This window comes from Lissotriton vulgaris, chromosome 8, assembly GCF_964263255.1.
Source record: "Lissotriton vulgaris chromosome 8, aLisVul1.2, whole genome shotgun sequence".
NCBI classification, from domain to species: Eukaryota; Metazoa; Chordata; class Amphibia; order Caudata; family Salamandridae; genus Lissotriton; species Lissotriton vulgaris.
Window position 1 is genome coordinate 1,330,175,698 of NC_141696.1, and position 72,089 is coordinate 1,330,247,786.

The 72,089-nt window shown below is 44.8% G+C and overlaps 1 protein-coding gene across 1 annotated transcript; it reads left to right on the forward strand.

Moving 5' to 3' along the window:
• Positions 1-17,125: 17,125 nt before the first annotated feature.
• LOC147698682 (matrix metalloproteinase-18-like) lies at positions 17,126-45,675 on the forward strand. The gene is made up of 10 exons (XM_086935272.1): positions 17,126-17,740; positions 18,827-19,071; positions 23,111-23,259; positions 23,350-23,475; positions 26,310-26,471; positions 27,506-27,626; positions 32,891-33,024; positions 34,645-34,804; positions 36,202-36,305; positions 44,694-45,675. The coding sequence occupies exons 1-10, from the start codon at positions 17,636-17,638 to the stop codon at positions 44,804-44,806; spliced, it is 1,419 nt and encodes a 472-aa protein (XP_086791398.1). The 5' UTR covers positions 17,126-17,635; the 3' UTR covers positions 44,807-45,675.
• The last annotated feature ends 26,414 nt before the right edge of the window (positions 45,676-72,089 follow it).

Genomic DNA, 72,089 nt, shown 5'->3' on the forward strand with positions numbered 1-72,089 from the left:
TGTTTTCTCTGCCTCTGGAGTCTCATGATGGCTCGTGCCCTTGCCTTCTTGTGCGGTGGGGGCCCGGGTTTCCTCTTGTATCCCTGCTGACTGGAGGAGTGTCACTCGCGCCCTTGCCTTGTTGTGCGGTGGGGTCGCGGGCTTTCTCTTGTATCCCTGCTGAGTGGAGGAGTGTCACTCGCGCCCTTGCCTTGCTGTGCGGTGGGGGTGCGGGTGTGGGCTTCAGCCTCTAGCCGCTCCGGGTGTTCCCTTGCGCTGCGGTGTTGGCGCATTGCGGCTGTTGGTTCGGTCGGACTGGGTGGGCTCCAGGCGCTCCGGTTTTCGATGTTTTTTGGGCATCCTTTGATGTCCGTGACCTGCGCTGGTTATTATGCCGCGATTTTCACTTGGCCCCGCCTACCCCTGGGTGGTCCCGTTTTTCGACCTCGTTTCTGATTTGTCGGTGGCAGGGCTTGCCTTTTTGGGGTTCTTTCATTGGTTGTACAAGGGAGAAAAAAAAGAAAGAACATTTATTGTGCCACGTCCTCTGAGTTCTTTTGCTTGCAGGGCTGATTGGTCTCGTTGGCGTGCCCTTTTTCTGTGCCAGCTGGGGGGGGGGGGGGGGGGTTCCCTGTGGTTACCTGCTTCTTTGCAGCTTTGGTTCAGTGTGTGTGGTGTTCCCATGGGGAAGCGCCATCATATGAGGAGGCTTTCCTCTCCAGTGCCTCCTTCTTCCCCTGGTTCCAGTGGGGACTCCTCTACTCCTTGTGTGTAGCGTGCCGGGAAAGGTGATGTTCGTATTAAACGCCTGATTCTGGAGACTCTTTCTGTCGTTGAGGCAAGCAAGATGGCTGCTATCGGACTTGCTGGTTCTTCTACCCTTTATTCAGATATTTCCTCCTCTGCTGGGTCTGATGAGTCATCTTTGGCTACTGTTCAGCTTCAGGGCAAGTACATTTCCGGGGATCTCTTGCCTGACGTCCTTTCCCATGTGCGGGTCATCCTGGGTTTTCCGGATGTTTTCTGCGCCCAGTTCCTCTCAGGAACTGGGCGCAGGATTCTCTTTTGCCACAATTTGGGTAGCCTGATGCATCTCCGTTTGTTTCTGGTGTCCTGCTGAGGGAGTGGAAGGACCCGGATCTTGTTTCCATGCCCTGATTTATGTCCGAGCTTTATCCCTTGCAGGATCTGGCGGACTCTTTGCCTGCTTCCGTTCCTGTGGACTCTGTTGTGGCCAGTCTTGTGGGTCGTCTTTCCATGGTGGATGATTCCGTTCTGACGGATGGTGTGGACACGAAGGTGGATTCTGCCCAGTAGAGGTCTTATGCCGCTTCTCATCTGGCTGTTCGTTCTGGCATTTGTGGGGCACACGTTGCCCAGTCTTTGCTGACTGATTTCAAGTCCCTGTTTTCATCTGTGCAGGTGGGTGCCAGTTGTCTGGTGTAGCTGGAGTCTATTGAGCACCAGGCGGAATTCCTGTCGGACGTCGCCTTTGAGTCTGTGAGGGCTTCTACTATGTCCTGTAGTTCCTCTGTGGCTGCCCGTCGTATCCTGTTGCTGAGGGATTGGGAGACGGACGCAGCCCATCGTTCCTTGGCTCTGGGGCTGCTTTTCCCTGGTGCCCGTCTGTTTGGTGACTCGCTGGGGGAGTAACTGCACAAGGTCTTCAAGGAGTGCAAGCATTCTTTGTCCTTTCGTGATCTTCCGCCCCGTAGGGGTTCCTCCTTCTCTGGTGCCAGGTCTTTCAGCCAGCCTTCCAGATTTCAGCAGTCCTCGTTTCGGAGTCGGCGTGGCACTGGCCGGTCTTTTCCCCAGATGTTTCAGGAGAAGTCCCAGAGGAGTGCCGGGTCTGGTCCGCAGCATTCCTGACTATGCCAGCCTAGGGGACGTTCTCGCTGGTGGTCCGCCACTGATTTGTGGGAGGCTTCGCCAGTTCCTTCCTGCTTGGCGTCTGACGACCTCCGACGGATGGGTGCTGGATGTCTTGTAGCGGGGATTCCGGATCGAGTTCCTGTCCCTCCCTCCCCCCTCCGGGGTGGTGGTGACCCCTTCTCCTCGGGATGCCTCCCGCCGTCTGGCCTTGTCGGACGGTGTTCGTTCTTTGGTCAGCAGGCTTGCAGTTGTCCCTGTTCCACTGGCGGAGAGGGGATTGGGCGTCTACTCCATCATCTTTGTGGTGCCAAAGGTTACGGGAGGCTTCCGGGTGGTAATCAACCTTCGGGGTCTGAACTTGTTTGTGAGGAGGATCCCGTTCAAGATGGAGACTCTCCAGAAGGTTATCCCTCTGATCCAAGTGGTATGGGTGTTCTCCACTCTGGACCTCCAGGATGCATACCTCCACGTCCCGGTGGCGGTGAGGGATCTGCGTTTCCTGCGTTTCTGCCTGGAGGGCCAGCACTGGCAGTTCTGCATCCTTCCCTTTGGTCTTCGGTCTGCCCCCAGGGTGTTCACCAAGGTGGTGGCTTCCTTGGTGGCCCATCTCCATCTCCTGGGGGTGTCGGTGTTCCCGTACCTAGACGATTGGATGGTTCAGGCTCTGTCCCTGGAGGTCATTTCTCGCCACCTTCTCTTGACCATGTCTACGCTCAGGGATCACGGGTTCTTAATCAACTTGCCGAAGTGCCACCTGGAGCCTGCCACTTGGAGGTCCTTCATCGGTGCTGTGTTCGATTCTGTGTTGGGCAGGGTGTTCCTACCAGAGGCCCGGATTTGTCACCTTCAGTCTTTGCTGAGGAAGTTGTTGTCACGGACCTCGGCTCCCCTCCTTCAGTGGCTGGAGGTTCGGGGCCACATGGCTGCTTCTGTATTCACCGTGCCATGGGCCAGGGTTCATCTACGCCCTCTGCTGTGGCATGTGTAGAGGTGGGTCCCCTTTCCTGTCCTGGATAATGCGGTTCCTGTGCCTGTGACTCTGGACGTTGTGTCTGCTCTTCAGTGGTGGCTGGATCCTTTCCAACTTTCTGTGGGGATGTTGTTCCGTCTGCCTGCGATTCTGGACCATTGGGCTGTTCTGGCTCGTTGGCTCCCGTCGGAGTCTCGCAGGTCGTCTAACTGGAGGGAGTTGTCTGCGGTGGAGAGGGTGCTCCACTTTTTCCATCTTCATCTGAGGGGTTGCCATGTCCTGGTGAGATCGGGCAACACGTGTCTGTGGCCTACTTCAATCTCCAGGGCGGGACCCGCAGTTCTTCCCTGAACCTGGTGGCCTGCTCCATTTCGGACTCGGCGGAGGAGAATCTTCTGGCCCTGTCTGCTCAGCGCATTCGTGGTGTGGACAACGTGGTGGCGGATGCGTTGAGCCGGAGGTTTCCTTCGTCTCTGTCCCTGTGCCTGGATCCCCGGACTTTTCGCTTGCTTTGCCTGGGGTTCGGGTCTCCGGATCTGGCCTTGTTCGCCTCCCACTCCAATGCCCTGGTTCCCCTGTTCTGCTCCAGGTCTCCGGAGGTGGGCGCCTGTGGTGTGGATGCCTTGTCTCTCCGGTGGCCTCCTTGGCTTCTTTATGCCTTTCCTCCCTTTCCTCTGATTCCTGCCTTCTTGCTGAAGGTTCGGCGGAAGGGGGCTCATGTGGTGGCTGTTCTTCCGCTCTGGCCGTGGAGGTCCTGGTTTCCTCTGCTGCTGGGCCTGGCGGTGGGCCCTCCTTGGCTTCTACCCCACTACCCCTCTCCTCTGAGGTCCCCGTTCCCTCTTCTGGTTCCCCTCTCCTTGGCGATCTGGAGGTTGTACGGTTGTCTCTTGGGGTCCGTGGTCTACCCAACCACTTCATTTCTGTGCTGCAGGCCTCTCGTGGGCCTTGGGATCTCTCGCTGGTGTTAGGTGTTTTTCAGTCTTCCCCCTTTGGGCCTTTGGAGACTGTGGTCCTATACTTTCTGTCCTGCAAAGTGGCTTTTCTGGTGGCCGTCTCTTCTGAGAGGTGGTTGGGGGTGCTTACGGCCTTGTGTTGTTTCCCCCTCCATTTTTGGGTTTTCTGGATGACGCTGTTGTACTTTCTCTGGATCCTAGTTTTATCCCCAAAGTCCGCTCCCGTTTCCTTTCCTCTCAGGAGCTGGTTCTTCCTTCTTTGTGCCCTTCTCCTTCTTCTCCTTCTGAGCTGTTGCTTCGTTCTTTGGACCTGGGGCGTGCCTTGTCCATTTATGTGGCTCATTCTGGGGAGTTTCGCTCTTCTGTCTCACTTTTTGTCACCTTTGGTTTGGCTGGTTGGGTACGGCTGCTTCCAGGCTCGCCTTGGGTCGCTGGATTATGGCTGTTATCGCTCTTGCCTATCGTGGTGCTCGTTTGCCTTGTTCGGCGGGTGTTCGGGCGCGTTCCCCTAGGGGCGTGTCTGCCTCCTGGGCTGCCTACCATGGTGTGTCTCTTGATGAGATTTGTCGTGCTGGGACCTGGGCCTCCGAGTCCGCGTTTGTGTGGCACTGCGGGTTGAATTGTGCCCTGTCTGACGGGACCGATTTTGGACTTGGGGTGTTGCAAGCTGTGGGTGTTCCCCCTCCGCTCTGAGTTCTGTTTGTGTATTACTCTTTTTTCACTTGCTGCACTCCTTTGTGTCTGGTCCGTGTTTTTGCTGTGTTTGGGTTGCCAAAGGCCTGTTTGGGCGTTGCTTTGGTATGCCTCATGAGTGATGACTGGGTCGAGGACGAGGGACGTAGAGGTAATGCTATGATTACGTACGGTAATCCCCATTACTCTTAGTCCTACTCGTCCTCGACCCAGTCATACTTCCCACCCTCCCTCCCTGTCCAGGCCTTTATTGCTTGGTGTGTCAGGATGTGCTTCTAGTGGTTAGGTCTGATATAGCACCTGGCAGGAGGGGGGGTGGAGCCTAAAAGTGTTTCCTGTTTTGTTTCCTGTCTGTGGAATACCTCATGAGTGATGACTGGGTCGAGGACGAGTAGGACTAAGAGTAATGGGGATTACCGTACATAATCATAGCATTATGCGTAGGACAGCCCAGGCTCCTATGACTACAGTCGGGTGATTTTGGGGCAAGTATCTGAATATGTACTATAGGCAGACTACTCCCGGTGGCAATCACGAACTTACTTCACTCTCAGCAGAGACAAACCGTGCATGGACCGAAGGCCCTTTAAATGCAGAGCATTCACACTCCCCACTATGCCATTCAATGATGCTTAATTTGACAATACCGCACAAAGCAATGCAGCTTTAGACGCGCTTTGGCTCTTCATTTAGATGAGTAAGGCTTGCATGCCATTTTCAATAAAACAACTCTGCGGCTTTGGGTCTTAATTACACGTTCACATCTTTTATATGTGTGCTAGCCTAGCAATTCAGAAATCTAGTTATGTTAGGGAGAATGCAGAGTAATCTACATGATTTGAAATATGTGATTAATACCTGGGTGTGCTCACTTAAAAAAAAAAACTATTACTGATTCTGTCATCTTCTTGTCTGAACTTCGCCAGAGCGCCAAGAAACCGCTGGTGAACACAAACACACGCTATGTAAAATTGATGAAATGAAACCTATAGCGGCATGCCGTGCAGTAAAAATATAGGTACATGTGTTCTGCATTCATTATCTGACTGCTTCTTGTTTTTACACGCAGGTTGCATGTGAAACACTCCAGCGTATTTTGTCTTCTCCAATTGCACTATTCTTCGTGCTCCAATTGTTGAGGCGCAAGAGGCGCTCATGTATAATTCACGTTGACACGTTTTCTGGATTTTCAGTATCTCAGATGCCATTTTTGTCGCAGTACCACGTGCTGCGTTCCGTTTGTTTGGGGGACGTTGCTGGTCGCGCGCGCACTCAAATGCAAACTCAAACAACCTGAGGATGGTAACTGCACGCGCTCGAGAGCTGGTTTATTGTCCTCATTTCTCCTCACTCCTGACGCTGTTGGCACTGAAAGCAGAGGCATGACTGAGGTGCCTCGTCAGCGTCCACGGTTACCCTGTCCACGTTGGTTCACTATTGTCATCCACAAATCACCAAAACGCCCCCAGAGAATGTTATGAAAGGGCTTGGCGGGTTATCGTCTGTTAAGGTCAAAGTTCATATTTCAAGATTGAAATATAACAGGGGCGGCGATTTCCGGTAGTAGTCATCGGATGTCTTGCCAGTCGTACTTGGTGCCAACTGATAATTTCGCTGTGCAGTAAAGATATGAAGCCAACTGGATGAGAATAATTTGAGTTTTAATTAGGCCTGGGCGAAATGTTAATTACGTCGGAGTAATTTGTGTAATTACCGTAATTAAGCATTACTCTTGAGATGCGAAATTGCCAAAATTTCGCTATTACTCTAGCATGGATATTTAAGGGTAATTTCAGGTAATAAAATCCTACCACAAGAACTCTGTACTAAGAGAGAGCCAGCGACTACTGCCTACTGCTGTTCGTGTCCTGTAGCATTGAGTGCTATTTTCTTAGCGCGAAATGCAGCCGCTGACCCCTTTTGAACGCAAGGGTATATTTTGCACTATGAAAGTAGAACTAAATGCTGAAATACACTTCTCGCACAATTACACATAATGGAGAGTACTTTTATTGTAGTTACAAGAATTACGCCAGTTGCGGCCACCCCTAGATTTCATGAGACAGAGTCATCCCTAGTTTTAATGATATATAGAGTCGCAGTGCAGCGCAAGATTGTCCACCCTTTACACGTCACAGATACATCACAGACACTTACCAGCTGTGTGGGATGAACGTGCACTTAGCACATATTACGTGTTTTACTGTAACTGATTGAGACAATAATTGAAAGCTACATTAACTAAACCATCCTCACTTAGTAGCTGATGTACTTTCTATAAAGATGAAATTTGATTTTCATAATGTGTGCCTTAATACATCAAACAGCATTTACTGTTTAGATAAGCGGATAAAAAACATCCTCATATATGTAGAATGTGATTTCACTTAAGCAATAACAAGTTTATGTAATGTATGCATTAATATTTCACATATTTGATTTAAATGTAGCTCCTAGCCATACTTATTCATGATTATTTTGATACTTACTGAATGTTACCTGTAATTTAAATCTAATGCACTAGAAACGTATATTTATTTGTGTTTAAATGTGCACACACATATTAAATGTGCGCCATTGAGTTACTGCATTAACTCGTCGTCAGTGGGCCTGTACTTCACCATGCTGCATAATTACTCTTTTCCATTTTCTGCAAATGTGACATTTCTTGCAGATATTCACATGCATTGTTAGTTGCCGAATAGATACATTATTGTACTAGAGATAGAGAAAGATCCTAAGAAGACTTTGACGAAGGAACATAGGGAATCAAAGCGTTAACTATAAGGCCTATTGAGCAAATGTTGCGAATCAACATGTGCATGAGAAGGAGAAGTCTTTCTCTTGTCCAGTCTGAGACTTTCCCTCTATTTTGCAGTCTACATGAGAGATGGATGAGAATTATGGACCCCTGGTGATGCGTACAAAGGGGTTGTTACCTAGAGGACTTTGTGTGTTATAACTTAGGGTTCCACCCATCTGAGATTCAGATTCTCTCTTGGAACCTTCCAGACCCCTCTTTGCCGATCCCTTCTCAACTCCTTTTTCCAGAGACGTTATAGAAGGTATCTTTCGTACCTTCTCTGTCCCTTTAGGGACTGCCTTTCCTTTGAACTTTGAGAGGGTAAAACCTCAATGTTTATTTGATTCTTTCCTAAGTGTGGCTCAGGCTAACACTTACTCTCTTACCCATAAAAGACTCTTGACTGAGCTTCTGAGATGTTGACACCTACCCTACTTAATTTTCCTTGCTTTGTTTTAATTTGCGTTGTGGAAATTCCTGATTTGAGACTCCTCAATGCATACACAACAAAACTTGCGACTCTTTCATGAGTATCAAATATTACCTCTAAGCTTTTGTATTGCAGCGACTGATTGCATGTTTCCATATATTATTTTGCCTTAATTTCTTCTGCATGTTTGGACTGTCTGTTGCTATTTTGTGCTTCTATTGCATGGTTTTAAGAGTTGTGTATCTTAACTTGATTTTGAATTTGTAATATGTTTAATGAACCCATAGCTACCAATTCCAAGTCCTCATTGTGTAGCCAAATGGGTCGCACTGTTAATTGATTTTGATTGATGTAAATGTTAACTCCCATCACCTCTCAGTAGGATAGAAAAGTCTCTCATATAACCAATGGTAAGCAAGTGAACGCAGAAAACTCTGTATCTGCGGTACCCCTAGGAACACTTGAAGTTGCACCTGAATCAAGTTACCTAGGTTACTTAGACATTTAGATAATACCATTAATATTTTGGGTACATCATCAAAGCCTCATTCACAATACTTGCATTCGAACAATGTTGAAAATCTCAAATTCATTGATGTAATTTGCTTGATGCTCCATGGTAGCAAGGGGAGAGAAGGGTTTGCGGCAGAACACCAATTGGCTAGGGGATTGCGTAGAAGAAGTTGAACAGAACTCAATAAACTGCATCAATGTAAAAAATATTGGTGTACATAAAAATGTGGCATACATATTAATGGTATTATCTAAATTTCTAAGTAACCTAGGTAACTTGATTCAGGTGCAACTTCATGAGTTCAATATTTGATATAGAACTCAATCCTAAATGCATTTAATATTTTATTGTTTTTTACTCTGCTAAATTGTGTTTTTCTTGATGAGGAGTGTAGTCTCTAGCCACTCAAGGGAATTCTGAGCCAAATTATTTTGGTAAGAATTTTGAGGGAACCAAATATTGGGGTTCAGGTGATTATTGGGGTTTGGCTTCCACAACGATGAAGGCAGAGTATGGTTTGCATTAGAGCACCTCCTCTATAAGGAGCCCCAAAAACATGGTTCGAGAACTTTTTGCCAAAAATGCCTAGATCAAAGTAGAAAGAAGTTTTGGAGTCTTGCCAATTGCATGCTCCTCAATCCTCCTGTGTGGTGACAAGCTGTACTGCTATGCAGCCCTGAACACATTTTTGCAAGTACGAATAGGGAGAACTTGAATCATGACACTGTGTTTGTGAAAGATGGATTTCCATTTTTGTGATGAGCTGTTTGGTTATGTGATAAGGATTGTGGCTTTAATTAGTGGGTTGTTTACTGTATTGATGTATTATTTGTATTTTAAACCTATTTGATGTTGTTTCATCTATAGGAGATAAAGATGGTTATTGGATTTCATAGAAAATCCAAGATTTTGAGATATTAGCAGTGGCAGCTCCTCCACTAAGGCGAAGGAGCTTCGCCTTACTGCTTTTCCGCACGAATAAAGGATCAAAATAATAAATAAAATAAGAATAACTCAATATTATTATCATTTTAATTTTTTCCTGGTGCCGCAGCTTTGCAGGACGGGGCAGGCGGGCTGCCCTGTTCACAGAGCAGGGGGAGGAGTGGTGGGCACTCTGTAAGTGCGCATGAATTTGGCCGGCCATTTTGGGTGAGTCAAACAGTCATATGCACTTTGCATGTTCTTCACCCAGGCTGTACTACAGAGTACAGTCATGGCAAGGAGGTATGGTTCTTTTTCTTTTTCTTTACCCCATCCACCCTGCCACCCTTGATCTGTGCAGCTGCCACTGGATATTAGTACCTTGTCTGCATTGTGGTGCGTAGTGCGAAGCCATGTTTACATATTAATAGGGACCAGTAATTAACAATTTTCCTTTTCACATTTGAGAGGCTAATTTTAGTCACTGTGTGCATGGGATGTAGTACAATAACTCAGGAGGTAAAATTCACTTTTAAGAAGTTTGTCTAATGTAAGAAATTGGATGGCTGGTTTGAAAGAGGTAAAGCCCTATTCAAGCATAAACCATAATCCTTGTCAGGGTGAAGTCACAAGCAAACCTTCTGCAGGAGCAAGTTAGGAGGACACTCCTTTTCCTACCTCACCGCCAAATTCTGGAAAACCTTCCACCCCACATCAGGAACTTCCCATCCCTTCTCGAATTCCACAAGAAACTGAAGATCTGGTTATTGAACTAGGTGCACAATCGGCCCATTCACCCTTGGGTGATTAGCACACTCTACAAATCCTCATAACATAACCCTAAATCAACCTGTGCTCAACCTCCAGGTAGCTTGGCAAAGAACGGCCAGGCTTAACTTAGAGACAATGTGAAAAGTATTTGTGCAACACTTTGAACAGTAACATAGTAAAAACATACCACAAAAGGAATTCCACACTAGATTCAGAAATTGTTCTTATAATAAATAAAGCAAGAACAAAATGTCAAAAATACAATCAATAGAACTGGAGGTATGCAGGTTTGAAAATTTCTAAGAAAATAGCGTAAAAAAGCACAAAGTACAAACTGTGGATATTTGGTAGCATCAACTGTGATGTATGAAGATTTCAGTGAAAATAGCGTAAAAAAGCACAAAGTACCAACTGTGGATATTTGGTCGCATCAACCGCGATGTAGTGCAGGCTGACTACAGGTACCCAGACAGTACCTTAGGTCCTGGTTGCGAGGTTTTGCGCTACAGATGCATTACACAGCCGAGGTGATGGGTCAGTTCTAAGGTGCAGCAGAGCTGCGAGGCTAAGTCCTGCATCGAGAATCCTGTGATGGGGCTCAGGGATGCAAAGCTTGGTGTCAAGAACGCATCGTACATTCAGGGTAATTCATTGGTTCTGAGGAGCTGTGAGGTTGTTATGCGAGAACCAGCATCACCGGGAAGGCTACTGTAGACGAGAAATACAACGACTTGTGACAGGAAAGCTTCACACAGGCAGTGGTTCCGCTGTGGGCAGCAAGGTCAATGTGGAGCCCTTTGCCTTGTGAGAATCCTATCAGCAGAGGCGATGCATCAGTTCTGCTCTGGCTTGCACCGCGCAGCAGAAGGGATGCAGTGGTTCTACTGGATCCACAGATGGGCTGGTAGGGCAACATCAATATGAAATCAGACAGCATCCCCAGTAGCATCAGAAAGTTATCAGGAAAGTTCTGGCTCATTTCCCAAACCAACCATTTATATAGGGAATCTTCTCATAGAACACAACTTTGGGCCCGATTAGGATGGCGGGCGGACAAAACCTTGTCGCGTACGGGACTGCCCGACAGACTTTCAGTGGTCCTGCAGTAGGCATTAGGATACAACTGCCACCACAGCTTTTACAATGCCTATATTTTGCATTGCAGTGAGTGCTGCTGGATGCAGCACCCGCCGCAATGCAAAAAAGGGACACTGTACATATCCCTGCATTACGTGCCAGGCACCATGCAGTGCCTGCCACATGGTGCAGGGATGCCCCCAGTGCCCACAGCTTAGGGCCAGGGTGGAAGGAGGGCCCGCCACTGGCCCCCGATGTCCCTTTTTACCTGCCTGTTCATGGCAGGTTAACCGCCATGGACAGGCAAGTGGAAAGGGACATTGCAGTCCCTACGGCAGTGCCTGGTAGGCACCACCGCCATTGTAGGGAATGCGAGGCCCTCCACCGCACAGCGGGCTCAAAGAGCCAGTAGGACGTGTGATGTTTGGGCTTTCCGACCGCCATTCTTCCACCCGCCATTATAATATGGTGGGCAAAAAAAAATGCAAACATGAGACCGCCACTGACAGGATGTTGGTGGGGGTATCACCATCATCGTAATCAGTCCCTAAATCTCCAAATCTGAACATTCATCATGGTGTGAGTAAAAGAGCAATAATTTCAACATAACAGGGCACAATTTATTAGACCTCATATTGCTTTACCATTTAAGCACTATCCCACAACTTGAATCTTGATTCAACTCTTTTATCCTAATGTTATCCGGAGATGACAGGACAAACTAGTTACAAAACAATGGTGAACTATTTTGAATGAATAGAGTATGGTGAGCTAGCGAAAGAGACCTTGAATGATCGCAACATTACTGAGCTCATGTTGTAAAGTTTTCTTTGAGAACTCCAAGAACTACATCAATAGAAATAAACAAACATGACTTGGCTTGGCTCTATGCTGCAGAAGTAAGAACTTGTAGGGTGAAATATCCATTTTGAACCAGATTGTGTCAAGGTCTAACTGAGGCCTTGGAAGCATAAGCCATAAGGCACTGTAACATATGATAGTGATTTTTTTTCAAAGGCAATAACATCAAATAAGTGTACACATCATGTAATCTGAGCCTAAATCTGCATTGTACACATTGTTAGTAATGCACAGTTTTATACATGCATAAAAACGCCCTAATCAGCAACACAGTTCCAGAGAATGTTATGAAAGGGCTTGGCAGGATATCGCATGTGTATCTTAAAGTTCATATTTGAGGATTAAAGTATAACTGAGAAGCCGTGATTTCCTGTAGTAGTCATCGGATGTTGTGCTATGTCTTGCCAGTCGTACTTGGTGCCAACCGATAATTTCACTGTGCAGTAAAGATATGAAGCCAACTGGGCATATGACACATTATGCAATCTCTAAGCATTGCTATATTTCTCATGAGTATAAACAGGAAAGGCATACTTTATTACAGTTTGCATACACTAAAAGTGGTGGATTATGTAAATGCCACAGACATGCTTACTTTTACCCTCATATTGAACATTTGGAGAGCTGCTATTCTACTCCCTGTGTTTGTGTAGTGGTCAGTGATGTTTTGAAGCAGCCAAATATAACGTGCATGTATTTTATAAGTTGGTAAATCATTAAATAAAATTGTTACCACCACAATAGAGTGCTTCAAATACTATTGTAACGGAATAGCACACACCTACAATATGCAATATGGGGTGTGATAGAACCTTGGTGCCAATTAGCGACAGCTGAACCGAATATGTAACCTGCCCTATTGACATCCACGAATTGTTGAAGATGTGTGTGCAATCAATCAATTAATCATAGCATTTGTATAGCGCGCTACTCACCCGGCAGGGTCTCAAGGCGCTAGGGGGAAGGGGTCTGCTATTGCTCGAATAGCCAGGTCTTGAGTTGTCTCCTGAAGGCGAGATGGTCCTGGGTCAGCCGAAGATGGATGGGGAGGGAGTTCCATGTCTTGGCTGCCAGGTAGGAAAAGGATCTGGCATTTTGCAAATTTCAACGCCGCCCTCGAAGTCTTTTCAAGCGGTATTTTTAACAGACACAATCACAGGACCCATATAATAGCAGCGTCGCTTAGGATCTGGTGAACATGTTACAGAGTGGTATTTGTGCCGGTTTTAGCACTGGTGCTGATTTAAGCCTCAGCACACATTGAACTCCCACACGGATTGCAGTTGCACGTGGCCCTGGTAGATCGTGCAATATGTACGAGTGCAAATCTAGTTGCCTGCACTGTCCACCAATTTTAAAATCTAATTTAAAACGTAGCAAACGTGTCCACAGGAATATTATTTGTGGTAGAAGATTTTCAGCGTGCAGTGTATGCACGAAAGACTAAACCAGTCTGAAGAGGAAATGATCATTTCATGTTTATATGTCTAAGGGCCTGATTTAGATGTTGGTGGATGGGTTACTCGTCATATCGGTGATGGATATCCCGTCCGCGGAAATATAAATCCCATAGGATATTATGGAACTAGTATTCCGGCAAATGGGATATCTGTCACTGTTGTGATGGAATAACGCATCCGCCATGATCTAAATCAGGCCTAGATTCTTTACCTGAGTCCTACCCCTTGTATACAGACATAGACATAAATTCGTCCAGGGCCAAGATCCAATACACTGTTGCTTACATGTAGTATACCCGTATAATGAACCTGAATATAAAAAGGTAGGAAATGATCGAAATGGGACCTTAGAAACTGATTTAAAGTAGGGCGATAATGGAACATTAAGAATAATAAAACACAAAATGCACAAATGAGACAAGAGGTTCAAAAGTTATGCAAAAACAAGAAAAATTGCCCAACAGAAACAAAAGTCAGAAGGAATTTTGCTGTAAATCAATGGAAAGTGGTAAAATTACAGAAAATGATCAAGAGTCTTCAGGAGGTCAAATGGCCAGCGCGTGGTAGCATCATTCAAACTGAAAATGCTGGTTGAACCCAGCAAAACCTCTTATCTTTGCAAATTGTAGATCGAGATCAACCTGAAGGGTATGGCTGAAAAGGGATCCAGGAAGGCCAGTTGTGTTACGTGAGAGCTATTGACTAAAGTTGGTCATAAAGCGGACATTTTTTAAATCAACATTATGGAACTAAGTGATTCTAGCCAGGAAGTATTGGTTGTAGCAGTCAATCACAGGTTATATTCAACACTCTGACCTGGTCCCTTTATTGTAGCACTAAGATACCCAACGGGATAAAGTTAAGGCTCTGTGAGGTTGACATGTTTATTTAGCCCACTTTACTCAGCAATGTTTGTGGGAAAGGAGGATGAGCCAGAAGAAGTAATGAGGCTCATCGATGGAGGGATGTCTTGGCTCAGTGGTTGTTTCTACTTTACCATAGTCTGTGGAAACTCACAAAAGCAGAGATTTTATCTTAAAACTCCCGGCATAGTCCTGTAAAGAAAAGTTGAGGAAAAGGTAGTTCTTTTAGAGATTTTTAAGTTTGCTGCCTCTGGACTGGCCTTGGGCATACCAGCCTTCTTGAAAAGAGTCACATGAGCCCAAGGGCGGCTCCTCTGCTATGGCTGGGGAGCGTTGCCCACTGCTTAGAGTTATTGCCATTTTATGTTTCGTGTCCTGCTGCTTTGCGGTGGGCGTGTGGACGGGGCTGCTCTGCTCTCCGAGCATCACAGGGAAGGGGTGGTTTCCTCACTCCTAAGTGCGCAATGACTGTTTTGTTGGCCCTTTCGGGCCACTAAAACCCCTCATGCACACTTCCCTGTTCTCCATGCAGGCTGTATTACAGCCTGCATGGAAAATATACCCCCCCTGGCTGAGTGCCATGTCGAAGCGCTCAGACCGATCACAATGCTGCATTACAGCGTTGTGATTGGATTAGGGGAGGGAGCATGGCTGCATGCTTCCCGTTCCTGTCAGAGGCATAATTGGTGCAGATATTTTTAATCATGCCCAGTAGCACTGCAAAGAAGTGGAATCTGCCTCTGCTCAGTGTCATAAAAGCAGAAAATGGAGAACCCATCTTTCATAGAGTACCAGGTTTTAATAGCAGTCATCCATACACAGCTTTTGATGGTTTCATTTCCTTGAAAATGGTGCCTGTCTTGAGGGAAGGTGTTAATCACATAAAGATAGCTTACAAGCTACTTGCAAATGCAAGAAGTCAAATGTAGAGGTACCAAAACACAGTTACCTTGATAGTTGTGCTACAGGCAGTGGTGGCTCCTCCGCTAGGGTGGAGGAGCGTCGCCCCACTGCTCTGTGAGCAGTTCAAAAAGGAAAAATAAAATGACAATAACGCAATTTTGTTATCATTTTATGTTTTTGTACTGGCTCGGTTCTAGATGCGAGGTGGGGTGGGCTGGGCTGTCCAGAGCAGGGGGAGGAGTGATGGGCACTCTCTTAAGTTCACATTACAGTTTGGCCAGCCACCTTGAGCCGGTCAAACAGTCATGCGCACTTAGCATGTTCTCCTTCCAGCTGTATTGCACAGCCTTGGTGGGTAATATGCACAGACTCCCAGTCCCTGTCTGAAAGCCGAACCACGGCGCTCAGACCAATCAGGACGCTGCTATCATTCTTGTGACAGCAGCATCGTGATTGGCTAGGGGAGTCTGGGAGTTCGTGTGCGTCCTGCTTTCTGCTTCTGGAGTTGGTCGACCATAGATGACCGAGAGGCGGCAGCCGACTGCAGGCAAGCAATATTTTTATTTTTAATTTTTCACCCCGCCATCTCTGTTAAGTAGCAGCCATCATTAATGATGGAGGGAAATTCTAAAGCTTAGGCTCTCTGCAGCAGTACCAGTAAATACCAGGTCAACGTGCCTGTTCAGCAATGATTTTGCTCTATCTGCAGCACTAGTGCTAACTCTCTAACACAGTGTGTGGGCACATGTGCTGCAGATGGAGCTGCATAGAAGCGCTGCAAGGGCCAAATCATGAATACCACACACATGTGCAGTCAGTCAATGAGCTCTGAACATCAGGGCTTGAAAAGCTCCAAGGTTCTGTGTTGTGATTACTGCAGCTCCTATACTAACTTCAATTCTTTAAATGGAAATTTAGAGGTGCAGGTAGTCCCTACTCAGAGTAGCTGTCTGCTCCTGTGACGTGCTGGTACGCTCTCATTAAGTGCATTGCAGCAGTGATGAGAGGTTTAGGTGCTCTCCATGTGTAGGTACTCAGTACCGTACAGCACCTGTCCATTTAAAGCAGTGCTTGTAGTGTTACCGACAGGGCTGGCTTTAGTGCTGGTGGAGTCTGGTGCAATAGTCTTTTTTGGCCCTCCATCCAAGATATCCTTCTTTGTGTATTCCCTTACTGGTCCAAGAGTGCCCCTCAACCAGGGCCAGACTGGGAACTAAGGCCGCCCTGGCAATTTTTTGGGACCTGCCCCTGGGGAAGCACTGCCTGGCCCCGGGAGGCTGGAAACACGTGTGTGCTGTTTCTGTTACTGGGGGCCGTTATTGCAGCACTGCTGCAAAACTGGTCCCAGTAACAAAACCAGTCCCCACAGCAGCAAACTGGCCCCCACCCTTCAAGCCTCCGGGAAACGCCTGATGCCCGGGACAGTCCGTCTGGCGCTGCCCTCAACCCTCCATAGCCTCCTCTCTGGGATGCATTTCAGTGCTACATAGTTCACTCACACTCATTTGTGTGATCTGCATGGTGCATGTTCTTTGCAGCAGGCACATTAACCCTCTGCGCTCTAGTTGGATGAGTCAAAACTGCCATTAGATGAAACCCCGAGCTCTCTCCAGCAGGAATATTAATCACTAGAGTTATCCTCACAGTTTTATTGTTGCCCGAAAGCTGCTGAACACACAAGGATCTCCGCACGATGTGCTTTTAAGTCTGATGTTTTTGTAGACAGCACCCCTACCCCCATGTCAGCACCAGGTGCGGCTGCACCGGTGATGCCGGCCAAAAGCCAGCCTTGCGTATCAAGGTAGAATGTGTGATTAGACAGCACAATTGCATCGACAACAGTTGTACTCTTGGCACAGGGCCATTGGCACTGCGCAGTACTTCCATGCTGCTCTGTCAGGCATAAAGTGAGGGTTTAGGGAGTTTGCACGGGCGCTGAAGAGTGCATGTTTTCTTTGGTGACGGGCACACTTCCGCGCTTGCTGCCTGACGCACAGAGAGATGCTGGCCTGGTCGCCCCGCACGGAGCGGCCCTCACGTGACACACACTCTCCCTCTCATATCGCCATAATAAGCCTAGAAGCTGTGATCCCAGCCCTGCCACAGATTTGACATTTATCACTTTGACAGCAGGGCTATGGCCCCAGCTGACCTGGAAAAGATCCAAACACTTCCGACAAGACACAGAGGGAGCGCCCTGAGGCCGACGCAACACGAGCCTTGACCACAAATCACACCGTGCTTTGCAGACCGCATTTAGGGAGACATTCTTTGGGAAACCCACACATTGTTCCCTTCCAAGAACTTACTCCACCTTAACATTTACCCTAAATGATTGCAAAATCGTGTCTACCAAAGAAAATGAGGTAGTTCACATGCCCTGGCTTGTCAGCTTCCTGTGGTGAGTGGAAAAGGTGGGATATTGTTTTATGATTTTGATAAGCTGTGATGCAGTTCAGATGAGGCACACAGATACTATATAAGGAATACTTTCAACACAGAAGGTCACTCAGCTGAGCACAGCCATTCCCACAAGTGACTCTACCCGGAGCCTTGAGAGCAATGAAGAGCGTCTCACTTTTCCTGGTGATATTCCTCACAGTTTCTGATGCGTTTCCAGCAGCTCGCGAAATAGAAGATGGACAAGATCCTGTGCACATGGCAAAGGTAAATGCTTTCATTGTGAGGAGTTACTAACAAAAGTGCCTGCTTTACTAATTTGCTACCAATAGTGAAATGTTTCTTTGAAGTGATATAAATATAATTCACAGTTTGCAGAGTGAGGATATCCAGAAACACCTACAAACATGTTCACTCATATAATTGAGTATTACATTGTCAGTTTCAAAAGTAAAAGTTATTTAAATGTACATATATACATATATAAAACGATAAACGACAGAATACCGTACTTTTTATGAATATATCTACCGAACGTCTTTTGTTGTGCTTGTGGGATGTTGTGAAATTGTTGCTGATGCTCATAATATGGATACTTATATGTTAAGAATAGATATGCATTTTTTCTGCAAACTTTGTTGGCCATCGATGCTAAATGCAATGCCAGGCCTGCTATTCCTGGTTGATGTTGCACAATCTCTTGCAGGATGCGGTTACAGCGTAGTTCCCTATATGTGATTTTCCGGTGTGGTCATCACCGTGGTGTTATGAGCAGTGATGACACATTCTGAGCACACCACTTTGCAGAAGCTGGTGACCAATCAGGAAATGGCACAATGTCCATTAAACTCATTGTCCTGGTTGCACTCCTTTGGCCTGTTAAATAACAGCACCATGGCACAGGAGTGACAATGTGTGGCACAATGATGTTTCTAGGTATGATGCCGTATATTTGATGAACCTTGATAGAAAACAACAAATCACTCTACAAAGGAGTTGTCAAAGTGTACAGATGAAGAGGATGTGTGAGTGGATACAGGCAGGATTAGGGGTTTTACCGACTGCTGTCCTGTTCCTGTTTGGTCTTATGTGGTTATGGTGTTCATTGAAGAGAAGGGCCTTTAATTCCTTCCTGAACATCGCTAGTAAGGCATCATGGCGGCTTTACCTTCAGATAAATCTCCAGATGTTTGCAATCTAGCAAGCATGTTATATTGATACTATATTTTAGTCTAAATAATACTTTTAACCTATATTTATCTCTAGTACCATTTAACAAAAAGACAGTTAATTAACACTTGCAATTCAAACAATCTCACAAAATAATGCAATTCCACCTGTGTTTCATTCTAGGAATATTTGAAAAAATATTACAACCTTACTGCAGATGGGGGGAAGCATTTTCGAAATGGAAACAGCGGAGCATACTCCGGGAAACTGCGACAAATGCAGAAGTTTTTTGGTCTGGAAGTGACAGGAAAGCTGGACAAGGACACCTTGGAGGTGATGCATCAACCCCGGTGTGGGGTTACTGATGTAGGGGAGTACAGCACCTTCCCTCGACGTCCTGTATGGAAGAAGACAGAGCTGACCTACAGGTAATGTCCCGGAAGCTGTGAAATAATTGAGCAGGGCAGGATCCCCGGTATATCCCATCATCATGCGGAGAGTCCAGGACTGAGGCCACACCTTTTCCTGCCATCCTTATATCAATGTGCTTTGCTTTGCAAAGCACTGATTACTCAGATTAAAATAAACAATAACGAGCATTGACCAAGCCAATAGGTTTCGTCTCTGTAGAGTGAATGCAAAAAATCCCACACAACACAAACCTGCACCCATATCATAGACCAATCAAGCGCAGTATACCATGCAGACAGAGTCCAGCAGAGGTGAGCACAGAGACATCACAAATATACGTGCACCTTTGCACATAAACAACACACATACAGACACGCCTGAACACAGATTACACACACATACAGGCACCTATTTAAAGTAGCCCACATACAGGTACACTAGTCACATTGAATCAGAGCTATATGACCGCATTGCTTGAATGTGCCCCATTACATAAGTAACACCGCCTGACAATGCTGGCCTTCTCGGCCAAAAATTGTCCTTCTTATCTAGGGTATGTATGACCAATGTTGTAATGGTAAAAGCACAGCTTTAATTTCCAGTATACAGTCCAGGCCCAGCTATCATAAGCATGACTTTTGGCCATTCGGAAGCAATCATTATGTGCAAATGCACAAATGGACACGAAAATACAAAAAAGCATATTTGTGGGCTTCATTGCGATAATGTGATGTGTTTTTGTTTAGTTGCTTTTTAAGGATTACGTATTTGTCGGAAATAAATTAGAGGAAACGTTTTAGTAACCTTGACTCTGCTGGGCTGTCAAAAGTTTGTAATTGCCCATTGTTAACAACAGGTCCCATGCAGTATGTCTTTGTAAAGAAACGAGGGACACATGTTTCAACTCTGGCGCTGCACTGGAGGTAATTGTTATTGAAAACGCACACAGGCCGGTACTGCTGCCTCAAATGCTGTTTTTAAAGACAGGTTGTTTTCTTTTAACGGCCAACCAATGAAAACACCAGACGCAGTATTATCACGAACCAATAAGACTTGCATTTGGTACTGCTCAGCCATTCACAAAGCTGGTAATTCCACGTGAGCTCCTTGAGTGCATCAAGGAAGCTGGTGAGGTAGACTTCAGCTTCACATAGGTCAGTACAAATCACTGCACTAGGCCTTTAAAATAGAAGACTCTTTTTTACAACAATCTCGTATATACAACATGTAGGATGTATGATGTTCGAATGGAACAAAAATATCCAGCCTTTGTGCAAACACGCAAAGAGCATATGATGAGAGTTATGTCAACCTGCAAACTAATCCTAAAGTTACTATGGAAAATCTTCCAGGGATCTTCATCCTTTTGAGAAGTGGAAAAGTACAATTAGAGAAAAAACATAAGACATTTGCATCAGGTCTTGACATCTTAGAAGATATCGCAAATGAAAGTCCCTGCAGCACCATCAAAGCCTGGAAAATGGTGTAATATCCTACTGTTCAATTTCATCATCCTTAGCACACAGGTGACATGGCAGGATGTTATCTTACAAGACAGAATGAGCTCTGATGGGCTCAGACCTTCAGTCTGCCTCTTACCTTCAAATGAAAATGATCCACTACTGATCATCTCTGGTGGCTTCAGTCAATTTAGACTTTACTGCATACATAAGTAAATAAAGCAGGGTAGAATATATATTGAAATCCACTATGTTCACAGCAGCAGTAATTTAAAATTAATGCTTAGTTAGCTTTTCGTCCTCTCATGCGGTATATGTTGCTATTTATGATTATTTACGTAATCAGAAAGGAGTTGTCTGTTTGGAGTCATGACTTTTTTTGCACTTTATGAGGCTAGGGCTGATGACAGTATACTTAGACATAATTCTGTATTAATAAAAAGCAGACATGATGCAATGCAAACACAAGGAGATGATGGAATGAGCGCTGAAACCTTTCAGGTACTCACCCCCAGTCACAGAACTGGGTTGAATCCATCATTGTTCTTTAGCTCACTTTGACACCCCAGTTCAGATCGAGCCATATGGAAATCAGTCTTGACCCTGGCCTCATGGGAACAGTCCAGCCTGAACTGCCAAGCCAGGTCTTCCCGGAACTGGAAACAAGCATCCTGGGACCGGTTTCAGAGTATTACCGCTCATCAGCCAGGCCAGCTTGAATCCAGTGGCAAAGTGAGCGAGGGACCCACGTCTGGGCATACCCTGCAGTTCACTGGAGCCCAGAGTCCTGAGGGGACCATTGAGCAATGATAATTGCTGTATTTTACTACCTCACCTATAGTGAAATGAGCCATTTGCCTTGCTTGCACCAGGTACCATGGCATCATTGCTTAAGCTACTGGATGGATCAGTTTATTCCAATAACAAGAGTGGTACACAACGTCTCAGTAACCTGAAGTCCAACTTAAATCAGCAAACTGTCTGGATCTTGGAACGCGTACCAAGAGTCATAACAAGTTAAATATATACATTCTTACTGTTAAATGCATGGATAAAAGTGAACCAATAGAACACCAATTGTTTACAATCTTGACCTTTTTAATTTTGGGCGAGTAGAAAAATGATTGGCATCTACGAGCATGTGTGATTGATACTACTTAATAGAGTATACCCTTAGGGCGAACAAAGAAAATGCAAAGAGATGATGGACGGAGTTCTGAAACTTTTCATGCACTCAAACCCAGTCACAGATCTGGGTGGAATCCATCATGCAGATATGTCCTCGCATATAATATAATGCACCCTGCCTTAGGGCTCTAAGACCTTCTGCAGGGGTGACTTAAATATAGTATATGCAGTGCACAGGGGCATGGGTGTTCTATGTTGTATTTTCAAAATGGTTTGTACCATGATGCAATATCATGAATCAATCCAAGTGAATAAAAACATTAGGTAGTCATAGTTTCCCTACTTTCAGCTAAGATCACTACAAATTTAGAAGTCCCAAGAATTGAATTGACCTGATATTTTGAAGGTCAAAAATGTTAATTTCTGTTCCAGCAGATGACACAGATCAAGTGTCCTTGGGGTGTTTACATTTTTCAGGGCAAAGCAAATCTGAGCCTCCTTATCTCTTAATATATATATGAATCATTTGTAACATACTCCCAAAGTGAGAGAGAACTGAGTTTAAGTGCATAGGCATAGGAAAGGAGGGATTGAAGAGGGAAGCAAAGGGCTGCACGGTAAAGAAAGCAAACAGTTTGTTAAACAGATTAGAATTTAGTTTTTTTTCTTAAGGTTGAAAAAGATCATGTTAATCAAAGTAGAGGTAGACAGTTCTGTAGTGTAGGGGCCAATGACAAATTATTGTACTGTCCTGTCTTCTACTGCCCCATTCTCGTTAGCAATACGTGCTATCGAGAACAAAGCCGTGCATTTGGAATATGGTTGATGATAATATGAAAAATCTATGGGACTGCTTCATAAAGCTCTCACACTACAAAGACGAGACAGGTAAAAAGTACTTTACTGATGTACACAGGTAACCAATTAATTGGGGGTACTGCTGAAGGCAAAAGTGTATCTCATAAGTGTACATATGGACACTTGAGAGATCAGAGTAGATAAATGATGCAAAAGATTTATGATAGGAATGGTGAATTGAATTTTTTTATATTGGCTCTATGTGTATGTCACTAGATGGCTATTGAAATATAGAGCTACAAAAATAGCATATTTCCTACCACTACATCATCAAGGTAAGTAAAATGTTATGTTAATGACTCTTATTCCATTTACCTAGACGTCCCCTGCGATGTAGTAGTAAGGCCAGTACAGTGAATGCGACATTTTTGTGGGTTGATAGTTTGTCCACGCTATAGTGCTGTAATGCCTTTTTTATAATATTCTATTTATTGCTATTGAAATGTATATTAATTCTTAGTTTATGTAAATATTTCAACATTGCACAGTGTTCAGTGGTGTGATTATTTACCCCTATAGAAAAAGTGAAGAAGAAATTGTGTTGGATTTAACTAGCAACTTTCATATACTTTCTAGTTGATATATGGCCTCCCTCTTTTGTATTTTTTAGAATTTTGAATTACACACCAGACATGGAACAAAGTGATGTGGATTCAGATATTGAGAAGGCATTCCTAGTCTGGAGTCAAGTCACACCTTTGATCTTCACCAAAGTACAAGGGGGCATAGCTGATATTTACATTTCTTTTGTTGCTGGATGTAAGTAGTATATTTAAATTAATGTTGTACATTAATTCAAATTATGCTGTAGGTCAAATTCTGAGGAATAATGCTTGAATTTTCTGTTAGATCATGGGGACTACGAGCCCTTTGATGGGCCTTCTGGAACCTTGGCCCACGCCTATCCACCTGGAGAAGGTCTACTAGGAGATGCCCACTTTGATGAAGATGAAAACTGGACCAAAGGCTCAGATGGTATGTTCTTTCACACCAACTTGATCATGTAATTTGTGACATGTTCCCTTGAAACTAGAAAATATCTGCTTCATTGTCAGATATCAGCTTGGAAATGTGAAATAGGGTCTGATAGACGGCTCCCATTTGCAAACCAGAACGTAGAGTTTGCACACCAACTGGTTTATGATTCGAAATGCAATTTGCAATGCAACATTTACTAATCGGTCGCATTATAAATTGCCAATTCGCTGGGTGTTGTAAAATTACCAGCCAATTTAATATTCATTTCATCTCTATGTTTGCTTTTCCAAATAGAAAAGATTGTTTTAGACGCAGCCAGTCTCCATTAAAGGGACAGGGGTTACTTTTTTCCAGATAAGTGTTTCCAGTCACTGAAAACTGTGCAGAGCAAGCAGTGGGCCGGTGGACCACTGCCTGCTCCCGCTGAGGTTGTGGACGTGATTCCCAATGTGTAGCTTCCCTTTTGCAAACAGCTGCCACCCAACCTGGAGGGATCAGTAACTGATCAATTTTTGCATCCATAATTAAGTTCACAAATCATTGATACATTCCAATGCGAATTCAAAACAGAAGAGGTGATGAAAATACAGGTTCTCATGTAAATGTTCACTATTATGATAAGCATTTCCTACACCAACAGCACATAAGCATAGACCAATAAACAGAAGAATGAGTAGTGCAGTTAGGGTGGTAGAATATGTGAAGTGCACCATATTTTGAGACTGTGTAGAGAATGGGATTTTTCTTTTTTCATTTTCATTTGGAGAAAAAATTAAAAATACAGAATATTAGATGTATGCTAATAAAAGGATTTCACATTGTCGAATTTGATGAAAGTTTGACATTTTTGAGAGTATAACTGTTAGTTGTACACCTTGGAAACACATGGCTTTCAGGTTTCTGAATCGCAAAGCAAAAGCAATGCTACTTAAATAATATCCATAAGCTAATTTGACTATGATAGCCTTACTTTTGTTATTTAGCTCCGCAGCAATTTGTGAGGCTGTATGTTAACTATTGACGACTGCAATTTTGTGCTACCAAAATACTGTGGCCAAAATATTGAGGCCTAAAATAAGATAAGTGCCTATAGGGAAGTATAGAATTACTATTAACGTCAGATATATGCACACACAGACAAATCTATATATAAGTTAGCTGCTGGCCCAACCTTAGACACATACACACACACACACATACACACATGCAGACTTGCATGCATGCCCGCACAAACACACACACACACACACATACACACGCACACACACTAATCCGCATGAGAAGAAAGATATTGACTTGCAGTCCTTACCCACATATTTGTTTATTACTGGTCCTGCTATTATCTATCTCTATTCCGGGAAAGGCATGAAACAAACTTTCCAGCTCTAGGTTGGTGAGAATTGACTTACATGCTGTAAATATATTTAGCAGTGGAATGTTAGGAAACTATTTGCCCCAACCAACCTCCTTCACCCTCTTCAGCCCCCAACCACTCTCCTCAGCACAGCTGTGTACATTGGCTGATCAACAACTTCAGGTGAAAAGCCACCTTGGAAGACAGTAGGACATTTTGGGTAGTTCCCCGCTTTCCATTGAATTTCATGGTAATGCCTTTTGTATATAAATATGCACAGCTTGCTGATACGATGTAACAGACAGATGATGCTGTAACCTTTGAAAGTGTGAAGTAAGGTCCTGCAGGGATTATTGGGTGAAAATGATGCAACAGTCTGCTGACACCATTTGAATGAGAATGGATTTAATACTGACTTTTATTCTAATGCAATAATTGACTAGGGGCAAGATGTAGGTCGGTCGGTAACGGCCGAAAATCGGTATTTTCGGCCGTTACCGACCGGTATACATGATTTGAAATGTAGGGGCACAATGTTACAGAATTGGTAACTTTACCGATTCGGTAAAGTTACCGATTCTGTAAAATACTGAATCGGTATTTTTACCGATTCGGTAAATCTCAGATGTAGGTGGGACTCTTCTGAGTCCCAAAGGCCCTACAAAATCGGTATTTTACCACACAATCCTATTGTGTGGTAAAATACCGATTTCAGGTGTGCATGCACACCTAGCCTTGTGACAGACAGACATGCCCTTAGGGCATGCCTGTGTGCCACATGGCGCACATGCCTATTTGTGGGGTGCCAGAGGGTGTCAAAGTGACACCCCCTGCACCCTTGCAAAATTCGGTATTTACCGATTCTGTAAATACAGAATCGGTATTTCCCATTGATTCCTATGGGCTTTGAAGCCCATAGGAATCAATGGGAAATACTGATTCTGTATTTACAGAATCGGTAAATACCGAATGTTACAGAATCGGTATTTCCACATCTGGAAATACCTACATGTTAACCACATTGATTTACCGATTTTCAATTACCGAATCGGTAAAATTCGGTAACTAAAAATCGGTAAATCAATATTACCTACATCGGATGCTTTAGTTAAGGTAAAATAGAATACCTTATTCAGCAAACACATTTTCTTAATAAAAGTGTGTCATATTTCAGCCGTAAATCTCGGTTAAATGAAACATTTAATAGTGGTAGACAAAATATAAAATATTGCACAGAAAATTAACATCCCAAGACAACCCAGGTTATATGTGAAATATTGGACAAAATACATAAGTTTAATGTGGAAAATATCGAAAGGAAATTAAAGTAAACAATTTTAAAATAATTCAGCAAGTGCATGTAGAATAACAAATCTCAGTGGAAGTTTGGGGGTTGTCTTCAAGACTTTAGTCATTGTGTGAGATGACGCAATAAAATACAAACCAACACTTTGTGACAAAAATTCTTGTTTCCTAGGAGCTAACCTGTTCTTGGTGGCCGCACACGAATTAGGCCACTCTCTCGGTCTCCATCATTCCAATGTATTTGGCGCCTTGATGTACCCAAGTTACATTTACCGCGACCCCGACCACTTCCAGTTGTCCCAGGACGATATCAATGGCATCCAGGACCTCTATGGTAAATATCTGTTAAAATTGATGCATTTGTCTTAAAAAATACAGGTTTTGGTACATATGAATGGAATGTGCTATCCCTATTGTGTTTTTTTAACAATGGGGTCCTGACTCACAAAGATTGTTTGGCACTTGCTTTACTATAATAATACTATTGACTTTCCCCTGAATTCAAGGAGTAGGCCAAGTGCCACTGCTAAGTCAGGAGTATTACAAGAGTAATTCACGATCTTTGGTCCTATGGGAAGGCATGCGTTGTCATGAAATTATATTTCTTTCTTTTATGTCGGATATACCCAAATCAGAGGAATGACAATTGTGTAATGAAAAGCATGGTAAAACATCGTAAACTATGGGGATTTCTGCTTGAGCGGGCAAATATCATTAAAAACCAAAAGTTGTCAATAAACATCAAATAATGACATCTTTCGTGTTTTTTGGTCAAATACAGGTTTTAGTTCTAGGAAAACATTTTCTTCACCTACAATGCAGTTTTTAACCTTCACTAGGCAAACGCTTCTCCTCCTTGGTACTTTTTTGAGTAGGCAACACCTAAGCTTGGTTGGAATAAGACTCGTATTTGAAGAATGGTGAATTAAGCCTGAATAGCTCAGCTGGAACTCACATCAAGTCCAGAATTAAGACAGAACTGTTCACAGAAATACTTTGTGAATCGTCCCTTGTCTTTACTTGATCATACTTTTCCATTGAATTCCCCGTTTTATTCTTTCTAGTTTAAATGTTATCAGTGTTGTTCCTTGCCCGCCTCCCTTGTATCTCGTTAGCTTGTTAGCATTATTTCCTACTTTCTGTTTAATTTACGTGCTTTTGTACCTCTGTGTTTGAGTTATTGCTGTACTTTTAAAAAAAAATGCTTGTTACTTTCAATTACCTTTTCAGTGTAATATATGTTTCCACTGCACGCTATTTTATAATAAATTGTAAATCAGGGTACTTGTTTAAATGAAAGCTCACCAGTTATAATTATTTACCAAAGTATATTGTAGTTTTATCTTTTAATTCTTTTGTATTTCATAGGTGCTGCAACACATCCTATTCCACCAACCAAACCGACGAAACCCACAACAGCTTGCAATCTCACTATGACATTCGGCGCGGTTACAACTTTCCGTGGCGAGATTTTGTTTTTCAAAGACAAGTGAGTTGGTTTAAAAAAAAAAAGTCCTTTCATTTCATTTTCAGAGTACATTAGTTATCCCATGGAAAGCATATTAATGTATTAGAAGGACATATATAAACATGTATAGAATGGACAGACATTAATTGATGGAGAAATAAAAATAGACATTGTATGTACCTAAGAATTTAAAGGGGTTTCTTAAGACGGACTATAGCTTTAGCTTGGTCTAAATTTGGTGTAGATAGCCTTCATCAATCCCATCCAGGATCTAAGAGCATTTAGAGGCCAACAACCACTGAATATGTAAAGCACCTATGAAGTGACCGAATTTAGCATTCAAAAGTGAACTTTGCAAATGGAACCAGTGATAGCTTACAATGATAACATTAGAGAGCTTTCGCCCAAATATTGTACGCCCATCTTTTCCCCCTACCTCTTATTTTTATAATATCATTATAATAAGTTAAAACTAATCCCAAAACTCCTAACCAGTGTCTTGACGGAAATCAGAACCAAATAATTTGATCTGGCAGAACCAGAACCTCATGGTCTTCGTTGGTTAACCACACGGAATGCAGGGATCCAAAAAAACCTCCAGCCAATGCACACGCAAGATAATCCTGTTTAACATTAATAAGAGACTCCTAACACCTAATATTAAATCATTTGGTTTGTATTTTTGTACGTATGCTGATGACAACAATGAAGGACGCATTCTAAGGATACCCAGCTTTAGACGGGTAGCTTATCGTGGTACTCAACTGGATGGGCCTACACTGACTCAAACTAAATATGGCCAAGACTAAAATTCTCATCACGGGTACCTTTCTCTCTCTCAAACTTTCCTCCTTTTGGTCTCCCATTCTCAGTTCCTGCCCTTAATCAGCCAAAAGCCTTACAAGTGCAAACATGGACTGCTCCCATCAGGTGGGCTGGCAAGAAGCCTCAGTTGTCTCTACCTGTATTTTTGTAAAAAAAAAATATACATATATGCCCCTCTCTCCCACTGTTATCTTTTGAAGTCCAACACCTTGCTGTCGTGGCTGTCATTAGGTTCAGATTGGATCACTGTAGCAGCCTGTCCTTTCATATGAAAGTTTCTCTAATTCAACTCAACACCTGCTGTGTATTCAAAAAGAGGAAGCCCACTTTGTGGTGGGAGCCCTGTGTTTTAGCCCTGCCATTGCATGACTGCAAACTCTAAAGTGCCTCTCAGTTGAATAATGGGCCATCTTTAAAACTTTTTGCTTAGTCTATTATGCAATATAAGGCACAGTGCCTCAATTTATATTACAATACCTGCACAGATACTTCCATAGCAGGGTGCTCCACTCCACCGACACAGTTTGTCTCTGCTTCCCAAGGTTTTGTAAGATTAGCTATGGTATTCCAGCCTTTTCAGTTTGAGCTCTCGTACCCTGAGCCACAGATCTACAGTTGATTTCCAATCATCTATCCTTCAGGAAGTCCCTTAATAAAGTTCTCTTCTGTTAACATTGTGCTTTTTCAGAATACCATTCCCATGCTGCAAACACTATGGGGACAGTGCACCTTACTACAATCTAAACTGAAACTAACACTGTAATTTGCTTCTGCAATCCGCTATTGCGTACTAGTTATTTTCTAAATAAATAACTCCAATCACGGCTGGACTAGGGAACTAAAAGCAGGCCTGACAACAGTGATCAAACTGGCCAACTCCCAGTGTATCCTCAAACTCTCCTCTCTTTCCATCCATTCATTCTCTTTCTCTCCTCTCTCTGTTTTTCTTCTCTGATCACTTTCTGTCTACTTTCCTTCTACCTTCTCTACCCTCTCTCTTATTCTCGATCTTCAAGCCAACCCATGCCTGAGGATATCAACCTTGGGTAAATGGGAAATAGACAGATGCACCATTAGGAGTCCTGGGCTTGCAAACCAGTCTCGAAGAGCGCCAGCCCAGTGGGGAAATGCCCGGTGGAATAAAAGGCCTGTCCAGCATTGACTCCAATTCATTTTATGTATTAGAAAGACATTATAAAGTCAAGAGCCGCATCTGGGGGAAAATACTCACAAATGCTGCTTGAAAGGCTCATTGAGACATTGGCAGATACTTGGAAACTATCCACTACTCAAATTCATGAATTGAAGATCCATTTGCCACTGGGTTTCCAAAGATTGTTGACAGAAGGCCCTCATATTTAGGGTGGTCATTCCATCAGACATTTTTCCTGTTCAGGACTTTCAGCATGAGCCTTGTTGTTCTGAGCAGTAAAACCAAAGAAATATATTGCACATACTGGGAGAAAACATCCAGTATGTTAGGGCCATTTCCTTTTTAGTATTTTGATAACAAACTCCTGATTTCCCAAGCAGTTTAACTCTTTAAGTGCTGCCGTCGGCCAACGGTCATCGCGAGCACTACCTTGCCAGTGCTACGCACGACCGTTGGCTGACGGGGCCGCACCCGTTATTCGAACGTTCAGCACTGGGCCCTGAACGCTCGACGCTGCTAAGGTGTTAATTAGATATGGTGCGTCTTTGCAAAGCTTCGCTGGTGGCACAGAGATCACTAACTGCATGGTGCAGTTTTCTAAGTATGATACTTATTTTTCTACGAGGGAAGTGGAGGACATCCCTCTACTGACATGGCAGATTGGCACAATTCTCTGAAAAAGCCCCGTAGTCTCTATTAGCATAAGCGTCTTGGACCATTACCGTCTCAATAAACCCCCTCCCTCAGGTGGTATTGACCATACATGCCCTTGTGACCTCTACCAATAAACTTCAGCAGCATTGGTTCAGATAGTTATTTGAAGCACTGTGCACTATGATTCAGGAGAACACCTCACTTAAAAATCATGTTCAGTGGACATTCCATGCTGGTGGGTTTCATGAAACCTGTTCCTGACCAGCTGCGCTTCAGGAATGGTGGCGAAGGGAACAAGTTGTTGGAATTCCAGAGAAGGCCTCCCGAAGTCCTACTCAAAGCACATTGAAGGATATTGGTGTTGTTGTCTCTTGGTTACTCTCAAGGCACTTTGAAAGATACACGTCTCGGTTGCTCACAGGTTCTTCACATGTGACCTCGCAGGTTTACATACATGTAAAGGACCCTGTGTCATAGTAGTTAAAACTTAGGGCCATATGTATCAAGCCTTTTGCGAATCGCAGAGGCCGAAATTCGCATAATTTCGACCTTTGCAAATCGCAAAAGGCCTTTTTGCATGTTTTGGTATGTATGAAATATTCGCAAAATAAGGAATAGCAAAGATTTGCCATTCCTTATTTTACCATAGCATTTAAGGAATCACAATTTTGCGATTCCTTAAATGCTATGTATGTAGCATTTTTGGGCTTCGAATTATGGTTAAGAATTCGCAAATTACCACCAACTTGTAGTTGATGGTAACTTGCGAATTCTTCAAAAAATGCACAATTTGGCATTTTTGAAGGTGGCATGTGATGCACACACATGCCCATAGGGCATGTATGTGCACCATAAGCACACTCATGTACATTTCAGGGGTGCAGCAGGGTGTCTTTGAGACACCCCTGCACCCTTGAAATAATTCTCAAATTGCGATTAGCAAATTGCGAATTCGCAATTTGAGAATTATTTCGCAATCATTCCTATGGGCCTCCTGGCCCATAGGAATGCATTGGAAAATATTCCTTAATTGCGAATTTGCAAAATGCGAATTTGCAAATAAGGAAGATTAAGGAATCGCAAAAAAAAGCGAATTTCTTCATACATACCATTTTGCGATTCCTAAATAGCGATTCCTTAAAAATCGCTATTTAGGAATCGCAAAAGGGTTTGTTGATACATATGGCCCCAAGATCACTAAAAAGACAGCTGTGGGCTTGCCATTTGGATCGGAATCAGGACATGATTTTACTAGGATTTAAATTGTATTGGACTTTTCGGATATGACCTTGCATTCTGGTTTGTAGCAGCAAATTATAAGGTATAAAAACAAAGTAAATAAGTGATTTCTGCTCAACATTCTATACCTAAAAGAGAGCGGGTGCCATCTGAAAGTAAGAATGAATTGTTTACCTTTTCCTAGTGTAGTGAGGCATTTTATCTCTGTCCTTGTGTTTAAGGGGCATATCAATGAGAGCATGGTCAGATTGGCCTACAGGGCAATTAGGCCGTGCCTGATGGACAGGCTTGAAAGATCGGTATGTGGGCCAGGGTTTTAGCAGTTTTAGGACGGTTTTATTGCCAGGTGGGCCATTTTTTACTGTTGATTTCCCTTATATTACCACTTTATTTAACAATATCCTTTAATAATGCAGGATAGTATTATTTTGGTGCCCAGGTCTATGTTTTGTCCCGGTCAGACCCATGAATGAAGGAAGCTATCCTGCAACAAATGCTCCCTATGCCTAATTGAAACATAGACATTAAACATGAAGGAAATGCTCATACGTTGTATTCTCAATAACCATGCCTGGCAGCAATAAAGAATCAAACACATTGTTAGGTTTTCATTACTTTCACCATACTTCATGTTATTGCTCCAATCACGTTTGCTGTTCCAAAAGAAATCATATTTTTCAGCTTGGAATTTGCAATCTTCACTTTCTATGACCATCCCAATAGGTCCATACAGATGCTTACTTAAGTATGGGATATCTATGGAACAGGGAAGTGTCAATCACACAGCAGTGTGGTGATGTTACCTTTCTTTTCTTTTTTGTTCATGGTCGGATGTACAGTGGAGCATGTCAGCTCTCCTGGGCTGCACTTTTATGTTGAGAACCTGGATACCGATAACAGGGGTGAGACAGACCAATTGCCTACTACGAGTGATCACCAAAATCCAACTGCTAGTAAAGAAAGTTGTCTAATTGTACAGTATGCCACATTAGACCGCGTGGACCGCGATGCACTTTACTGAACCATAAAGACCGCTGTAGCCTGTTTGGGATTTATAAAGAACAATTTATTATGCGACAAAATGGACCTGCAGCTCCATTTATCTGTGTATTTGAGAAATACCACATTGGAAGTTTTTGTGTCACAAAGAAATAATTTCTCGCAACTTACATACAGCGTGCTTTTTGTAGACATGGTGGTGAAAAAATGTATCCAATGTCCTCAATATCGATAAACCATGTCTTTTTTATGTATCTGTATATTTCTATTGAACAAGAAAAATCACTTGCTACTTCTCGTTCATAGGTTTCGATATCAGCATCTCTCGATCATATATACATAGCCATTCATCTTAAGTAAAAGAAGTGCATTTTGGGTGATATTTTTTCTTTGGAATTTTGTGTGTGTTTTTTAGAATGTTTTGGCGCAAGATTCCTAACAGCTCAGAAGTCAGATCCTACCTCGCGCACTCCTTTTGGCCATCTCTACCATCGGGTGTGGAAGCCGCTTATGAAAATCCTGCAACTGATCAAATCTATTTTTTTAAAGGTAACACTAGATATCTATGGCTACTCATTTGCTATTCAAGTTGCCTGCAATTTGATTCATTAGGTCGAGCATTAGCCAGCACGCAAGCACTGCTCTGCGAAGAGCTGTATTAGTTCAGTACGGAGAGAAGCTTCTTCCCCGCACTTATTTTTCATTGGCATGTGTGTTTGTCCATTGTAAATGCTGCCTTCTTATTCATTATGAGGCTTGCTAGTCCCTCCTTAGTACAGCCATGGCGTCATTTGTATCCTCCCATGGCTACTGGCCCCTTTGCTTGGTTGTTACACAGGGCGAGTACTATTTCCTTCTGGAGCCGGAGTCCGCTGCAGGAGACGGACCAGGTAAACGTGGAGTGTGTAGAGGGGCACACGTAACGCTGCACACCTTTTCAAACAACATGGGGGGGATGTAGGGGCTAGAATCACGCAACATTACGTGTTTTACTGCCTTCTACCCCCCTCCCGTTGTCATGCCTTCTTCCCCCTTCACCCTCCCTCCCATTGTGCGTGCCATCTTTTTCCGTCTCCACCCTTCCTCCTGTTGTCCGTGCCTTCTTCTTTCCTCCCCGCCCCTGTGCCCGCCCTCTTGTTGTCTGTGCCTTTCCCCCGCCCTCCCTCCCTCCCTACCGATGTCTGTGCATTCTCCCCGCCACCCTCCCTCCCGTTGTTCGTGATGCCAAGTTGCCAACCATTTTCAATGCTATAGGTCTTGCATAGATTGGAGACCTATTGCATTGTACAGCAAACACATTGATATTGCATGCAGTATTTGCTTAAGCCATATAAATGTTTATTGCTAGTTCTGTTTTGAAGTGTCAAAACCAGAGCCACCGTACCCCTGCGTCACATTTCCTTGCTTCGGCAGCAAATACCAGTTGGGGGGGAAATGCCCTTCAGATGACCTCAAGTCCTTGGCTCGTCCCCTAAAAATGAAAAGATAATGCTCTGGGTGAATGTTCCCAACATGAAGGGGCCTTATGCAGGAGCACACATTTTCAAACATGGTGGCATACCTTTAACAAAGAAGTACTTTTCAGGGTTTACAAGTGTATGAAATGAGAAGAATGTAATTTTGATTGTCACAAGATTATAAACATTATGGATTTGCGAATTCAATTGGTGGTTTGCTTTTCATGAGCCGAGGTTGTGTGAAGTTTGCGACTTATTGTAGTGACTGAAAGTTCACGTTCTGCCAAAAAATAGCTAACAAACTAGGAATTCATGTGTCTGCGCCTTTATTTCTAATACCTGCTATTTGCTGATCCTCATTTCACAGGGGCCTGAAAGGAGGCTGCTTTTCACAATGCTTTTTATATTATTTAATGTGCAGAAAATACTCATGAAAGTGTTTTGATCAACATCTAATGAGGTGTTGGTTTTAAGAAAGCCCGTAAAGCAACAAGATGAGTTTGTCTTCACTACACTTTATTCACTCCTTCTTTGAAAGGAGATTGCTTTTGACAATGCTTTTCATATTTTCAAGTATGTATGTGTTTAATGTGCAGAGAATACACATGAAAGTGTGATGATTAACATCTAATTAAGTGCTGGTTAAATGAAAACACCTTAAAGCAACGAGATGGCTTTCCTTCACTAGTTTTTATTCACTCCTTCTTTGTAGGTTCTAAATACTGGGCTTTCAGTGGAACGGAAATGTTAATGGATTACCCCAAGAGCATCGATCGGTTGGGCTTTCCAAGTTCTGTGAAGAAAATTGATGCAGCTGTCTATGATGAGGCTACAGAGAAGACCTATTTCTTTGTAGGAAACAAGTATTGGAGGTAAGCATTGAAAATAGTTAATTTCCTATTGGATTCTTTAGGCCCAATGCACAAAAACATTATGTATATCTATTCACCAACAGATCTACTTCTACATATATGTGTAGCCCGCCACTTTTTTGCTAACCACCAGAATTACACCTATGTGTAGATTTATATGTCTCCACACCCATCAGTCAAAGATTAATCCTACCATGAGTGAATTTACAAGTGTAAAATTAGGACGAGTAACCAAGCACCTATTGGTGGAGATCTCCCTAGGGGAAAATATAGGGAAATGTAGTAAAGTTTATATATTTAAAAATATTTAATTATATTCATTGAAAATGTAAATGAAAATAATTTAAAACAAACATTATTAACTTGAATTTACAAAATAAAAAAAATAGTTACAGCACTTTAATTATGCAAAGTGTATGTGTTTTAAATATACAAATAATTGATAGATTAGTTTAATTTCATTTATAAATCTTAGATTTTTTATCAATATTTTTTTTTAAAATAACCAAACTCACTAACATTTTTATGTTTATTATATCTGTAGTAAAAATGGTTAAAAATTATGTATTTATATGATTTTTGTATTTTTTTAATACGTAAAAATGTTGATTTACATTTTTTGGGTCACTTTAAATGATTAAATGTACTATTAAAACATATAATTAATTATTAGCAACACATGCGCTTGACACACACACACACACACATGCACAACAACACACACACACACACACACACACACACACACACATATATATATATATATATATATATATATATATATATATATATATATATATATATATATATATATATATATATATATATATATATATCAAAGGAGTACCCTTTCAGGATTAGATTGCTGCATAAAATATGTAAAAAAGTAACTAAGGAGCCCTGGGTGGTTTAAACCTTTTAGGTGGAGAGTAGAACCTTTAAATGAAGCATTAGACAACACCTTCATCACTCACTTCAAAACTGCTCTCCTCAATTGTTTGTTTTTTTGGCAGAGTTTTTAGAGATAGGTATTTTAAGATCTTTGATAGGAAAGGTAAAAAACGAATTTCAATAAGGGGTATACAATGAATTAATTTACATTACACTGTAAAACCGTTCTGGGTGCTAAAAACCTCTGGGTGATATGTATTAAGCAGTTTAATGTCTATTTAGTAAATGTTTGCCCATAAAGAAATAGCTTTTACATAAAAATCCATTTGTCTCACTTTTTCACTGCAAGAAAGAGACGAGGTATCCTAGCACTAGATTAACAGATCAAGACAAGAAGGAACATAACATTTTATTATTCGAGCATGCATCTTCAAGTTTGCTAACTCTATATTTTATGTGGTCCTTTGCAATTATTCCATAATTTACACGAATTAACATTCTTTCAGTTATAATGAAGGGACAAAAACTATGGAGAAGGGTTTTCCTAAACATATTGTGAGAGACTTTCCAGGACTTGACAAGAATATCCAGGCAGTTTTCCAGTCTGATGGTAAGTGGAATGAATTTCGGAGTAGAACAATAATTAATCTGGTTGTTGTACAGTCTCCAGAAGTTAGATTGCCACACTTAAACTAGCTTGTGAGAATTCATTGAAAAAGTGTCAGAAACAGAAATGATATATCTTGGAATAAAGCAATAGCCATTTCCAAAGAAAACAAATGCATTCTTTTGGGAAAAGGAAGAAGACAACATAAAGAGAGCCCTCAGTTATTGTACCAAACATTCCCAGTTAGTGTTGACCGTACTTCCTAACTAAACTAGGGGTGACACATTATTGTCATCGGAACTCAGTGCTTTATGTCTGACTTACACAATCTTCTATCCTAGCTTAAGAAAATCCTAAAACAGTTTTAAGATTAGCCTTCCTGTTTTAAGATAGTTTTAAAATTGTTGGCAAAAAAATATTTTAAGGTTGTTTTCAGTGAGCGAAAAAACCTATCAAATCAGATTGTTTAATGGCATATTAGAGTTGTCAAAAAACGTTCTAAATAAAGACAAATATGTGAAAGAGGTTAAATCATTTGTCAGTTTCCTAAATGTGAATGTAATCAATAGATTCAAAGTTGATTTCTGCAACTCTCTTTGTTATATTACTTCAGAAAATTGTCTTCATTTTTTGAAGGTACTTTAATGAGCTGGTCTTGAATAGCATCAGAAAACTGAACTCTCAGTGGCAATCTCATACTTTAGTAAACCTAGACCCATGAAAAATAGAGAGTGCACTTCCAAGACCTCTGACATCAACTATTTTAATTTAGAGCACTGCTTTTAAAAGAACTTGCCTCTACAGAAATGGGTGTAAAACAATGGTATTTAACAATTTTCTAAGAGCAAACTAATGGACATGACAGTTGTGAGAGAGCCATACCTGCAGTTCCTTACACCCAGTGTCTTGCTCTAAAGTAATCTAGATTCTAACTAGAATATAGTGTTAATGTCATGAAGTGTGAATTGTATTTGAAAAGGCTAACTCACCAGTTATTTTCATTCTCACTGTAGAGAATGTCATCATTTTCATGTTTCTATGTGCTCTCTATCCTCCGTTGCTGTAGTCTCTTTCTCATATGGCTGAGATACCCGCCACCCCCTCTCAACACAATCCCCAAAGGAGGGAAACCGGAAACAGTTCTTGAAGTTTTTGGAAGAGGGAGGGAGTGACCCTCCCCGGCCGTATTTATTAAAACAAAAATTAAAACATTAAACAGTTTCATATTAATGTACAATTTCATTACCACATTGCGATGTTTGGCTAACCTTAACAGATTCTCTAATACAGAGGTTCTCCTAGCCGAACTAACAACCTACAAAACATTTTCTTGAAATATTGAAATTGTACATCCTAACGTTTAAGGGCCAACGGCAAGGTCGTAACCGGTGTCAAGATCCCTAACCAGAAATACCCCCCCCCACTTGGGAGGGGCGACAGCACTGAGGCGTACCTCAAGTGCAACTACCAATTTCCCTTGACTTGACGGGGGCCCCAATAAACTCGACGCCACTTAAAGGTCGTTCGAGGACTCGTGTGAGTATCTAGAAGGTAGCGTAGACCTCCCCCCAAACCCCACACAACTTACCACATCTGCCGTCGCAGACGTCACTGGCCCCGGGAAATTCCCCAGGAGGGGGCTGTAACCCCTCCTACACAGGAAGGGGCCTTGACCGCCTTTCCTTTCCTTCCGGCGGCCCATCCTTAGAAGGGACCGCCTCCCCGTTGAGGGGCCAAAGGCCACCTCTCCCGAGCGCTCCCATCCGTGTTGGGTGACGCCCACTCATAGGGATCTTCCAATTACTGCTCACCGATCATGACCTTACCGCCACAGGCCGGATAGTTGACCGGCTATCCGGACCCCCCAAAAAGCTCCTACCTAAAGGTCATGCTTTAACGTTTTTTAACCATGCTAAGAAGTCTCCTATGAGTAACTCATTCCCCACCCGAGACAAATGCACACCATCCCCCGAATACATACTGTCATCATTAATACAGCCATGCGGAATAGAATGCAATGTCCCGGAACGGAACAACCTACTCACTTTGTTATTAAGCTTTCTAACAGACTGATTCAAAGCAGGAATAGAAATAGCCCCCCACCACACCTTTCGTGGGATCATATGGGACCACGCAATTGTGCACCCCGGAACTCTCCTCGCCAACCAACTTACAGTGGAAAGCATTGCCTCCAGGAGAAGTCGTCTACCGGTGGTGACCAAATCATTGCCCCCTAAATGTACTATGACTATAGACGGCGGTGACCTCGTCCGCCCTAACAAATCCTCAAAATATGCTTGAAACTGGTCAATACAGAGACCGCCTCTTCCGTAGAAGGACACCCTGTACCCGTATTCCCCAGCTACGTGAATCATGGCACCTGCTTTGAATACGTCCGCGGCACGCCTCACGTATGAGTGGCCCACGACCCACACCTCCTTTTCCACAGCCGGTGATGTCTGACCGCTGGCCCGGTGTTGGGTCGACTGCATAGTCCGCCCCGCCTCGTAGGCTTGCGCAACTGAAAACCAAACAAAAACAAGAGGCGTGAGTACATCATTACAGCTTTACAACATGTGCAACCGCACATACCTCTTATAACAATTGGAGGACCAACGCCCCACTCGTTTCACTTGTTCAACATTAAGACCCCTGGCTGTAGCTTCCGTAGCAGCCCCTATCCGAAAGGAATGGGTCCCAAACTCGCCCGGGTTCAAGCCCGCAGCGGCAATTGACCTCGCAAGCACCCGCTGAAACTGAAATTTCGTCAGTGGGGTGGCGTCCGCGTGTCTCAACAAGGTCCCCCCCCATAGTGCCACCCTTCGTGCTAGGTAATCTTCTAAACACTTTACCGGACACATGGAGGACCCGGGAATCCTGCGTATGATTATGCAGTCACCCATCCCGTCTTGATCGGTCTTGGACCTGACAAAGGAGATAGTCATTGCCTCTCCTCTGATCTGAACGTGTTCTCGGCACAAACCCCCTGCCACATCCTGTTTGTTCCTTGCTACCAGTTCGCTTACCCGCATCGCCCCGTGAAATGCTAGCGTAAAAGCGGCTCGGAACAATACCGCCTCGAACTGAGATGAACATGTGGCAGGGAGTGTAGCCAACAACTGGGCCAACCTATCCAAACCTATCGGGCGCCTCTCATCTACTCTGCGACCCTCAAGGCGTTGCCACCCACGCAGCGCTTTCTGTACAACGAAAGACGCTGTCGGGTCCTGGATACTATGGGCCCTGGCAACAAAGGAAATAGCAGCACGATGCCTCTGGGCCGTAGCCACCGATTTCCCAGCCCTACGTAAGGACATCAGAAAATTCACTACCCATTCCTCATGCCCCCAAAGCCTCTCTCTATTAGTCCCCAAAAAGGCTAAATAGGACCGAAACGCCCCTTCATATGCCTTCCTCGTCCTTGGTGCTAGACTCTCTCCCACGAGGTGACGAAGTTCGGGGCACCGAGAGACCAGAGAGCTTCGGGAAAGGGTGCCGGCTCTGGGTCCGCTGAGGGAAGGAAACCCGAGAAAGCCTGCATATGAAAACGAGACAGTGCATCAGCCGCCTGATTCATTACCCCTGGGACATGTTTTGCTCTGAATAGCACATTCAGTTGCATACACAGTAAAACAATTTCTTTGAGCAGTCTTAAAATCAGTTTACATCGTGCTGCCTGACTATTGATGCACTCGACCACGGTCATATTGTCAGACCAAAATATCACAGAGTGATCTTTGAACCCTTCTGGCCAGGTTCTCAGGGCCACCAAAATGGGGAAAAGTTCCAGGAAAGCAATATTACTTGTCAGACCATTGTCATGCCACCATGTCGGCCACCTTTGTGCCGACCATTTTGTGCCGAAGATGGCACCAAAACCTATGCTACCTGCTGAATCTGTCCATAGCCCCAGCTCTTCAGAGGACACGGCTGGTTTGTTCCAGATGACTCGACCATTAAAGTCCGCCAGAAATGCTAACCAAATACGCACGTCCTGGCGGACCTCAGCCGATAGTCTCGTGCGATGATGGCCCTCCTTTAGGCCGACCATAGCTTGGGCAATTGAACGAGAAAAGGGGCGGGCCATCGGTATAACTCTCAGGGCAAAATTCAACTGTCCCACCAACTGCTGTAATTGATGCAGCGTAACTTTAGATCCATTTAGACACACTTGCAGGGCTGCCCTGAACTTCCACACTTTGTCAGTTGGCAAACGAAAACAACCCTCTCTGGAGTCTAACTCGATCCCCAGAAACTCGAGGCAAGTCGCAGGACCCACCGTCTTACCTGGTGCCAATGGCACACCAAACTGCTTCATCAATACACAAAATTCGGCCAAGGCCCGGCCACATTCGAGATCCCCGGCTGCCCCAAGGAACAGAAAATCATCAAGGTAATGCATTACATGTTGGAAACCCGTCTTCTTTGTGAAGACCCATTGTAGAAAACTACTGAATTTCTCGAAATAGGCACAAGATATAGAGCACCCCATCGGCATACACCTATCCATGTAATAATAACCCTGAAACATGAAACCTAGGAGACGCTGGTCGTCTGGGTGTACCGGGAGCAACCGGAACGCTGACTCGATATCTGACTTCGCCATCAGCGCCCCGGGCCCCAGGCGATTCAAAATGGCTACGGCCTCATCGAAGGATGCGTACCGCACCGAACACACTTCCGGATCTATTGCATCGTTTACAGAAAGACCACATGGAGCTGACAAATTATGAATCAGTCGGAACTCACCTGGGTCCTTCTTGGGGACCACCCCTAAAGGAGAACAAACAAAATCTTGTACCGGGGGCATACTAAACGGGCCGGCGACCCGACCTCGAGTAACCTCTTTCCGGATCTTATCCTGAACCACGGTCGTATGCTGCAGGACGGAAAGTTGATTTTTACACTTCTCCACACCCTGAAAGTCCCCTACCGGGATGCGGAAACCATACGAAAATCCGTTCCGCAGCACCCCAGCAGAAGTACAATCCGGGTATTCACTGAGCCAGGGAATCATCGCCAAGGTATCAATCGGGGTAGGTAAAGGCGCCCCTCGGACTACGTTAGACCTGTTTGGCGCGTGGACTCAGGATGGGACGACCCGCACCCACTACATTCATGTTTAAATTTACACGACCCCTGGGGCCTGGTACATTTACCTCTGTTGAAATTGAAGCAGAACCCCCTTTTTCCTGTATTGCCGGCAGGTCTCGAGTAATCGTCGGTACTCGTACCTGACCGAAAGGGCGTCCCCCCATATTGGCGGGAGGATTCGCCAACATTACTTCCTACCAATGGCATTTTCAACATACCTGTCTCCTTCATTTTATCCCATGTCAAAGAATCATAACAATCCCAGGTTAAGCTCTTATTATGCTCTTTTGCCTTTCTAAAAAGATTATCATAGCAGAACCAATGGTTACCCTGGTGTGATGTCGAGTACCCCATGATTCGTGACTGATAGGTCGGCAACTCGGAAAGCAACTCGGGCCTACGTTCCCCCAAGATCGACGTAAAAATTCCCCATGCATTGCCCCAATTGCCGATAGTCTCATTTACCTTAAAGGCGGCCATTTTTGCCCGCCAAACACTCGGATGCATAAGATCTTTCTGACCCTTAACATGCTCCACCTCATAATGATCAACAAGCAACGAGAAGATGTTCACATATTCCCCCGCCCAAATCTTCTCCTTAATTGCCAAAGGCACATGTTGACCCAACCTTTCTCTACGAGAGGGTGCTGACTCATCCCTCGCAATCGGCAATGGCCGCTTACCTGCACCGGACGCTGCATCTGCGGTCGCAATCGTCCCTTGTGGCTTGTCGACTACTGCAGCCGGCGCGGACACCTTGGCTGCATCCCGTTTCTCGCGCAATTGCTTCATCAGCGCCTGGGCCTCGGCAGCCGTGGCGCCCTCACTACTGTCGCCCAACCACGCTGCAAGTTGTGCTGCCAGCTCGGGCGGCATATCTTCCTTGGACACCGGGGTGACCACCACAGGAATCGGATTCCCCTCCGCCGGTACTGGGGTTGGCGCTTCGAGCGGGGTACAGGGAACCGGGGCGTCTCCCCCAGCTGGTCCCCTCCTTGGCCTCTTGGCTCTTCCTCCTGGAGCTGCTCCAGCCGACGGACGCTCCGGCCCCCCTTCCCCGTCTCTCTCCGCCAACCGCTTCTTCAGCTCAGTCATCTCCTTCATGAGAACCCGAACCATCTGTTCGGTCGTCATTCTCTTCCCGCCTTTCTTGGGCATTTCGCCGACAGAGTATCTGTAAGACAAAAGAAAGATTACAACGCTCAAAATTGGCTCTTCGTTCCGTCTCGAGCTCACGTGCAGCGAGGGGGTGCAGCTTCAGAGCACAGGAACAAGAGGATGTCTTCTGGTCTTGCATCCCTTTTTATCCGTCTTCAGGGCGGGCGTAAACCCGCCCCTGCCTGCCCCGAGGGCGTGGCCAGCCGCGTCAGTGTCTAGGCCAGCCCACTCTAGGGCGGGAAATAGCGCGCCCCGGCTACGCCGCTTCGGGCATACCAGCCGAGACGCGCCTCCCGCCCAAAATGGCTTCCCGGGGGGATCGAGGTACTCTGCCATACGTTCGGGGGGACCGAGTGGTCGCCCCTTTCCATAGTTTTCCTTTCCTCATATTATTGACCCAGCTCTTCATTCTCACATTTATCTAGTTTATGTTAACATCTGCTTTCAGTTTTTTGCCATACCTTTGCCATGAGATTCTTCAATGCCCAACCTCCACCCACCAATGAACACCAACACTCCTACATCTTTCCTCTTACCAGTGGCATGTGGTGCAATCTAAAAGGAAATTGAGTTGATAATGAAATTAAAACTGAGTAAAATCGGTGTGGGTTGAGGGTGATACATATGGATGGTTAGGTCTTGATGATCTAGTGTCCCACAAATAGAGGCCTATAAGCACACATCTAGCTTGGTGAACCCTGATCATAGAGTACATTTCAAATATTGCTTTACTGTGTACACTTTAACAGCGATGATATTTGGCAGTTGTGTAGTTAGATGTCTGTAAAGACAAGGCCACTTGCACTTTAATTCACCACCACTTTGAAATAGATGTATTTCTGTTGCTGCCTCTCATGCGGGTGAAACATGAGAAGTTTGACACTCAGGTCTGCACCAACATTTGTAACATGATGTTTGTCTCCTGTGCATAAATGTATTGTGAAATCTTAAAATGCCACTTGACTAATGTCAAACTGTGAGTATATGATCTTAAGTGATACAACATATTTTGATGAGGGGGACAATCTGAAATTAAAAACCTTTATGATACTGGGTGCCACTAAGACATTTGCAGATTGGGATTGTATTTTACTGGAGTCTTACAAGAAATATACTTTCATATTTGGTGGGTGCTATTTGTGCTATAGGGTTTTCTTTTTAGAAAAATCTAGCTTAGAGAAAAAGTACTCTTGTCAAGATTGAGGTGGAAGATAGAATTTCCAATTGAAACCTTGAACAAAGATGTGCAATCCCATGAGAGTGGAAGGGGCTCTATAATTTTTTAGAAGTGATATTTTCACAGGACCTAAATAAGAAAATGTAGAAAGAATTCCTGAAACATAAGCTGCTCCCCAGCCCTTTTCTAGTAATTATTGAAGGTAGCACAGCTATAAACAGCAATGAGAGTAAGGAGGGGTTGATGACTGATCTAATGCAGAAGGAAATCATTCCAAATAGATCCCAAGAATAAGCCTTGGTTTACTCTGTGAATGATATCAGCTGAAGCGTCATTCTGGAGGTGAAGACAGCTTCATTATATGGGTGCGGAAAGTGGAGTGCCAACTTATGTCTGGAAAGATTTGTGCTGATCAGGTTGTTGTAACTGAGGAACGGGTTCCCCTAAAACAAAATTGGAAATGTTACAACTAACCCCAATCTGTTCCAGGGATATGGCCACTGGTTATCATTCTTTCTCTTCTGAAACTATTGGCAATCTGGTAGAGGGTTTACTTGGCAAGAGAGTAGGCAGGTCCGTGTTTAGTTCACAATGAACAAAAGCTGGACATTAAAGATAATAGAGATAAAAGAGATGCTAATGACTTGATACATAGTCTAAAACAGCTAAAGGGGAAACACAAAATCAACTATAAAAAATTGGTCTGAGGAACGAAATCCCTAAAGGTGTGAACTGTGATGTTAGCGTTGGCTGGTTCAATATGAACAGTCATGGACCAGGCAACCTAGGAAATACAGTATTGTGTGCAGCATAGAGATCTCTTCATGATTGCGATAAATCAAATTCATTCTTCCTTATGCGCATTTAGGGATGTTCAAAAGATTACTCAGAATGTATTTATTTGTTTAAAATTGCTGAGGTTTATATATTTGCATACTAACTTCGCTCTAATTTATCAACAGGATTCTTGTATTTCTTCAAAGGAAAATGGCAGTATGAGTTCAGTACAACTTTTAAGAGAGTAACGCGCATCTTGAGGACGGACAGCTGGCTTGGCTGCAAAGATGAAAAATAAATTAGCTCTGCTCTCTACTGCATCAAATAAAATATTTTTATACAGATTTTATAAAAGCATTGTTTATTTTCATTATCGGTCAGATTCAAAACGTCAATAGCAAACCTAAGTGAGCAAAAATGAGGTTACACTTTTCTTACATGAGGCAGCTTTTCTGCCACCGAATATCAGACAGTGCGCTTGTATAACAAGGTTTCCCAAAATGTCATCACAGGGAAAATTATTTTCTAAGCCGGGAAACCACTTTCACATCATACTCCTGACATCTGGAGGAGATTCTTGAACTATACTGCAAAGACCATTTGACCTGCAAATATTCTGCAAATATTTTCAAAACATTTGCATGGGCTCCACTGGGCCACTGCCCTCTACCCTGCCCCTTTCCTCACCTCTTTGCTTTCCTATGGACATCAATTCATCAAAATATCAAGGCTAGCAGAAGTGACATCACACTCCCTTTGACATGATATGAACTTTGATACTGTAGTCCAAAAAATTATGTGCATGGCCTTAATAATGATAACATCACAATTATTGATGTGGCTGAATACTAATGCATACCTCAAAATAAAATGTAAATCACAGGGTGTTTCACAAAAAAAGAATTAAGAAGAACAATAGGTGCCACGCCTATCAGTATCAATCCTTATGAACCATATACTCAATGTGAACATTAATGTTGAATTGATTTACTCCGTATCTTTGTTAACATTTTTTGCTTCGGCCATTTGTATGCAACTATCACACTTGCAAAACATAGAGAAGACTATTTTGTTGAAACACATCTTTAGATTTGGCCTTGGGCGCTTTAGCTGCGTTGCCACCCTCATGTAACGAAAACAATGTTAATAAACCCAGAAATGTACACATAATGGTGTCAGCTCTCTTCATCCATTGGTCTGTTCAACAGTCATTAATATTATGCTGAAGTCCACTGGAGCAAAAAGCCTTGATCAATTAAGCAGCCCAGCTTATCCATTGGCTGCCTTGTGCTCTGAGTGGCAACATGTTGCCTGATCACCTATGTCCATGTGCATAGAAAGACGTGCACTTCAAATTTGTATCCTTTTTGATTTTTTGGTCATCATTGTGTGTGTAAACTTTGTCTTCAGGTCTTCAGGTTGCTGTAATTCAGAGCCTATAGTATTTTTTCTTTGTGTCAATAAGAACATATCTCCCTGTGAAAAGACCCAAACAATTCTATTATATTTGTATGTGCTTGCTATTTTTTAATTAAAAATGTTGCCACATTTAGGCGCCAAATTTGTTAATTTTTCTCATAATAAAAAATAAACATCTCACCAGCTTCCCAAGTCCAGACATATAGGTTTTGCCAATGCTTGTTTTTCATGCAGTCACAATATTGAAGCCTGGCAACAGGTGTACAATAAATGTGTGCTTTGTCATTTGTTTAATTTCAAGATATATTCAAAAGAGCGCAGCATTATTTAAGGCATTTATTTTATTGAACGCAAAGTGTAATGTCCTAGTAGCAGTTACCGAAAGTAAACAGTGCTGAACTATGACATAAGGATGTGTGCGTTTCTGTCAAAAGTGCCACAGCGTTGGTGAAAAGAAATGCCTCATATCTTTTTTCTCTCTCTTTTTGGTGTAAGGCAGCACAGCAACTTTGGTTGCTTTTCTACCTTGTCTCATGGATTGGTAAATCTAGGCCCCAGTTAAACATTGATTTCCCTAGCAAGGGCAGGTAGGGAACTTGATAGAAGCCTGTCATTTTTTTGGTCTAGATTTTGCATTTTAAGAGAGTGATCTCTACTGTTTCTAATCTTGGAATATATATCTTGAGTTATTGTGGAATTAATTAAGGATCACCATTTAAAAAAAAAGAAATTTCAAGCTTGGTTTTATGATGTAAGCTGCAAGTAAGCTTAATACGTAATTTGGTGGACTTAGTTATCTTTAGTGTTAATGGAGAACCACGTTATGCCCTGGTCAATGTTAACATTTTCCAAATAGATATTTGAAGGGAGCATTTGGCTCATTGAGATATATTCAATGAAGTGTTGGGGTGGAATTTTAATTTAGTCTGGATGGAGAATGTTGTGCCAAATGTTGTAATACCAATGCCACTCCCTAGGGACTAGTGTTTCTAAAATGTAATGAGAGTGGGCAGTGAACAAGGATCCACTTGCAAAGAGTATGTTGAGCGTTTATGCATGGATGAGATTGACAATGTCTGCATGGTAAACATTTGCACGTCTGCTATTGTGCAGCATCCAGTTGAGCTGGTGATTTTAGAGGCGTGAGTTAAGAGTAAGATTGTGAGTGCATTTTAGTTGAATAAGGTTAAATAGATTTGTGGGATGATGGATGACGGGAGTGCTTGGCATCCAAGGTCCAGCCCTCAAATAGACAGGCTCCTTCCTCACAGGGAGAACAGAGAGAGTCAAGCTCCTTCCCTCCACATCAGAACCCAAGAATTTGAGTCCCTCAAGGATCATCCCTCAGCTCAACTCTGTTTAACATTTACATGACACCACTAGGCAACGTCATTAGAGCTCTCTGCATCTCCATAATTTCCTACACCAATGACAACCAGCTCACCCTCTCAATGTCCGCTAAGTCTACCAAGACCAGACCCATCTTCACCAAATGCTTGATCTGAGTAGCAGAATGGTAGAAAAACAACTGCCTTACACTCAACTCGGACAAGACGGAAGTGTTGATCTTCAGGAAAAAGAACTTCCACTGGAATATCACCTTTTGGACGTCAGAGCTCTGCGCAAAACCTATACCCCCTCACCAGGAAAGAGACCAGGGATTTATCTTAGATGAAAAACTTACCATGGCCTCACAGATGAACGCAGTCAGCTCCTTCTGCTTCTACATACTTTCCAACTTTAGAAGAATCTTCGTATGTACCCCCAAGAGCACTAGGCATACTCTCACTCAAGACCTAGTTACTAGCAGACTAGATGAAGACAATGCACTCTATGTTCGAATCTCCAACAACCATCCTCAACCTTGCACATCACACTCATATGATGCCACACCTCAGAGAACTCCACTGGATGCTGACTCTCAAACGCTGTCAATTTAAACTCCACATGCATGCATACAGAGCACTACACAGCACTGGACCAGCATACCTCAATAGCCTCCTTCACGTCCACCAACCCTCCAGACACCTATGCTCTGCCTCACTTTATCTTGCATATATCCCCTGTAACCGCAAAAGCAGAACGGGTGGCCTAGCTTTCTTCAGAGGTAGGTACCTTTGCCCAAATTAGGACCCTTGCTTCTAGTCAGGGAAAGTGGGATTGTGAGAAGTTGGCCTGGTATATACTGTCCACTAATTAAAGTGGGCACCTTGCACCAGTCCAGACAACCCTACGGTGATTTAAGAGGTCAAAGATGACCGTAGGAGGCTATCCAAGTTGTAGCTGTGGAGAGCAGCCTTCAGGCTTAGTCTTGATGGAATGTTTAGCACCTTGTTTTACCAGAATGCAACCTTATAGTATTAGTTAAATGAAAGGAGAACCCCACAGCAGTTATAAAAATATGTATTTATTAATATAACACTGTCAAGTACAACACAGAATCTCCTACACAGAGCTAATCACAGAGCACACAAAACGTAAGCACAGAAATGGCAGTAAATAGCAGTAATACACAGTGGGCCCCAGTGGGGGACCAAATCACATACTAAATAAGTGGTATAAGAACCACAACTCGAGTTAAGACAGTATCGAGAGGATGTGGAATTGCTAGGACTCCAAGGAACCCCCAGGTGTGAGTAGATAGGGACCCCATTGAGGACTGGCGCAGTGTGGGAACACAACCACATGCCCTGTACAATTATATGTGAGAGTTGTGGTTGAAGTTTTAGTGTTTATGAACCCTTCCAAGTGGCCTTCGAAGAAACCCGTGGAAGACAGAAGGTTGGAGAGCCACCCCACCTGCGGATACCAAAGTGCCCAAGTTACCTAGCCCAGGGAAGCCGGGTGCATAGGTCTGAAGCGGCATCGCAAACCGCCTTCGAACCCAAAGGAGGACTTGGAAGAAGAGCTGCTGCTGGAAGGAAAAAAAGTGTAAGTTGGGATCCAAAGGTGGATTCTTGTTGAGAAGAACCTGAAAACTGAGGTGACAGAGTCTGAGTCACTCAGGAGTGACCAGGGGCTTGATAGGCAAATGCCCACCGATGTCGAGTGCTTCAGGTGCATTGATGGAGTTCTTGACTCTGCAGCTACTGGGACCAGGAGATGTTGAGGACAACCAGGAACTGGATATGAGCTGTACCACAAAGGATATCGTGTGCTGAGGGGTGGGTGTCCAGCAACGCACGCAGAAGGTCAAGGATGTGTACGGTTCGGACCAGCAATATCCAGGAGCCTAACCAAACACAGTAGAGTAAGGCGAGCCTGGAGCAACCAGGGAAGCCCAAGAAAAGCAAAGTTGATCCTCAAAGGGACTCACAGGCTGGAGGCACAGGAGTCGTGAGAGGACCACGAGCGATTTCACCAAACAACAACCCACGGAGCACTCTTTGTGAGGTGGCCAGAGTTCTTGGTAGGAAATGGTGCCAGAGGTTGGGGCTACTTGGTGCCCAATGCACTTTTTTGGGAAATGCAAACAAACATATGCACATGCAAATGTATTCTGTGCACAGGAGTCCGGGTCTTGCATCCCCCACACAGGATTCTGACCTCAGACTTGGTAAGAGGGCAGTCTGTAGGAGCTCAGGGTCAGCAGATCAGACAGCAGTGTTGTGGTGCCTGCGGATGCAGGGGAGTGACTCCTTCACTCAAAGGGAGATATCTTCAATTGTTCTTGATCTTCCACAGGTCCTGCACAGATCCTTTATGGTGCACGGGCACAGACGATGCTTCAGACTGAGAGGGAGACAAAGTCGGGCCCAAAGGAAGTCCAGCGAAGTTCAGAGTGTATAGACGGTCAAAGTTTAGTGGTTTCTGGTTCAGAAGCTTGTCCACATCGAATCTAGGGTCGTACAGTCAGGTAAGCCATTAAGTACACACGTAAGAAGGTTGACACGTCTGGACAGTGGAGTGGTTACTCCCATGTCCTTTGCCCAGTTTCATGCCAGAGCAGGAACCAATGGCTCCAGGACTATTTTGAACTGGACTATGCACAGGGACACCAGATGTGCCCCTCATGCAGACTTTCGGTCGCTGGCAAGCGCACCCAGCTAGCCCTAATACACTAAATCCTGTCTGGGAGGCATATCATTCTGCCTACCCCTGCTCAAGCCTGGCCCTGCAGCAGGTAGGGCAAAAATGTGTCTCTGGTCGGTAGCAACCATTTTGTGCTGTGTCTGGTACTGGGAACACTAGAGACCCCACAAAGCTTGCTTCTGAGGGGTAAAATCATACCTCCCACACCGGTTACCCGGTGTGGGGGTATGATTTTAACATGGTTGATACCAACCATGATAGGGTTAGTTTCAGCCATGTTAGAGTTGGTCATCACACAATCACATAATGCCACTCTATATGTTGTAAAATGGCTGCCTCACTGACATCCCGGGAGAACGGACTCCGTAGGCTGCAGGGGTGTTCTGCTCATGCAGTGGCACCCTCTCACTTAGAACCAAGCACCCTGCCCTCAGGATTGTAAAGGCCTGCTAAAGTGGTGACTTATAGGTTTTAAGAGCAGTGACCCTCAGATATAGTTAACCTATATGAAGTTAGTGGTGCATGCACCAACTTACAAAGGCTGAAATGGCATGCCTGTAGGTTCCATTTTGCATGGCCTCTCATGGGTGGCAAAATACATGCTTCAGCCCATAGAAGGTCTCTTGGTACCTATGCCCTGGGTACATGGGTACCATATACTAGGGACTGAAAAGGGTACCTCAGTATCAAATCTCTAGTGTACCAAAGTACATAGCAACAGTTTAAGGAGAAAGCAGACCGACTGGGGTCCTGATTTGCAGGATCCCAGTCAGACTAGTCAAAGCAGTATTACATTTAGCAAAAGTGGGGGTAACCATAAGAAGCAGATCCTACTTTCCTACAAGGATACACACTTTAGATAACCCCTGCTCACCCCCTGGGCAGCTTAGCAAGAGCAGATAGACGTATAACAAAGGCAATGTGTAAAGTATTTGTACTCAAAACACACAGTTATACAGTGTTAACACCACAAATGCTCACCACACCAGTTTAGAAAAATAAAGTATCTTTAAGTCCAAAATGATTAATATCCAACATATATGTAAAAAGAATATGACATTCACTAGATCAAACAGTTGGCAAGCGTCGAAAACCAGAGAGATGCTCCCGTTCCTGAGACCACGGGGAGGCGATGCAACAGTTCTGCTGCACATAGGAGAAGTGATGCGTTGAATCCAGTCTGTAGAGGGAAGTAATGCGTAGATTCAGAGACATTTCTGGTCTAAGGTACGATGAGTAGAAATCCGGATGCGTTGGCGATCGATGCGGCGGCGTTAAGCGGCGCTGCGTTGGTTTCTTCAGCCACGATCCCTCGATGCGTCGGTTCACAAAAATCCACAATTTTTGGACATAAGGTGTAGTGAACAGGAAAATGCTCTGAAATTGTTTGTATGCACATACTGACAGCATTTATTTAAGGATTGTTAGAAATGGGTTCTCTAATTGGCAGTGGTAACCACTCTGTCCTGTTAGGTACCAACACTTCCAGGTAGGATTAAGTCCTCAAACCCACAAGACCACCCTCTGGTTGCTTAGCGCAGAGCAAACAGGCTTAACTTCAAGAGGCACGGTGTAAATTAATTGTGTAACACACTCACATAGCTATGCCCTCAAACGCCATAAAGAGACCCCACACAGTGGTAGGAAAATAAAGGCTCTTTATATAAGATTATAATAACTAAAAAATGACAAGGATCTACTCAGTAGGGTTCAAAATATCCATGTTTGAGAGATTACTGGCCAATCAATAGTTACAAGATTGGCGCTCCGTCTAGGAGCATTACTGTAAAGGCTTGAGTCATTAACAATTATCCCTGATCGGCCCAAGCCTGGGAATCCTGTTGCTGTTTTGCGTTGGCGCTGGCAGCCCATGCAGTTTTGAGGGAGTGGCAGGAGTCACGCTGCCCAGCACAGCTGGGGATTGTGGCAAAGAAGAGGAAGTTACTGCCCACCTTGCAGAAGAGAAATCCAAGAAGCACCTGCGGCAGAGCGAGAACGGCCAAGTGCCTGTTCTCTTGTGTTGCGAGTGAGAGGGGGTGTTCCCTTAGTCTGCTGGCTTCAGTGTTGCGAGTCGGAAGTAGAGGGCCAGTTCCCCGAAGCACCTGCTCCTTCAAGGTTATGTCGGTGTCCGTCTCCGAGCACGGGGCAGAAGCACAAGTCCTTTGAGTGTGTGCTCCTTGGTGGCACCAGTTAGGCTGCCCACGACGAGACCGGGGGCAGGAGGGTGATGCCTGATTGTCCTGAGGTCTCGTAGGGGATCAGGGGAACAAGCCGACAAGTCCTGAGGTACACTCAGGAGTCTCCTTAGCTTCTTCTTTGCAGGGTCAAGGTCAGCAGGTAACAGGACAACTCAGCAGGTTCCTGGAAACAGTCAGTCACAGCAGAGTGGCAATCCTCCAAGGGCAGCAGCCTTGACTCCAGCAGAGTTTCTTGTACATTCAGTAGTGTACCAAAGATGTGGGGCCAGGGCCCTATTTTTATACCCTGGTGCCTAGCTACTAGAAAGGGGCAGACGCTTCTGGAGAGGTCTTTGAAGTCCTGGGGCGTTCCCTGCCTCACCTGACCTTGCTCCTGGCTGCGTGCGCTGACAAAGCAGGGTTGTTAAGCCTATTGTGGGGTGGCAGAGCCCAGCCTATTCAGATGTACGTGCGAATCACAACTCCCTCCTCTCAGACCAGGAAGGCCATCAGTATGTAGATGTGGGCAGCCCTTCCTGTGTTTAGGGGAGCCCAGGGAGTATGCAAGTGTGAGGCTGCAACCCTGGGCCAGATGTGGATTGGGGCAGGCTGCATGTACACAGAGCTGGGTGAAGGACAGTGAAAGTTCCACTTTTTAAAAGTGGAATTCCTGAAACAGTGATGGCAAAATCCAATACACCACTAGAGTGGATTCCTCGCTACAATTACAACCATACCAAACATGATATGTCTACTCCTTACAATTCAGGAGTTATCACTTAAAGTGGTGTAAGGGAATTCCCAATGTTGGCCTATGGAAGGGTTAGGCCACATTGCAATGCCGGAGGTTTGAGGCAGGTATGCCAACGTCACCATGTTTTTAGGGGAGAGCACCTGCACCTTAGCACTGGTTAGCAGAGGTAAAGGGCCTGGAGTCCTAAGTCCAGCAAAATGATATAGTCCAAAGTGGGAGGCGATAGGGCAAACCGTTAGGGGGGGTCCACCCTAAGGCTGATATGTTTAACAAGGACCTTATATTTATGCAGCTGCCATCTGGATGGATTGGTCCAGGGTGAAGAATATAGCAATACAAGATCGCAGTAGCAAATATCAGTTCCAGAAATGATTGGAATTCCGCAGTGAGATACAATTATATTGTATTTTGATAGTTCTGAAGAATTACAGTATGGACATGATCATGACATGCAAACTTTGCTATGGACACCCAGCATGTTGGGTTTATGTCCTTGATGCCAATTAGAGCATTTGACTGCCCTCTTTCATCTAGTTTGTGATAGGTAAATAACCCCAAAACTATGGGTTTGATTTAGCATTTGGTGGATGGGAATGGTGTCCATCAGGATGGCTGAGTATATTACCTCTGCAATCAAGACACAGTACTTCGCCTACCATATTTAGAGATGATCTGTCGTCATCTCTGTAAATTGAGAACTGCCATCACTGTGGTTCCTTTCAATGTACCACCATTTTGGTGGGCAGCTGCCATCCACCAAACTTTAGAATTTTGTTTCTGAAAAAGCAAAAACTAACGACCCCATTCTCTAGAAGTTTTCTCTCAGGACGTGGTGGGCATTATTGTTTTTTCTATCCCTCTTTGCCATTTTAGTTTCCCGGCACTGATGCACAGAGAAGAAAGGTATTACACTGTCAACACTAAATAGGGAAAATGGGGTAACTACGTCCTGCTGAAATTACCAAGTGTGGATTTACCATTAACTTTGTGAGGCAGAAGTAACACGAATACCAATTGGGACTTTGATGTCCCATTAGAAATTAGGAACTACCTAGGGAAATCCTAGATACAAGTCCACCAGAAATGTATTTGTCCTTAGAGTGTCACCAAGACTCAATTTCCAAACAAAAAATATGTAAACTTACCTCATTCCTTGTAATTGTGGTGGGGCTGCTGACTCTTGCTACCAGCCCTGTTGGCACTACGAGGGACCTTGTAATGTAGTTCTTGGTGTGAATCATTCTATCCTGCTGTGAATCAAAACTGTGATAAATAAGTCACACACATTTTTCAGTAGGCTGCATGTTAGTCATTGAGCTATCTTAGGAGGATATGAAGTCAACATAGGAGTGGGGTTTTATGTTGCCTAATATTACATGCCTGAAAGAACCCAAACGTTTCTAAACGAACTTTGGAAGCTTGTTTAATATTTTCCAATCTCGAAGAGGGTGATCTTCTGTATGCTTTAAATCCTCATCCTTTACTTTCCTTTGAGTCTATCTGGCCTTGTATTTCTGTTGTGTCTGAGGGGTGACCGATCATTTCTAATTTAGTTAGCTACAGTGTTTAAATGCATTTTTCATATACACCCTACAAAATAAACTATCATTTTGCGGTGTTCTCTCAGTGTGCATATGCTAGGTCTGGCGTCTCAGTGGACTAATGCACCCGCTACAGGGATCTGTGTTTCCCCCCCTGGTCAGAGGTTTCAATCCCCGCACATCTGTTCATTCTTTCATCCTTCTGAGGCTGCTAAAAGGAACAACTGAGTTGGGTAACAAAACTCAACTGCAATTTGTTCGTAGTGCCATGAGACTTCCTCAGGAGTGAACGTGTGCTCCCTTATGTGTGTCTGTAGTGCTGCTCGAGTGTTGTGCGTTCCTGTCTGTAGATTTCCTACGAGTTCTTATGATGTTGTGAGACGTTTGCATACTTTATCGTCAGCCTGTCTGTCTACGCAAACCCTACAATAAAACCTTACCTCTTGACTTTAAACTGCATCTTCTACAACATGCACAATAAAAGCAGATTTTCAATATTAATTTCTAGATTTGAAAGTTCTTAAGACCAATAATATATTATGTTACAGAGTTTCATCTTATCACCGTGACTATCTTAAAAGAGGACAAGCTGTTAATCACAGCTTTAATCCATTTGTCATATTTCCTATTTTTAGATTTCAGTTACTGATCCTTTTTCTAACTTTTTGGACTTAGTAATGTTCTTGAATGGTGTAGTCAGTGACGCTTTCCTTTCCCGTCATCAATTCACCTTTCTGCCAATAAAAACCTGCTCTGTGCGAAGTGACTTGGCAATTCTGTTTTAACTGGCATTTACTTTATAAAAATCCCCACATTTCTCGTTTACTCTGGTTTCTTGGCTCCTGTTTGCTTAGGGCTGGTTATGCAAGCCTGGCACCTTCCCAATTGCCAGGTGTGAAGGTCACAGCTTAAGCCAAGAGCCATGAAACATCTTGTTGACTCTTTTACGAATATTTCATAGGGATAGCAGAAGTCTATTTCTTAAAGATTTGACATGAATCTGCAGGATTGCAGTGGTCCGTGTGTTTTTATTTTTTATTTGACTATGTCTACAAAGGGCAAAATAATGGCAGAAATGCAGAGGCCAGGCTATAATCATACAGTGACCAACATCAGTGGTTTAATGAATTTCTATAGGGTATTTCCTTGATGTTATCTCTGAGAGGATGCTGTATGCAGAATCATAGAAGTTATATTTGAATTATGCCGAGGAAGTTGATGATGATAAAGCAGGACTACGTAGCATTTATCCGATTCCGGAATAACATTACTATTCAATCAGCCTTAGGAGCAGATTTACAATAACTGGCGCATCCCTGCATATCAGCAGGGATGAGGCAGTTATTGTGCGTCAGGGCTCCACCACCATGGATGCGCCGCATTGTAAACGCGGCACAAAAGGGGATGTAATGGACGGAGCATGTGAACCAATCAAACACTCACACCCAGTCAAAAGATCTGGGTTTAATGCATCACCGTTCTTTAGCCCACTCTGCCAGCCCAGTTAAGACATTGCTATATGCAAATCAGTCTGACCCTGTGCCTCATGGGAACAGTCCAGCCCGAACTGCCAAGCCATGCCTTCCCTGGACCGGAAACAAGCTTCCGAGGACCGGCTTCTGGCATTCCAGCCGTCTTCAGCCCGGCTTGCTTGAATCCAGTGGCAAAGTGAGCAAGGGACTCACGTCTGAGCATACCCTGCCACACTTATGGCGGCCAAAAGCGGTACAAAAGGGGGTGGTAATGGACAGAGCATCTGAACCAATCAAACACTCACACCCATTCAAAAGATCTGGGTTTAATCCATCACCGTTCTTTAGCCCACTCTGCCACCCCAGTTAAGACATTGCTATATGCAAATCAGTCTGACCCTGTGCCTCATGGGAACAGTCCAGCCCGAACTGCCAAGCCATGCCTTCCCTGGACCGGAAACAAGCTTCCGAGGACCGGTTTCTGGCATTCCAGCCGTCTTCAGCCCGGCTTGCTTGAATCCAGTGGCCGGTCCTTGGATGCTTGATTCCGGTCTAGGAAAGACATGGCTTGGTAGTTCGGGCTGGACTATTCCCATGAGGCACAGGGTCAAGGCTGATTTGCATATAGCCATTGTCTGACCTAGGGTGGTGTGGAGTGCAAAACAACGATGGATTTAGGCCCAGATCTTTGTACTGGGGTGAATGTAAGACATTGTTCTGCATTCTGTCCATCAACTGTGTTTTTTGCAATTTTCACCCCGAGTGCGCTGGGTATGCTCAGACGTGAGTCCCAGGCTCTCCACATCACTGGAGTCAAGATATCCAGGCTGAAGAAGGCTGATAGCCAGAAACCAGTCCTTGGATGCTTGATTCCGGTCTAGAAAGACATGGCTTGGTAGTTCGGGCTGGACTGTTCCCATGAGGCACAGGGTCAAGGCTGATTTGCATATAGCCATTGTCTGACCTAGGGTGGTGTGGAGTGCAAAAAAACGATGGATTTAGGCCCATATCTTTGTACTGGGGTGAATGTAAGACATTGTTCTGCATTCTGTCCATCAACTGTGTTATTTGCAATTTTCACACCGAGTGGGCTGGGTATGCTCAGACGTGAGTCCCAGGCTCTCCAAATCACTAGAGTCAAGCTATCCAGGCTGAAGAAGGCTGATAGCCAGAAACCGGTCCTTGGATGCTTGATTCCGGTCTAGGAAAGACATGGCTTGGTAGTTCGGGCTGGACTGTTCCCATGAGGCACAGGGTCAAGGCTGATTTGCATATAGCCATTGTCTGACCTAGGGTGGTGTGGAGTGCAAGAAGCGATGGATTTAGGCCCAGATCTTTGTACTGGGGTGAATGTAAGACATTGTTCTGCATTTTGTCCATCAACTGTGTTTTTTGCAATTTTCACCCCGAGTGGGCTGGGTATGCTCAGACGTGAGTCTCAGGCTCTGCACATCACTGGAGTCAAGCTATCCAGGCTGAAAAAGGCTGATAGCCGGAAACCGGTCCTAGGATGCTTGATTACGGTCTAGGAAAGACATGGCTTTGTAATTCGGGCTGGACTGTTCCCATGAGGCACAGGGTCAAGGCTGATTTCATATAGCCATTTTCTGACCTAGGGTGGTGTGGGGTGCAAAACAATGATGGATTTAGGCCCAGATCTTTGTACTGGGGTGAATGTAAGACATTGTTCTGCATTCTGTCCATCAACTGTGTTTTTTGCAATTTTCACCCCGAGTGGGCTGGGTATGCTCAGACGTGAGTCCCAGGCTCTCCAAATCACTGGAGTCAAGCTATCCAGGCTGAAGAAGGCTGATAGTCAGAAACCGGTCCTTGGATGCTTGATTCCGGTCTAGGAAAGACATGGCTTGGTAGTCCGGGCTGGACTGTTCCCATGAGGCACAAGGTCAAGGCTGATTTGCATATAGCTATTGTCTGACCTAGGGTGGTGTGGAGTGCAAAAAAACAATGGATTTAGGCCCAGATCTTTGTACTGGGGTGAATGTAAGACATTGTTCTGCATTCTGTCCATCAACAGTGTTTTTTTTGCAATTTTCACTCCGAGTGGGCTGGGCATGCTCAGACGTGGGTCCCAGGCTCTCCACATCACTGGAGTCAAGCTATCCAGGCTGAAGAAGGCTGATAGCCAGAAACCGGTCCTTGGATGCTTGATTCCGGTGTAGGAAAGACATGGCTTGGTAGTTCGGGCAGGACTGTTCCCATGAGGCACAGGGTCAAGGCTGATTTGCATATAGCCATTGTCTGACCTAGGGTGGTGTGGAGTGCAAAAAAACGATGGATTTAGGCCCAGATCTTTGTACTGGGGTGAATGTAAGACATTGTTCTGCATTCTGTCCATCAACTGTTTTTTTTGCATTGTAAACGCGGCGCACCATGGGGCAAAAAACGGACAGATGCGTGACACATCTGTGCCGTAAAGTCAGTGCATTGCTGGACGCAGCTCCAGCAAGGCTCCAGGGGGGGGGCCCTATCTGTACAATGCTGCGTCAATCCTTACGCCTGCTTCAAGCAGGTGCAGGGTTTTGATGCAGCATGGGCTTAAAAGTGACTGAGTGAAATCTTCTAGGTTTCACTCACCCACTTTTAGGAGGCGTTCCAGCGCCGGAATGCCCCCCCTGCGCCGCAGCGCCTACTTCTGGCGCAGGGCTTTACAACGTGACGCATCTCTCAGATGCGTCACGTTGTAAATACCCCGCACCATGACGCCTCTTTTGCGCCGCCGCTGCATCACAAAAGTGGCGCAGCGGCGGCGTAAAAGAGGCGCAAGGGCCTTGTAAATCTGCCCCATAGTTTTTAACCAGGGGCAACACATGCAAGGGTCAAACCACAAAATGTCCAAGGTGATGCAAAACTAACCAGAAAAAATTCACTTTAGAAATACGGGATCGGGCCAAGATGAACATGCACTCACAAGACTTTAAACATTAGGGAAGGAGCCTATGTAAAATGAGCAAAAAAAAAGACAACATGTAATCGGGTTTAAAATTAAAAAAACAAAAACAGACCACTGCAACCCTGCGATTGAAGTCTTACTTTATAAAATCATGTTTACGTTACCTATGAAAATTCTGTAAAGAAGCATTAATATGTTATGTGGCTTTTGGCTTCAGCTGTGACTTCTTCACAGGAATCGTCTGTGTCTGAGCCATTATTAAAAGAATATTGGGGCATATTACCAAGCAATAGCGATAATTATCGCTATTGCTTGGTTAGAGACAAAATTTTACAGCTGAGCTGCGGCGATTTTTATCGCAGATAAACCTTGGTATTACCAAGGTTTATCGCAAATGCGATAAAAATCGGCCGCAATGCATGAATATCGCTGAAAAGTCAGCGATATTCATGCATTACCGAGCTAATGCTCTTAGCCATATTATCCACCTCCCATTGGATAACATGGCAAAGAACTGCTCAAGGCAGGTGTTCGCTTTTGGAGATATTCGCGCTTAGCGCGAATATCTCCAAAAGTTGGTAATAGGAGATAGCGATGTTAGCGATTGTTTCCAGTCGCTAACATCTTGGCAGGCCCACTTTGCATGTCATTAGTGATAAATATCACTGACATGCAAAGTGGGGCCCAAGATGGTCGCTATCTCCTTCTAGCTGCCGCTAACTGGTGTTAGCGACAGCTAGGTAATAGGGAGATAATTTTATCTCCGCTTTCTTGGCTTTTAAAGCCAAAAAAGCGGAGATAAACCCCCTTGATAATATGCCCCCTTATTTCCTTTTGTAAATCTGGAAATAGGTACTGGTAGGTTTTTTCTCTGTTGTAGAGAACCAATTACATGAACGCTTCACACCCACTAACAACAATGGCAACACACTCGTGCAACAAAAGAAAATAAGAGTTGCCCCGGCAAAATGTTAGCACTGTTGAAAACAAGTGAGATAACAATACAGAAATAACATTCAGCAATTGAGATATACGGCAAAATAGATGCAGAAAATGAGGGACAGACAACATGCCCAACCTGCCTCAAGGGCAGCATCAGCTCAGTGACGGAACACATTTTCAGGAGATTGCTGCCCCCTTGTACAGTGCCGGAGAGAACCCCCTGGTGCTCGGGGGCTCATGTTACGCCACTGGCCCCAAGCCCGACTTGAGAATGGATTTTCATGCACTGGTCACGCCTGCATGGAGGCTATTGTCCTGCTCTTCAGCATTCCAGACAACAATCTGGCGCCTTTAAAAACACCCCGAATACAGTTACACAATAAATTAATAGACTAAGGGAGTACAAATGGAAGTTCCCAATTGATCTGGAACTCCATTGGCTCCTAGTCAGGGGACCGGGCAATCCCCCGGTGCGCCGCAAGGTTGGGGGCAGTTTTTGGGCCCCTGGGGGCTGTTTTTGTTACAAGGTCGTTTTTGCAGCAAAATCGGCCCTGTAACAAAAACGGCCGAAAACCGGCCCCGGCAAAGAGGTTGGCGGCACCTCTAAGCCCCCCATACCACCCCCAACCCCCTCCTAGTGAGGAGTGAGAATGGGTGGTCCGGCCGAGCACTTTGCCAGGGCCGGTTGTTGTTCCCAGTCCGGCCCTGCTCCTAGTGCCGTGTTCTCTTTTCATTTCACTTCTAAAGTTCAGACACTGCACCTTCCGGAATCATTAGGAAGCCACTGAGAAGGACTGGTGAACGTCTAAAATGTAATTGACATTGCTTCAAGCGTCTCAAAAAATGATGTCACAATCCTTAAAGAATTATATAGAACGCTAGTTAGAAAACATTGCTTTGGAAACTTAGACAAGTACTCTCTCATGCTGTACTTTCCCTTACTATGCAATTTTATTTATCTACACTTTCTTCCCAATTTTTCCCCAGATCTGGAACAATTTTTTCAAGTGTCAAAATTAACTGCATTGGTAATGCTGCATGATGACTTTATTTGAGATGGACCAAATAGCTATAGAAAAGGATTATTTCCACTGTTTTTTAGCGTCAAATCTTGTACTCGTCAATAATACATAAACAAAAGGAATCCTACTCACAGTGGAAAGGGAGAGTGTCGACCACAGATGTGGGGACACTCAGTGTTTTGTAAAATACCCCTCACACACCAACAGGCCCCTTGTTGTCATGCTTCATCATTGGGGTCTTCGCACCCCTCTAACGGGATGCGGCGTTCTGCGACCTACGACTACGCGGGAGCACTGAAAGTGTAGACTATGTGTGGTGCGTGTGGTGGAAGTGGTTGGGTATTTAAATGTGAGTGGTGGGATATAGTGAAGGTTAAAAAGTACCTGGCTTGTGGGTATATAGGAAAAAACTTTATTCACAACCCCGGGCTGGTACTGTTAAAAGAAGTGCAGTTTTGAGGTAGTTATCTGTCGTAACTATGGACAGTACCTATGGTGTGCGTCGACATGTTTCGGAGCTTGTGCTCCTTCTTCAGGACGGGGGCACAACTTCCCCACCTTACTCACGTTTTTCTATATAATGTGTAAATAACCAAAGGTGCAGGACTATTTACAGTGTTTTAATGATACATTAAGGCTATAATGTGCCTACAGCGGTATTAGACCATGCAGTTGCATGACCCGAAAAAACAAAAAACAAAAAAGAAAATAAATTTGGTTACCCTGATTAGGGTGGCTCAAACAGGTGCAGTCACCTCGAACACCAATAGTACATTGGCCCTGTAAAGGAAAAAGACACACAAGACACACAACGAAGATAACACACATAAAGTTAAATGAAACACTTTGGTCATACTCATTGTGTAAGGTTGTCTTGCTTCATGAGCATTTCAAGAAAGTCTGGGGTTGTCTGCTAATTTCGCAACCTAGATGGATAAAAAATCGGTTTCAGTATTTTGTACTCACTGTTTGGGTGGGAAATGGTGTTTTTGTTTACCCAATACTCACAGACTGGGGACGAGTTTACCTCTGTGTTACCCCGCTGGTAATGGCTATGGATGCTCGCCCTGTCGTATTTATGCTCAAATTCCTTCATTGATTTGGTGGTCATAGGCAAATTGTCCGATGCGCCCTAAGCCCATACATGGACAATCCGTTCACTGACTGGTTAATTGACACACCTTATTAGGGATGTCCGGTTCGCGTAAGCATTCAGCCTCGGTGTACTGTTGTGCTTGTACTAAGCGGAAAAAAATAAAATTATATTTACATGACTAAAATGCCCCTTTAAATTCATATAATTCAAAAGCACACGTTTTAAAGTTATTCAGAACGTAATTGTCTAATGTTTTATACAAACTGAAAACGAGGGTGCCATTTTAGTAACTGAGTTAGTCTCTAATAATGGCTGTCAGCTGTCATTAGGCAATCTAATTATTCCAGGGTCTTACGATCCAATTTCAAGGAAATGGCATGTTGAAATAGGAAGTACGAGTCACCAATTTCAAGTTTCTATTTTCAAGGTAACTTACCATAGACAATGTGTATTGTCACAACCTTATTCAAATCGTCTCAACTGCGTAATTGATATTGCAATTTTTGCTCAAGTAGCAGATAATATTTTATGTTTCCAGTCTTTCTTCTTCACGTGTTTTTTTGCCCTAGATTTCACAAATTGTATTACAAGGGAAATCAGTCTATATAGTGCAACGAATGGAAACTCCTGGGCAATCATGGTTCTGAGCGGCTGGTCATGTGTGCTAAACTCTGGGCTCCAGCTGCACCATGCGCTGGTGTGATTCAGAATACCCGCAGCAGAGCCGGCCAGGAGCCAAAAGCAGGTTGCCAGATTTTGAAGCATGTCCCAAGCCCAATGCTGTCCAAGTTCAAGCCAAAATTCAGCCCAACGCAGAGCAGTTTCAGCCCAAAAACCAGCCCAAAGTTGCCACCATCAATTCATGCAAAATCAGCCTTCAGGAAAGAAATCCTAATTTTTATTCAATATGCTCATAGTGGGAGGAGGTTCTATGGGCACCTAGGCACTTCTGCAATCATTTATCAATTTTTTTAGTAACTACTGATTTTGAAGATCGGTCCCCATTAGGACCTGTTACTTTGTTCACTACAAATCCAAACCTGAACCTGGCATTGATGAACAAACTTTGCAAAAGCAGACTATTACCTATTTTAGTGAAGTCGAAATGCTGAAAAGTTGAAACTCTGTCATGTATCTCCTCAAACAGGGCAGTTAACGCATTTGATGGATCTCGCAGAATTAACACCATGCAAAGCTGCACATATAAAGAAACCACCTTGGCATGAAAGAAACTTCAGAACAACTCGTTTGGCAAACTGAGATTAGAGGCCCACTCCCTCCAGTTAAAATGTACCCAGGCCAAATTGGAGAGTCACTTATTCTTATTACTGCAGCCCCTACACTTCAAAGTCTTTCACCAATACCATTTACCGACACTAAAATTGCATGATAGTTAACTTTCTCCAGTGCATTTTCAACGCCCTACCCTTTGTCAGACACAGTCCCACCTTCTTTGCATGTGCTGCCCCACCACACTAAGTCTCAACAAACATGGTGCCTCGATAGCAGATAAGAATTGAAGGCGGTATGACAGTATGGATCAGAACTGAAGGCGGTATGACGGTATGGATCAGAATTGAATGCGGTATGACATAATGTGCCTTATAGGGCATCTTGTGTGAAACATACCTCATCAGTAACAAACATCTTATCTAACAGCCAGAATGCCCAAAGGCTTGAATGCTTGCTTTACAACTGCTGATGTTACAGTCCGCATTTGAAAAGGACTCCATTAATCCCTGCTCCCAAAGCAAAACTTTCCACATTTTCAAAATCACACATCCAGACACAATGAATTATACGTTTGTGAATTAGTGCATAGAAAATGAACAGCTGACCCAGTCCTGAGGCGGAAGCCGGGAGCTGGAGGTACTGAAACGAGCACTTGGTGATCCTATGTTTTAAAACCTTGTGTGGTGTCACTTATAACTCTGTGTATTTTAAAAATCATATTTGCCAACTGCCCCTGAAGCACACAGCGGTGCATACGCTGTCGCGCTATTGAGAACTACAAAGCGGCCGCCATTAGACCAGGCGCGCTCGCCGGAAACGCCCACTAGAGGCCACGCCCCCCTCCCCTGACTACTTAAACGCTGCTCCTCAGCGCAACGATCAAACAGCTGACCCAGTCCTGAGGCGGAAGCCGGGAGCTGGAGGTACTGAAACGAGCACTTGGTGATCCTATGTTTTAAAACCTTGTGTGGTGTCACTTATAACTCTGTGTATTTTAAAAATCATATTTGCCAACTGCCCCTGAAGCACACAGCGGTGCATACGCTGTCGCGCTATTGAGAACTACAAAGCGGCCGCCATTAGACCAGGCGCGCTCGCCGGAAACGCCCACTAGAGGCCACGCCCCCTCCCCTGACTACTTAAACGCTGCTCCTCAGCGCAACGATCAAACAGCTGACCCAGTCCTGAGGCGGAAGCCGGGAGCTGGAGGTACTGAAATGAGCACTTGGTGATCCTATGTTTTAAAACCTTGTGTGGTGTCACTTATAACTCTGTGTATTTTAAAAATCATATTTGCCAACTGCCCCTGAAGCACACAGCGGTGCATACGCTGTCGCGCTATTGAGAACTACAAAGCGGCCGCCATTAGACCAGGCGCGCTCGCCGGAAACGCCCACTAGAGGCCACGCCCCCCTCCCCTGACTACTTAAACGCTGCTCCTCAGCGCAACGATCAAACAGCTGACCCAGTCCTGAGGCGGAAGCCGGGAGCTGGAGGTACTGAAACGAGCACTTGGTGATCCTATGTTTTAAAACCTTGTGTGGTGTCACTTATAACTCTGTGTATTTTAAAAATCATATTTGCCAACTGCCCCTGAAGCACACAGCGGTGCATACGCTGTCGCGCTATTGAGAACTACAAAGCGGCCGCCATTAGACCAGGCGCACTCGCCGGAAACGCCCACTAGAGGCCACGCCCCCCTCCCCTGACTACTTAAACGCTGCTCCTCAGCGCAACGATCAAACAGCTGACCCAGTCCTGAGGCGGAAGCCGGGAGCTGGAGGTACTGAAACGAGCACTTGGTGATCCTATGTTTTAAAACCTTGTGTGGTGTCACTTATAACTCTGTGTATTTTAAAAATCATATTTGCCAACTGCCCCTGAAGCACACAGCGGTGCATACGCTGTCGCGCTATTGAGAACTACAAAGCGGCCGCCATTAGACCAGGCGCGCTCGCCGGAAACGCCCACTAGAGGCCACACCCCCCCGCTCTATAAATGTGCATCTACAGGAAGCGCAGCGGACGAGCGCAGCGGGAGCGCCGTTTGCGCGCCGAAGGCGCGCCTAAGGCAAGCCCGTCTGCGCCCGTCATCGCCAGACCATCGCCTCTCGCCAGTCCCCCTGGTTCGCCCAGGCCCTATCCACGCATACGTTATGACGGTAAGGAACTCTTACACCTGAACCTTCACCAAAAATGTTCCAACGCCACTGGCATCTTAGGTCTTACGCATCTCCACTGCAACCGCTGCCATTTCTCCACTAACATACCCACTAGGGTGCGGAGTGACCCCCCAAATACAATAATTCCGCCATTGACGATACTCCAACTCAACTGCAGATCCCTCGTTAAACACCACCCTGAGGTGAATACGCTTCTCCAGGAGGAAAACCCTGACGTACTGTTTCTATGCGAAACATGGCTCCGAGACGACATAACCACCATCCCCAATCTAACGCTTCCAGATGAGTTCCACCTGGTCACCATTAACCGTGAATCTCGCGGCGGCGGCATCGCAATTATCTATAAAAAACACCTGACTTGTTCTTTCATCAAAGAACCCCTCCAAGACTGTGAATGCGCCCAATTTAAAATCAGCGTGACCCCCCAATTTACGCTATCTGGCCTTTACATCTATCGCCCTCCAGGCCAGGCCACTAGATTTATCAATGCCCTCCTCGAAACGGCCACAGTGCTCATTACTAAATCCGCCAACGTCACCATCCTAGGTGACCTAAACTTGCACTTTGATGCAACTGGCGACCATACCATTACCAACCTCCTCGCAGACCTCTCGGCACTGCAACTTAACCCCCTAGTCCTCACTTCTACCCACATAGCTGGACATACCCTAGATCCGATCTTTTCTAACATACAAGAGGCAGCTACAGATATCCCCACCCCCTTGGGATGGACGGATCACCACCTTGTTAAACTGAGCATTCCAGCACCTCAACGGCAGATCAGAACTGAATCCAGTCAGCGTCTAAAAAGACCCTGGCACAAACTCTCCCCCCTCGCCCTACATGAAACCCTTGGAGAGTTCCAATACGATGCGAACCAGGAAATAAACGCGACCTATACCTCGTTCACCAACTGGATCAGCAACGGCCTCGACACTCTTATTCCGGCTAAATTGACTAAAGGACGTAATACACCCTCCAACCCGTGGTACGACGACACCCTTAGGGCAATGCGGAAGGAGTGTAAAAAAGCTGAGCGCCTATGGAGGAAACACTACGATAACCAGGACAAGGCATTATATCTATCCAGGCTTAAGACCTACCACAAAGCTATCAGATCTTCCCGTGCTTCTTTTTATTCCAACAAAATTAACTCCAATACGAACCCATCTAAAATCATTTTTAAACTAGTGAAAGAGCTCCAAAACCCTAGGGCGCCCCTACCTAAAATTTCTTCCCATGAGCAATGTGAGCAGCTCGCAACATATTTTGTTGAAAAAGTCCAGAAAATTTATGCGTCCTTTCCACAGATCGCTCCTCTCTGTGGAGCTCCCAAGACCACAGCTCCTAATATCTTACCTCTGTCCCAAATTTCTGCCATCACCGCTGCAGACCTGATCAGATTAGGTAAGAAAGTGAAGTCTGGCTCCCCAGCGGACCCCATGAGTCCCTCCCATTTCCTGGACTCGATGGACTTTTTTCTATCCCCCATGCTGAACATCCTCAACCTTTCCTTTTCTACAGGATCTGTACCCATAGCTTGGAAGCAAGCGTGGGTATCTCCGATAATTAAAAAACCTACCCTCGACCCCTCCAAACCAGAAAATTTCCGGCCGATATCCCTTCTCCCCTGGATTTCCAAAATAGCCGAAACCCATGCTAATAGCATCCTTTCGAAACACGTGGAAAGTCACGGAATCCTAGACCCCTCCCAAAACGGCTTCCGTGCAGGCCATAGTACGGAGTCTGCCCTACTGGCCACTACGGAGCATCTCCGGACGATTTTGGATTCCGGTCATAGTGCTGCGCTGATCCTCCTTGATCTCAGCGCAGCCTTTGACACGGTATCCCATGACATCCTTCTAAAACGTCTGGAGATGACCGGGGTGACTGGTCTCGCCCTTGCATGGTTCCAATCCTTTCTCAAGGATAGATCCTTCAAGGTGTCGGCTCCCCCATTTCTTTCTAAATCCCACCCCATCGCTCAAGGTGTCCCCCAGGGATCAGCGCTGAGCCCCTCCCTCTTTAATCTATACGTCCAGCCACTTACGGACGTGGCTAGAGAGTGGGGGCTCACGCTGGTCTCGTACGCCGACGACACCCAGCTGGTTGTCACCCTCTCGGAAAGCCCGTCCCTCGTGGCATCCAAGTTTAAAGAGGGTATGACTGCTGTGGCCCGCTGGATGACGGACAACTACCTCCAACTCAACGCCGGTAAAACCGAGGTGCTCCTCCTAGGCCGTAACACCAGCCTCTGGAACGAGCACTGGTGGCCGTCATCCCTAGGCGCCACTCCACTCCCCAAAAATTGCGTCAAAAATCTGGGAGTCTGGGTGGATGCCAACCTTAGCTTCCAGTCCCACACTAAAAAGGTGGCAGCCACCTGCATAGGCCTTCTAAGGAACCTCAGGCCCATACTCGGGCTCTTCGATTCTAAGGCCCGCCAGCTTATCGTCCAGGCCACCATTCTATCGCGCCTGGACTACGCTAACGTCCTCCTTTTGGGAGCCAACAAAGCGGAAATTGCTAGGTTCCAACGTATCCAAAATGCGGCAGCCAGAACGCTGGTCGGCCTCCCACGCAGATGTTCAGTCAGAGCTACCATCCGTAAGCTCCACTGGCTGCCCGTGGATCGTCGAATTCAATTCAAGGCCTTAGTCACGATCTTTAAGATCGTTAAACTAGGAAATCCCCCTCTGCTTCGTAACCTTGCCCAACCTTATGTTCCTGGCCGTGCTTTGCGTTCTGCCAACCAACTCCTCCTGACTATCCCTAGGACCCGGCTCTGCCGAACTGGAGGCCGTTCCTTTAGCGTTCTTGGCCCCAAACTGTGGAACGATCTCCCCCTCAGCATTCGTTCCATTGACTCCCTCCCAGCATTCCGCAAAGCAATTAAGACTCATCTCTTCCCCGCTCCCTAGTTTCCCCTTTTCCCCCTCTCCCCTCAGTCTGCGCACCTGTTCTTAGCGCCGGGACACCCCTTTGCCGGGGTAGCTGTTGCGCTTCACCAAATCCAGAAATAGAAATAGAAAATAGAAGGCAAAGAAGATCAAACGGTGTACAATTCATAATGCTGGTAGTCACTTTTTGAGTTCTTGGTCAGGAGAAGGACAAACTCAGGACTCAGAACATAACACTGTGTTTACGGTTGACTTTAATAAAAATTTATTTCTACCCAAACAAACCTTTCTTAGCAACATCAAAATAGAAAGACTGAGAAAAAACATCACTTTCTAACATGTACCATGCAGCTCTTAGCTGGCAGTTCATAGCTCACTGTTCTAGATCACTAATGTAACTTATGAACTACACAGTAACAACAGAATCTCTGTGACAAAAGCAGTAACCCACTGAGCTGTGCCCATAAAATATTATTTTTTCATATGCATGACACAGGTCCTTTGCAGCAGGTGTATTACAATCCTACCAAGTACAATGCATCAGGGGTTGGACTAAGGCATTTTAGTAATGATTTCCGCATCACCGCACTTAAATGTGTTAGTCACGCATACTATTGCTCCTGGAAGAATCACAACACGTTGCTTCATATTATGATGAAAGCAGCCACTGCCAGCACCTGCTGCGCTACTGGTTGTCCAGCGCCGCAATTAGGAGCTTATAACCTACTACGCTTTGGCTGTTAGGGAGCAGCGTTGTGACCTACATTGTTAAAACGACTCTAAAAACACACATATACTTCTGCCCTGCAGCTTAAATACATCTGCACCAGGCCTGGCCCTCAACCTGGTCGTCTGGTGTCACTGCAGAACATAAACACAGCCAGGATCGTGCATTTCTGTACCATTAACAGAAAGCCTGCAATCATAATCCCAGCCAGTGGCTGAATTTTGGTTTGTTTTCCTGTTACCATGCTCACCACGCAAACAGCATTGTGAGACTCTCACATCGTGCTCTCTATGATTGTGCTGCTGGCAGGCGGTATACACCTGTTACAACGCAACTTTTACAACTACCTACTGTTACAACGCAACTTTTACAACGCATACCATTACAACGCATTGCGCTGGGGGGCGCTCTAGGATAGGGAATAAGTATAATTTACTATCCAACACCTTCCCTAGGGTCCACGGGGACTGGAGTTAGAATAGTAAATTATACTTACCACTATCCAGCACCTCAAAGCGCTATGCGTTGTAATGGTATGCGTTGTAATGGTCGCGTTGTAACAGTAGGTAGTTGTAATGGTATGCGTTGTACCATGGTACATCCCTGGCAGGCAGCTGGCACTGGAACAGTGTGGGGGGATTTTTCTGCTGGGGACAGCCCCGATTCTGCCCTATGGGCAGTTTGCCTAACGATAGCAAGCAACTTATCCATCACCAGCGCCTGGCCTTCGATCACGAAGGGGTCCCTGTAAAGCATCCAGTGGGCAGTGGCGGGCAGAGTTTAAGGGTGGCACTGCTAACTAGCACTTAGGAGCACCTAGTGTAACAGAAAGTGACAGTGACTAAGAAGGTCAAATAGTAGCCTTGTCTGGCAGGCCTTGGGCCTCTAGGTAACCTCAGCAATGTCTGCAGACCGGTCCACCACACTGAGTTTCACCACGCACTCTGCAGGCTTTGCCCGGCAGCACCTTCAGGATACTACAGGTGAGTCCAGCGCACCTCATCACTAGACTAACTTGAGTGCTGCAGTTGGAGCAGTACCAGGCTGGATGAGAGGGAAGAGGGTTGGAGGACACAATATGTTTATTCAGTCACCTCTGTTGATTGTCTTCACCTTCAGGTAACAGCATTCAAAATAAAGGCACACTGATAAATCCAAGTTAAAGTAATCAGTTGGAAATGCATTTGTTTGCATTATAAAATCTTATAGATTAACCCGTTCTGTGCTCATGACGAGCTCAGCTCGTCATGAGGCAAAGTGCTCAGGTGCTCATGACGAGCTCAGTTGGTCATGGCCTGTGGAACGCTCACACGCGGGGATAATTCCCCTGCTGTGCTGATTGTTCCATGGGAACGGGTGTGGCCGTGAGGAGCTCAGCTCGTCATGAGCACCTGAGCACTGTGCCTCATGACGAGCTGAGCTCGTCATGAGCATGGGGGTGCTGTGCGTGCCCCTCCGCCCCACCCCCCAGCACAGCGGGGGGAATTACCCCCACATGCAAGGGGTTAATTCCGTCACTGCAGATGAGTGTAACCAGACGGTAAAGGAACAGATTTTTGGCTGGAAGGGAGGTAAGGAGTGGTGGTTAACGACTTCTGTATTTATAGTGCTACGATGTCCAAGCTTATGACTTAAAGCACAATGAAAATGCAACTCATTATTTTAACACAGTATAAAATGTTTTTGAAGTGTTACGTTTTGTTGTGGAATGTCACTCATAAGTCACTGCAAACATGGAATGTCACATCAGCAATGCGAATAAGTGGCAGTTACGATATTAACCCTCTGGGCTCCCCTACACAAATGAAAGCTGCCACTAGACAAAACTCCCATCTCTCCTGCAGGTAAATTAATCACCAGAGTTAACATGACACTTTGTTTGTTGCCCAAAACTGCTCAATATACAAGGAACTTCCTAGTGTTTAAACACAACTACACTGCTACTTAACTGCAAAATAAAGTTCCATTACCGAAGACAAGATTATTTACATGTGCAGGCCCATTTAAAACACTTCACCTGTCACTGTAAAGGTTTGTCCCCGTTTCCAAGGGCAAGGCCAGAGCCTGCAACAATCTCTCTCTACACATGACACAGAAAGCACTTCTATTAGGTGCTGTGTCCTCCTTTCCCTAACCTCACCCAAGAGTGACGCGCATTTTATCTTTTCAGAAGTGCCACCTCCAAAAAACTGCGTATAAACTAGTGGGAAAACTTACTTGCTTGAATCTCCCAATGATCTGCACACACCACAAGGAGAGTCGAAAGTAAAAGTATCACTCTCACACGACCTGCCCCCAGCCAGGAGCCCGAGGTCCAACTGGGAGTCGGTTTGAGTCAACAACTTGTGTTGCCCTGTTGAAGTAGTTACTCACTGGATGCATTCATGCCCATCACCACGCGCGTTGGTGCACGCAACACACTAAATAACAGGACAGCTTTACAAGTCTGCCATGGGCTGGTTGTGCATTATACATGTTTGCAGGGCCGTCATTGGTAGCGCTTTCGTGCGCTACCAGATTGACGGCCCTGGGACCCAAACATGAGTGTACACTTTTAAAATAATCTCAGGTGGTGCATGCAGTGCAGTAGCACTTACACACACTGGCCAATCAAGGCTTAGTTATGCTGCCCAGTGTGCTTCGTGTCCAATCCCTCCTCAGGGCTGGCTGCCAATGATGATTTAGTGTTGTGTTGATTCGATACTGCTGAAGCGCCGCCCCCAGCTTGTAAAAAAGCTTGTAAAAATGCCCGAAAAGTAGCTGCTCGTAATTTGGGTTTTCCCCCGCACAAATGGAAAAAATGTCGCCCATTTGTTACTTGCCGCTGCTGCAGTACGCTTGCTCTGATAACTGAAACTCATCCTCATTCATTGACCAGGCAGTCACTAACTCCTAACGTCACTTGAAATGCTGCGGCGCGAGGTCAGCGTCGGGTGAAAAGTCAGTAGTGGAGCTCTCAGGCCTCCTTCATGTACGGAGGGGACCCCCTGCAGCTCGGGACTGGCCCCTCACCACGGGAGATGCGGGGGCCTGTGTTACGCCCCTGGCATACAGTGGGTGTTGCTGGGGGCGTTCTCAGCTACATCCATGGCTTTTTGACACTGCCTCGGTTTTACGAGAAATCGTAAATCTGAGGCAGCACCAAAAGTTTACGCCTCCCCAGGGGAGGTGTA

Bases quoted from the DNA above. Each gene is read 5' to 3' on its own strand.
- LOC147698682 (XM_086935272.1), top strand. From the start codon at position 17,636: ATGAAGAGCGTCTCACTTTTCCTGGTGATATTCCTCACAGTTTCTGAT. The intron at 19,072-23,110 runs GTAATGTCCCGG...TGTATTTTTTAG, and splicing joins AAGACAGAGCTGACCTACAG to AATTTTGAATTACACACCAG. The intron at 27,627-32,890 runs GTGAGTTGGTTT...TGTGTTTTTTAG, and splicing joins ATTTTGTTTTTCAAAGACAA to AATGTTTTGGCGCAAGATTC.